Source organism: Podarcis bocagei (assembly GCF_964188305.1).
Source record: "Podarcis bocagei genome assembly, chromosome: W".
Classification (NCBI taxonomy): Eukaryota; Metazoa; Chordata; class Lepidosauria; order Squamata; family Lacertidae; genus Podarcis; species Podarcis bocagei.
In genome coordinates, this window is record NC_138131.1 from 77,152,456 (window position 1) to 77,224,544 (window position 72,089).

At 44.7% G+C, this 72,089-nt stretch overlaps 1 pseudogene across 1 annotated transcript; it reads left to right on the forward strand.

The window, feature by feature from the left end:
• The first annotated feature begins 24,198 nt into the window (after positions 1–24,198).
• LOC308578147 (protein CIMAP1C-like) lies at positions 24,199–50,043 on the forward strand (annotated as a pseudogene). The gene is made up of 5 exons: positions 24,199–24,310; positions 25,232–25,401; positions 26,740–26,850; positions 27,471–27,574; positions 49,567–50,043. The product of its transcript is annotated as a protein CIMAP1C-like (transcript).
• Positions 50,044–72,089: the final 22,046 nt, after the last annotated feature.

The following is a 72,089-nucleotide window of genomic DNA, read 5'->3' on the forward strand; positions in this document are numbered from 1 at the left end:
TACATGCCCACATGTGATTTCAGCTGAAGTCTGCTTATGTGCGAGGGAAATCAAGCAGGCAAACATTTGGCAGCAACTCGCCATGCACTCATAATGTACAGTACTTCCAGTCTGTAGGATGGTTCAGTTAAGAGAGATGTGATGTTTCGTTTCTCTGTGCCAAGTAACTGCAGCATCACAAGCAAGTTCCCCAGAGGTTGCAAAACTTGACACACAGATTCCATAAGCCCCTCTGCTTCTCAAAAGGCTAAACTGTGCTCTCGCCTCTTTTTTTTGCTCATTGTTAGTGCCCTCGCGTATGCATCTTGCTTTGTTGGGTTGCCAGGCTCCATAGAATCAGAGAGTTGGAAGAGACCACAAGGGCCATCGAGTCCAACCCCCTGCCAAGCAGGAAACACCATGAGAGCACTCCTGACATATGGTTGTCAAGCCTCTGCTTAAAGGACCTCCAAAGAAGGATGTGGATGGCATAATGACCCGCAGAGAATCTTGTGGTAGATAATGAGGTATGAAAAACAATAAATCACATTTTCTGCTACATTGTTAAGCATCAGGTCACCACTAGATCTTGACAATTTCCTGCAATGATCGGTGCTTAGAAGGCCTATGATTCAGTTCCAGGAGATATTGGTGACAGGCGCTGTAAGGCAAATACTGCTTCAGCCTACCAAGAAATTCCTCTTGAAAGAAATTTGTCTCTCACCTGAGGGATAATTACCTCCTGTACCTGGAAATGCTTCATTTCAAATTACTGTGGACTTGACTGTTCACATAATTTCACTCTCTGTGCTTATGTGCACATTCCACATGTACTAATCCAGGGATTCAAAGGTGAAAAGTAGGCGAATAGGTAAGCAGTGGCGGCGGTGGGGGGAGAATGGTGGGGCCAGAATGCACAAACTTTTCAAGGCTAACTTGACTGAAGCTGCATAGGCAGACCAAGCAGCTACTCACAGGCAGGAGAAGGGATGGCGGGCACAATTCAAGAGGCAGCTGCTATTCTGTAATCAGCTTTTTGCCAAATTGCAGTCAAATTCCTCGGATGTGACCCAGGCGTGTCCATCCACGTCCATCACATCTCCTACTTGGCTACCTACATCCCATGCCTCCTGTGGCTGCTCAAGACGGCCACTTGCAGTCCCATAACAACCCAGCGGTGGCCAGTGGCGGCCCCTTCGGTATCGGAGGGACTGATCCCCCTGCCTAGAAATATTGAGGGGGCTGAAGCCCCATATACCCGTTACCCCTGCTTTCTTGTATCTTTTGGTTTAGAAAGGGGTCCTTACTGTCACAGTTGCTTCTCTCATAGGAGATAGATGGTGAAGACTCCACCTGTTCTGATTCTCTCATGTCCCACTCGGCTACCTATGGTGTGTGCCTCCTGCAGCTGTAGGTGACTGTCATTTGCAGCCCCATAACTACAACCTGGCGATGGGGGATAGTGGGGGGGGGGGGGCGGGCTGAGCCCCCATGGCCAGGATTTAATCCAGCTGGGAATGGATTTAATAATCTTTTGTTTTCCGAGAATGCATGTAGCTGCCCCACCAGTTTGCCTGAGATGGGTGGGAGGAGTTATTAACATTCCAAATTCTCCTTCATCTTTCACTCACTGGCCCATCTGTGTGGTCAAATTACTCAATGTGACCTAGATGTGTTCATCCACACCTGTCGTACGTCCCGCTCAGGTACCTACGCCCGGCGCCAAATGAATTGTTTGGTCCCATAGGCTGCATTAAGATGGGGTGAAAAACTAAGGATTTTGCTCTAGTTTGAGTTGCCAATCATTCTGGTTCCTTCGTCTTGGTTAAAAGTTGTTTATTTGTTTGGAAACCTGTTATGATACCCTGCAGAATGCAAATGGATTAAATCAAATTTCCCCCCTCCCCTCTCCTCTCCTCCATCTTCGCCTCCCCTGCCAGGCGTGGCCATTCATATTTGTCGCATGTCCCTCGTGGCTAACAGGGCCCTTGGCCTCCCACGGCTGCTGGGGACAGTCATTTGTGGCCACAGCAACAGCCTGGTGGTGGGGGATGGCGGTCCCCTCAATACTGGGGGGACTGAGCACCCTTCCTAGAAATATTGAGGGGGCTAAAGCCCTGGGTATCTACGAGGTCTGCCCTGCCTTGTACCTGCAGTCAGTCATTCCGGCCAACTGAGGCAACAAGTCCTCAGTAGAGAATCAGCTCTGCTGGGATCATTAGAATTCTGCAAATAGCAGGGGCATCAGTGCCTTGGTACTTCATCCTCTGTTGGGTTCCTCATCGTCTTTTACAAAGGAAATGGGGCTGCTGCAGTTGGACAGTTGCTTAAGACATGCCTGCAAGGAGGTGTGGGCCAGCTCTGACACAGAGCACTCTGCACCCAAAATGGCAGGAAATGCAATCAAACTTCCGAATCTGAACTACACACAGGCTAACACCAGGCAGGCCCCAGAAGAAGGATCTTTCTTGTATCTTTTTGTTTGCAAGGGGTCCTTGCTGTCATAGGAGCTTCTCTGCTAGGAGAGGTACGGGGTAGGTTTCTTTTCCTGCTTCTGCTTTCCCAACAAATATTTTAAATTGCTAAATTATGGCTTGATTTTTGTATTTTTTGTTAACTGCCTTGATCTTTTCAGAAGAAAGGAAAGGAGAGTGTAGCAGGAGACCCCCCTTCATTACACTGTAATGCACAAGCTCCACACACACACACACACACACACACACACACACACACACCTCCCACACACACACACACCTCCCACCTCCCCGAGCCTGGAGATGCCCCTTCTAGAGGGGCATCCCCTGAAAACCTTCCGTAAATAAGGGAGCACTAACTTGACAGCTCCGCACGGAACCCCTGTTATTTTCATATCTTTTCCCTGAGTAGACCGTGAAACTCTACCTCGCCCTATTCTTATGGGTTGACCAACTCTCCGAACTCGAGGTCAATCGGCTGCCGCTTCAACCAATCAGTGCTACCGAACAGCGCCCCTTGTGGCGGCCACGCTGGTACTGCAGGCAAAGGCGCGCTTCCCTATACTTTGACAGCTCTCAAATACAAAGTTTCCGAGTTCAATTGACTGTGACTGATCTAATCAAAATGTTGCAACCAGCTTCCGGAAAAGCGAAAGCGCTTTGAACTTCTAGGACAGTTTTCTTCATAAATTCACTATAAATCAGCCGTACATCGGATCTTCACCGGACCACTTTTATTCTGCTTCATATCACAAGGACTATCAAAGGGGGGTGGCCATAATCCCTCAAGCAAGGAGGCACGTACACTACAGCCCTTCCCAGTTGGCATGGCAACCTTGATAGTCATCCTGATGGGCTCAGACAGAAGACTATCAAGAACACAACGAACTGCATACACTAGTGGATTCAACACGGACTATGACAAAGGGACAGTGATCGGATTCCCCTCAGGGGGCAGGAAACTGCGCCTATCCTTTTGTCTTCTGGAAATGACTCATGGGGAGGGGGGAAAGGGGCTCTGGCCAGGTGTCATGGTACTCAGATTACCTGAGCAACCCCTCCCCTGACTCCTCCTGTTTTTAATGTAGTCATGATGTAGTTACGATGTATTTCTAGGGGTGTAACTCAGGGGATTAGAAGCTAATAAAAGTTGGGGTCTTCTTTTGTTCTGGGCTTCCATCTTGCTTCACCTCGTGGGCGGTGGGAGTCCTGTCGTGACAGTCTTTCTTCAATAAAGACCGAGCCTACAGGCTGCTGATTTGCTCCAAATTGCTTTGGTTGGTGTCTTGATTTCTGCCCAAGGGAGCCCTCGGATTCTCCGGTAACAAGAGCAAAAGTAAAAATATTTTAAATAAATACATAAAGATATTCAAGGAGCCCATTGCTGTATACAGTGCTAATGTTACCATGGATTAAACTAGGGGTTTTTTTTTTATTTGTTTAAAAACATTGTATGATTTATTCTTTGTACCCCGCCCATCTGGCTGGGTTTCTCCAGCCACTCTGGGTGGCTTCTAAGCAGCCCATGGGGGTCGTTTAACCGGCCCCCGAGCCACCCTTGAACTGAACTGCCCGCTTCGCGAGTCCCCACAAGCTCAGGCTACCTTTTGGGGTGGCCAGGATGACATAATAGCAGCACGGGACATTTCAGCTGACAGCTAGAGTGGGCATAAGACAAACAGACTGCTGCGTTGATATTTGACAAGGTGACCACAGCTGTGCTTATCTCCATTTCCATTCTTTGGCCACATAGAATGGTGTCGGCTTCCTTTGTTTCTGAGATACATGGTACAAGTGGTGAGGCAACACATGCCATGGTCACATTACTTTGTATCAGTCTGAGCATCCGTTTCTTTGGCCTTGACTGTCATTGTCAGCTGAAACCACAGTAACAGGCTTTCCTGGGCTGTGTCCTCATGCTACACCCCAACCCCCAATGGTCTGCTGAGTCTATCTTGAGCCATCATGAAATCAGGCTCTGGTCACTTGATCAGATTATCAGGACACAAACATGGAAAATTCTCTCTTCAAATGACTAATCTCTTCACCACATATTTATGTATTTGAGGGGGAAACATTGTAGCTCGGTGGCATGCAGAAGGTCCCAGGTCCCTTCCCTGGCATCTCTGATTAAATAAGAACTAGGGAAGAATTGTCACTCCCTGAGACCCCATCAGGGCTATGCGGACAGATATTCTGTTGTTGTTGTTTTTTTAAATCATGGTTTTTATTGAGTTTTCCATATTTCATTTCATTTTATAATACATATCCCAAGCTTATATTACTGCTCCAAGCGAGCATCGACTTCCTTCCATCATTCTTTCTGACTTTCCTATTAGTTTAACATATTTGTCACATTTCTATAATCACTTCTTTACCATATATAATCATTTAACAATCACCCTTTCATTTGTAAATTAGCTCCTTCTTTCCACATTACAAAACATTTCACATTAATGTTACAAACGTTTTTAGGTGTTTACAACTTTCTTTCAAATAATTTATAAATTTGCTCCAGTCCCTTTGAAATCTTTCAGCGGGTCGGTTCCTAATTTTCTCCGTCAACTTTGCCAGTTCCACGTACTCTACCATCTTTATCTGCCAGTCGTCTAGAGTGGGGAGCTCTTGCTGTTTCCATTTTTGGGCCAGAAGGATTCTTGCCGCCGTTGTGGAGTACATGAATAGGTTAACATCTTTTTGGTGGATTTCCTCGTCAATTAATCCTAATACAAATACTTCTGGCTTTTTACTATTTATAATGAATTTTAAAAGGTATTGACCTTTTTAAATTCATTATAAATAGTATCCCAGAAGATTTTAACTTTGGTACAAGTCCACCACATATGTAGGAAATTCCCTTCTTCTTCCCTACATTTCCAACATAATTTATCTTGGCTTCTATACATTTTGGCTAATTTACTTGGTGTGATGTACCAACGGTACATCATTTTCATTCAGTTTTCTTTAAGTGCCACACATGCCGTAAATTTGATTGTTTTATTCCACATTACCTGCCACCTCTCAAAATCAATATTATGCCTCAGATCCTGTGCCCATCTTATCATCACACTCTTTACCTCCTCATCCTTTGTTTTGCACTCTAGTAGTACCTTATACATTTTTGATATCATTTTCTTATTACTACCCAGCAGTTCTGTCTTAATCTCTGATTGGATGTTACTAAAACCATTGCTTTTATTGTCTTTCTTAAAGATATCTTGTAATTGGTGGTATTGTAACCAATCGGTTAATTATCCTCTCAATTCTTTGAATGATTTTAACTTTACTTTACCATCCCCCTCCAGTAACATGTCATAGACCAAATGGAGCAAACAGCACGCAGACCTAGTGGTGGGAGGAAAAAATCCTTAAATAAGAGACACGGGGGAATGATTAATGGACTTCAATGTCTGTACACTAATGCGCAAAGCATGGGAAATAAACAAGATGAGCTTGAGCTCTTGGTACAGCAAACTAAATATGACATAATAGGCATCACTGAAACCTGGTGGGATAAGTCCCACAATTGGAATGTAATAATGGGGGGATACAATCTATTTCAGAGAAACAGACCAGACAAGAAAGGAGGAGGAGTGGCATTATATGTCAGGGATGTGTATACCTGTGAAGAGATCCAAGATTTAGAACCTCAAAGCCAAAGTGAGAGCATTTGGGTCAAAATTAAGGGAGAGAAGAATAACAGAGACCTCATTAAGATTAAAAAAGGATGTGTACAAAAAATGGAAAAGGGGGGAAACCACCAAAGAGGAATTCAAGCAAATAGCCAGCACGTGTAGACACAAAGTCAGAAAAGCTAAAGCACAGAATGAACTCAGGCTTGCTAGAGAGGTTAAAAGCAACACAAAAGGCTTTTATGGGTATGTTCGTAGCAAAAGGAAGAACAAAGAAACAGTGGGGTCACTCAGAGGAGAAGATGGTGAAATGCAAACAGGGGACACAGAAAGGGCTGAACTCCTCAATGCCTTCTTTGCCTCAGTCTTCTCCGATAAAGAAAACAATGCCCGACCTGAAGAATTTGGAGCAAATGATTCAGCAAAGGAAACACAGCCCAGAATAACTAAGGAGATAGTACAAGAATACTTGGCTAGTTTAGATGTATTCAAGTCTCCAGGGCCAGATGAACTGCATCCAAGAGTATTAAAAGAACTGGCATATGTGATCTCAGAACCACTGGCAGTCATCTTTGAGAGTTCCTGGAGAACAGCCGAAGTCCCGGCAGACTGGAGGAGGGAAAATGTTGTCCCTATTTTCAAAAAGGGGAAAAGAGAGGACCCAAATAATTACCGCCCAGTCAGTCTGACATCAATACCAGGGAAGATTCTGGAGCAGATCATTAAGCAAACAGTCTATGAGCACCTAGAAAGGAATGCTGTGATCACCAATAGTCAGCATGGATTTCTCAAAAATAAGTCATGTCAGACTAACCTGATCTCGTTTTTTGACAGAATTACAAGCCTGGTAGATGAAGGGAACGCAGTGGATGTAGCCTACCTTGATTTCAGCAAGGCATTTGACAAGGTGCCCCATGATATTCTTGTAAAGAAGCTGGTAAAATGCGGTCTTGACTATGCTACCACTCAGTGGATTTGTAACTGGCTGACTGACCGAACCCAAAGGGTGCTCATCAATGGTTCCTCTTCATCCTGGAGAAGAGTGACTAGTGGGGTGCCACAGGGTTCTGTCTTGGGCCCGGTCTTATTCAACATCTTTATCAACGACTTGGATGATGGACTCAAGGGCATCCTGATCAAATTTGCAGATGACACCAAACTGGGAGGGGTGGCTAACACCCCAGAGGACAGGATCACACTTCAAAACGACCTTGACAGATTAGAGAACTGGGCAAAAACAAACAAGATGAATTTTAACAGGGAGAAATGTAAAGTATTGTACTTGGGCAAAAAAAATGAGAGGCACAAATACAAGATGGGGGACACCTGGCTTGAGAGCAGTACATGTGAAAAGGATCTAGGAGTCTTGGTTGACCACAAACTTGACATGAGCCAACAGTGTGACGCGGCAGCTAAAAAAGCCAATGCAATTCTGGGCTGCATCAATAGGAGTATAGCATCTAGATCAAGGGAAGTAATAGTGCCACTGTATTCTGCTCTGGTCAGACCTCACGGAGTTTTACGTTCTAAGAGATTTTTATGTCTAGTCCATACCTCATACAAGGATTTTCTAATGATGTGGTGCAGAAACCCTCTGTGAACTTTTGTCTTTCCATACCACAGGTAGGCGTGCCACCCGTATCTATTATCGAATCCCTCTAAATCTAGTACCTCCTCATTGTCTAATGCTATCCAATCACGCAACCAACAAAAACAAGATGCTTCATAATAAATTTTTAGATCTGGCTGGGAGAATCCACCTCTTTCTTTTGCATCAGTCAGGATTTTATATTTGATCCTAGGTTTCTTTCCCAGCCAGATATATTTAGAAATAAGTTTTCGTCAGATGTCAAATTGTTTCGTTCCACATATAATAGGAATGGTCTGGAATAAGATTAACAGTTTCGGAAGCATGTTCATTTTAATACCAGCAATTCTGTCCATCAACGATAATTTCATTCTGGTCCAAATTTCCAGGTCTTGTTTAATCTCTGTCCACACCTTTTCGTAATTATCTTTATATAAGTTGATGTTTTTTGTCATTAGCCATACCCCCAAGTATTTTACTTTTTTTTGCAATTGTTAGTCCTGTTTTCATTTGTAACTCTTCTATTTCTTTACTATCCATGTTTTCTGTTAGTAGTTTTGTTTTGCTCTTATTAAATTTAAATCCAGCAAGATGACAATATTCTTCTATTTTTTCCATTGCCTCAATTGAACTATTTATTAGTTGTTCCAACGTCAACACTACATCATCTGCAAAAGCTTTATATTTGTATTCTTTTAAACCAATTTCTATACCTTTTACTCTTTTTGTTTCAGTTATTTTTTTCAGCAGAACATCTAGTGTTGTTATGAATAATAATGGCAATAGCAGGCAGCCCTGCCTTGTCCCCTTCGTTATCTCAATTCTTTCCGTTAAAGTATTGTTAATTATTAATCTAGCGAATTGTTCGGAATAGATAGATTTAATTCCATTCAGATATTCTGAGCGAGTATCGAGGCAGCTTCTTATGTATTTTGTAACTTGATGCAAGAACCTTCCCTCTCAGTCTCAGTCACCTCACTGCTATGTTAGGAAAGTGATAGTGGCCTACCTTGGAAGACTGTTGTAAGAAAAAAGTAGGTTTTTTAAATTGTACCCATGGTTTTTCAGAACCTATGGCTTGTCTAACTGATGCACTTACCTGAACTCACCTTTTACATGCCTTCTGAGGACATCAATTTTTCTTTTTCTTCCATGCTGCCCCCAGCAAAGGAAATTTTTGTGTTTCATTTGTGTTCCTTTGCATACTTCTGTATCTGTATTTTATTTTGTTGTACTTAGCTTTGGGGAAAAACCCTTAATAGACAAATATACAATGTTTAAATTGTTATATTGAACCAAAAACAGAGGTGCCACACTACTGGCAATTGCAAGTTTGAGAACACTGCTGGAAATTAGCATGTTGAATCCTAAGATCATCTGTCCAGTGGTTGTTGCTTCTGCTCGGATGAATTGGATAAAATGATTCTAGGGTAATTAAATGTTGACCTACATATCCATTTTTCATTTTCATATACAGTGGTACCTCGGGTTAAGAACTTAATTCATTCCGGAGGTCCATTCTTAACCGGAAACTGTTCTTAACCTGAGGCACCACTTTAGCTAAAGGGGCCTCCCACTGCCGCCGTGCAATTTCTGTTCTCATCCTGAAGCAAAGTTCTTAACCCGAGGTACTACTTCCGGGTTAACAGAGTCTGTAACCTGAAGCGTATGTAACCCGAGGTACCACTGTATAGTTATTGTGTTCTATATAATTTTAAGTATAATTCCCCATACAAGTGAATAGTAAAAGAACTCATACAAGTAATGCTGACACAACCCCTCACACACACTACCATATTTTTTGCTCTATAAGACGCACCAGACCATAAAACGCACCTAGTTTTTGGAGGAGGAAACAAGAAAAAAAATATTCTGAATCCCAGAAGCCAGGACAGCAAGCGAGATCGCAGTGATCCCGCTTGCTGTCCTGGCTTCTGGGATAGCCACACGCAGCCCCCGGCAGCAGGATGAAGGCTTCTGTTGCCCGGGAGAACTTGCGCATGGCTAAGGCTCCCCCAAGACCTGTGCTCCCTTTAAAGAGCCTGTGAAGCGCTCTTTCCCTGGGGAAAAGCCAAGAGCCGCACACAAGCTCCACACGGCTAATAAAAGGGAGCACTGAGCAGAGCCTCCCGCCTGCATTCGCTCCATAAGACGCACACACATTTCCCCTTACTTTTTAGGAAGGGAAAAGTGTGTCTTATAGAGCGAAAAATGCGGTAAGTAGAATAAGAGAAGCATAACCACCCGACCCCACCCCTCTCCCTCTTTTGTCTTTTTCTTCTTCTTCTTCTTCCTAATTGTTTAAACCAGTTCATAAACCAAGAACTTATACACTGATCACTAATAATGAAACATATGTTGCAGATATTTTTCCACAATTATTATGCTATTTTTGTGACATACTAATGACATGAGAAAACTTGTATAATGTTATTCTTGTTTATATAAGCCAATAAACACACACACACACACACAATTTTAGTTCTCATTTCCCCTAATTTCTTTCCAAGCAATTTCCCCCAAAATAACACATTTCTGTTTGTTATTGCCACAAATATATGTATTTTTGATGCACACTTTTCCCTAACGTATGTGTCACGGGAAATGGGGTTGCTTGTGTGTAAATCTCCAGCCGTTCCAAACTGCTTAGGTGTGGTTGTGTCTTTTTCTGACTGAGCAGCCCTTTGCGCTGCTGCTCAGTCGCTAGCAGAATCCGTGAGTGAGTGTCTCCTAAATTTCCTCCAGCATAAGAATTCCTTAACGGACAACCTTCGCCTCGCCTCTCTGCGCGGAAGCCTTCTGCGCAGAGTGGGCGTGCCGAGTGGTGGTCCTCCACCCTCCTCACTGACTTCACTGGAAGAGTCTCGGAGCCTCGCCTCCGAGCTGCTCTCTGCCTCTCCCTTCTTCCTGGTGTCACCTGAACTTCCTTCCCCAGATGACGTTCTCTCTCTTCCCTTACTCTTCCCCTCTCCTGCAGAGTCCGGGAGCCTCGCCTCTCCCCTCTGCTCCGATGTCAGTTCCCTGACATCCACCTCCCTCCCAGGGCCCTCCAACCCCCCCGTCCTTTCCTCGGACGGTGATGCAGGAAACCCCCGGAAGGAACTCTCCCCTCCATCTGATGATTCAAACACCCCTCTCCATTTGCTGCTGTCTCTTCTCTCTCCCCTATCTCCCCAGTCGGATTCTTCTTCGGACAATTCCCCTTCCTCCTCTTTGGAGGCGGGAAAACCCTCAAACTCTTCCTCTTCATCGGTGGTGCCAAATTGCTCCCCCCAGAACCTCTCTGGTGGTTTGGGCTTTCCCGGATACCTGCTATGAAACTCCTCCTGCAGATACTCATCCCTAATCTCTTCTGCTGGGACCCATGCGTTTTCCGCTTCTGGCTCCCCCTCCCACGCCACCAAATATTCCACTCGTCCCCCTCTCCACCTGGAATCAAGAATTTCAGCTGCATGGCCACTGAATTCCCTTTCCTCCATCTGTGGATGCAAGGGTGTTTCACTTTGCTGACCCAGAAATTCCCTCCCCTCCCTGAACGGTGAGAGTAAGGACCTGTGGAACATGGGGTGCAGTTTCATGTGAGATGGCAATTTGAGCCTAAAGGCCACTGGATTAACTTGCTGGGCTACTTCGAACGGTCCCAGTTTCTTTGGCCTTAGCTTCTTGCACCCTCCTTTGAACGGCAACCCTTTGGTAGACAACCACACCTGGTCCCCCACTCTTATGGTTTCTCCCTCTCTGCGGTGCTTGTCTGCCTGCCTCTTGTACTCTTCCTTGGCCCTTTCCAGGTTTAACTTAAGCTGTTGGTGTAAAGCCTCCATTTCTTCCACAAATTTTTCAGCTGCGGGAACACTCCAACTTCCCTCCCCTTCCCCGGGGAAAGCCCTGGGGTGACACCCGTAATTCGCCATAAACGGACTCATCCCTGTGGACACATGTTCTGCGTTATTGTATGCAAACTCAGCCAGCGCTAATTTGTCCACCCAATCCTTCTCCCTCTCGCTGACGTAGCAGCGTAGATATTGTTGAAGTATGCTGTTAGCTCTCTCTGCTTGTCCATTGGTTTCTGGATGTCTGGCCGTTGAGAACCCAACCTCGACGTCCAGCAGACTCATGAGCTTCCTCCAGAATCTGGACGTGAATTGCCGGCCTCTGTCGGATAAAATCCTCAAGGGGGCGCCATGCAACCTGAAAACATGCTCTACAAACAGCTTTGCTGTTTCTTCTGCAGTCACCGCATGCGAGCACGCAATAAAATGGCACATTTTGGTCATCAAGTCAACTACCACCATTACTGCCGTTTTCCCCCTGGCTTTGGGTAAGTCCGTCATAAAGTCAATTGATACCACCTCCCATGGCCTCTCTGGTGTGGGTAAGGGCTCCAGTAACCCTGCAGGTGCTGTCCTCTCCCCCTTCGCTCTCTGGCAGCACTGGCACCCACGTACATACTCCTTCACATCTTCCCTCACCCGTGGCCACCAAAACTGCCTGGTGACCAGTAGCATTGTCTTATGTTGTCCAAAATGTCCTGCCGTGGGGTTGTCATGCAGTTGTTTGAGTATTCTGCTCCTCAAATCCCCCTCAGGTATGTACAATGCACCCTTATAGTACAGTGCCCCGTCCTTTACTTCGAACCCCCCCCCTGAGTTTCCCCAGTGATACCAATTTCTCGGATTTTGGTTTGTGCATATTGATCATCCCTCGTCAACCCGGCCAGCTCTTGCCTCCCGACGAACACTCCCCCCCACACCCATCTGCCCTCGGGAATGACATGACGTGCTTCTGGCCCTCCCTCCCCTTCTGCGTATTCGGGCTTGCGGGAGAGGGCGTCTGCTCTGACATTTTCCTTCCCAGGCACGTACCTAATCTCAAAATTAAACTTGGAAAACTCCTGTGCCCACCGCACCTGTCGTTGGTTCAGCACTCTCGCCGTTCTCCAATATTCCAGGTTCTTGTGGTCAGTACACACCTGGACTTTGTGCTGTGCGCCTATGAGAAAATGTCTCCATCGTCGAAAGGCCTCGTGAATTGCCAGCAGTTCCCGATCGTACACTGTATAGTTTTGCTCTGACTTGTTCAGCTTCCTGGAAAAGAGGGCACACGGCTTCCACTGTTCCCCATTTTCCTGCTGGAGCAATATGCCCCCCACAGCTCTGTCTGGCGCGTCCGTCTCTAGCCTCATCGGCTTCCGCAGATCCACATGTAGGAGCTGCTCTTCCGACGCGAAAGCCCTCTTAAGCTTTTCAAAGGAACGCTGGGCCTCTTCTGTCCATTCGAACTTCTTCTTACTGCTGAGACAATCCGTTATGGGTGCCGTTAGATGGGCGAAGTTCTTGATGAACTTCCTGTAGAAATTTGCAAACCCCAAGAACCTCTGCACGTCCTTCCTGTTCTTGGGAGGCTTCCATTCTAGAACGGCCTGCACCTTCCCCGGGTCCATGGCCAAGCCCTTGTCTGACAACCGATAGCCAAGGAACTCCACCTCTCGAGCGTGGAATTGGCACTTCTCCAATTTGACCCACAGCTGGTGCTCCTGCAGTCTCTTCAGCACTTCCCTGACGTCTTTTACATGCTGCTCCTCGTTCTCTGAGTAGATTAGGACGTCGTCCAGGAAGGCTACACAATTCTTGTACAGCAGGGACCCCAGCACGTGGTGCATGAAAGCTTGAAAGGTGCTCGATCCCGATTGTAATCCGAAGGGCATAACTAAGTACTCAAAGGCTCCCAGAGGGGTGAACATGGTGGTTTTCCATTCATCCCCCTCCCTCATCCTTATCAAGTTGTACGCCCCCCGAAGGTCCAGCTTGGTAAAAATCTTCCCCTTCCTTACCCTGGCCAAAATGTCATCAATTCTGGGCATTGGGAAGGTCACTGGTTCCAACACCCTGTTCAATCCACGGTAGTCCACTACGAGCCTGGGCTCATGGGAGTCTCGCTTGTCCACAAAGAACACTGGACTACCCCCCACCGCCCTCGATTCCCTTATGAACCCTCGCTTCAGGTTCTTGTCAATAAACTTCCGCAATTCCTGCATCTCCCTATCTGACATGGCGTACAGCTTGCCCACTGGCAGCTGAGCGTCTGGGAGCAAGTTGATCTGGCAGTCAAAGGGCCTGTGGGGGGGGGGTAGCCGATCCGCCTCCTTCTCGCTGAAGACTTCTTCCAAGTCCGCATACTGAGGTGGTATCTTCCCTTTTTCCCCTACTGCCATCCCTGCCACCCTGGCTACTGCCATCCTCAGGCCTTCACTTCCGTGGCAATGCTCTACGCAGTGAGCTGACCCAAAGGTGACTGTCCGCTGGTGCCACCCTACTACTGGGTCGTGCAGTGCCAGCCAACTCATTCCCAGTATGATAGGTGGTCCTGCTAAGGTGGCTACGTGAAAGACAATTGTCTCAGTGTGTCTGGAAACTGTCATTTTCATGGGCGGGGTCTGGTGGGTCACTTCCCCTCCCAAAAGTTCTCTCCCATCTATCGTGGTTACTTGCAGGGGATGTTCTAGAGGCACCACCTGTAGCTGGTGTTCTAGCGCAAAATCCTTGCTAAAGAAGTTGCAAGAGCTGCCTGAATCCAGCAGCGCCTTCACTTTGATGGGGTGTCCGTTTGGGAGTTCTAGCACCACCTCTATTGCGATGGCTGCTCGGGGGGGGGGTCTGGTTTGGGCACTACTACTGGTTGCTCGCCTGGCTGCTGTGCCCTCCTTCCTGCAGCCAAGCACGGCCGTTTCCCGGCGCCTCTTTTTTTTCCTCCTCACTCCCCACTGCCCCCACCATTCCTTGCCACGCCTTCTTCTGAGGGCATACTCTGGCAAAATGTCCCGGCTGCTGGCATAGGAAACACCTCTTACTGGTTTTCCCCTCCTTCTTACGCACCTCGCTGGAGTTTGAAAACCCGCGCACGCTCGCTTCTCCAATCTCCATTGGCTCCTCGGGTGGCACAGTAGACACTGGCATGTCTGGAATGCGGTTGTCATGCCAACGCTCTGCTCTCCCTTCCCGCCTTTCCAGAGCGCGCGTCTCTTGTCGGACTCCTACAGCGAGCGCCAACTTGGTCAGCTGGTCCATCGATTCCGGGCGGGGTGAGCGGGAAAGTTCGTCTCTCACCCAAGAGGATAAGCCCTCCTCAAATAACATTTGTACTGGTTGAGAACTCAGATCCCACCCAAGTTTATGGATCAGCATAGCAAATCTCGACCAGTACTCTCTCACTGACTGGTTTCCTTGTTTGCACCCCATCAGTTCTTTACGAGTCACACTCTCTTCAACATCGCTCGCGAACATGTGATCCATCACGCTAAAAAACTTTCTCAGGTCCTTCAAAGCCGCGTTCTCCGCCGCCATTAAGGGTCGGACCCAATCTCTGGCCCTCCCCTGCAGGTGCCCCACCACGAAAGCGACTCTTCCCCCATCGTCGGCAAAGTCATCGTGCTGCAGATCCAGCGCATACTGCACTTCAGTCTTAAAAGCGTTATAATCTCTGGGGTTGCCCCCAAAAGTCCGCACAAGTCCCCGTACCTTTCTTGCGATGGGGGTAATCTTCCCCTGGGCGTCATGTGTCCTCCTTTCATCCAGCCGCGCCGCTAGTAGAGCCAGTTGCTGCTCCAAGTCTCGGTTTCTCTCCTCCAGACTCTGTCCGCCTTTGGCCCCCTCTCCTGCGCCGGCTCCTCCGGTTTGACTCATGACTGTACCCCGGTCCTCTTGCACACAAGCAACGTAAAGGACTCACGGATTGCTGTCACGGGAAATGGGGTTGCTTGTGTGTAAATCTCCAGCCGTTCCAAACCGCTTAGGTGTGGTTGTGTCTTTCCCTGACTGAGCAGCCCTTTGCGCTGCTGCTCAGTCGCTAGCAGAATCCGTGAGTGGGTGTCTCCTAAATTTCCTCCAGCATAAGAATTACTTTAATCTGAAGCCTTTGAAGAGGAATTTAAAAGTTTCAATTTCGTGCATGACCTGAACTGTCGCTATAGGTACTAAGGGATTTAAACTTTTTTTTCTGCTTTGCTTTGAACTTAGTTTTTCCTCTCCCTGTGGATTTACAAAATTATTTAAAGAAACCCAGGTACTTGACTGCCAAACTATTAGAGCTGTCAGTTTGCGGACTTGATTTTTGCTACTCTGAACTGTTACTTTTGAGTGTTACTGGACTAGCTACTTTGAAACACTATTATCTGGCACTTTTCCTGAAACTTTGTTTAAATAAGGACTCACTCTGCTGGCTATAAAGAAGAGCGGAAGGTCTTTCTTGAAATTTATGAGTGGTTGGATACTGTTGGATTTTGGCAAAACTTTTTTAAGCTTTTACGCTTTGGAACAACTATTGGAAAAATTTCCTTTGTTCTCCTCAAGATTTGTTTGAACTCCCCCTGGTGGATTTTGGATTTACAACTGGTTGGGACTTGTTTTTTCTCTTTTTTCTTCCTTTAACTTGTTGTTTACTCTCTGGGCTTGTGGATTCCCATGGGAGCATACTAAATTTGACCTTGGTACGCAGACAGGAGTGGAATGAGTGGCACTGGGAAAACAAGATCGGCCAAAGCTAAAGCTAAACAATTAACTCAATCAACATTAACTTCCCAGTTGCGCAGATCATCTGTTCCTACTGTTTTGGGAACACAAGAATTAGAAACTGAGCTGACTTTATCAGAAGGCATGGCAGCTGGAGGAAACGAATCAGTACTAGACAAAATCTTGGAGAAGTTGGAAACATTGGACAAAAAAGTGGATGTACAATCGGCAAAGATTGACCAAAATACTGCCAGCCTAAATAAATTAACTGAACAAGTGACCTTACATGCACAATCAATTGGGAAGCTTTTTGAAGCTACTACAGAGAATCGTAAAGCTACCACAGAGAATCGTAAATTGGCTGAGGAAGTTAACCAGAAAGTGGAAGCAGTGAAGGAGGAGGTTAAACCACTGACTAAACAGATTGGTGAACATCAGGCCTACCTGTCTATGATTGAATTACGCAGTCGGGAAAATAATCTGAGGCTGAGATCAATTTTAGAACTGGAACAAGGGAATTTAACGGAATATTTGACAAAAGAACTTTCCAAGTTTTGGAACTTGGAGGAAGACAAGGACTTTAAAATCGTTAGTGCCTTCAGACTTGGAAGAGTAGCAAGGAAGGACAGACCCAGAGACTGTTTGATTACTTTGAGATCTAAGGAAGAGAACGATAAAATACTAAGTTTACATTACGAAAAATCACTTGTAATCCAGGGAAGGAGAGCAGAAATTTACAAAGATATCCCTAAACAACTTTTGGATCTAAGAACCACCTATACAGAACTAACCAAACTGTTGAGAAGTAACTCAATCCTTTTCAGGTGGGAATTTCCTCAAGGATTATCTTTCACATTCAGAGGGAAGAAGGTGAAAATTAAAACACCCGAGGATAAAGATAAGTTCCTGCATGATTACGGAGAAGACCTTCAGAAAGTGATTACAGGGCCTGAGGCTTGGTCACCGCCACCGCCTGCACCTACACCTTTGGGATCTGAGGAACAGAAGAAAGAAACACCACCCTCTACAGAATAACAGACTCGCCCAGGATGTCTCTGCAACTTCTTAGCTGGAACATTAATGGTGGAAATTCCCCGGAAAAAAGGAGAAGGATATTCCATATATTAAAGAAAGAACAATTGGACATTATTTGCCTACAGGAAACACATGTGACTAGGCTCCACAGAAAAGTGTTAATTAACAAAAGATTAGGCCAAGAATTTATTTCATCAGACCGAGTCAAAAAGAGAGGAGTGGTGATTTATGCAAAGGAGAGCCTATCACCAAAATTCCTTTTTAAAGATGAACAAGGAAGAATTTTGGCAATCGAAATTCAAACCCAGGGTGAAAAGTTCTTGATACTGGGAATCTATGCACCGAACGAAGGGAAATCAGAATTTTATAAGAAGCTGCATGAGACAATGCTGGACTATCTGGACTATAATAACATCATTATGATGGGAGATATGAATGGGGTGGTGTCTACAAATATGGATAAGTCACATGGCCAAAGCTTGACAAAAGATGGCAGACTACCTAAAACTTTTTTTGAACTGACTGACAATATGGACTTGATTGATATCTGGAGGACAAAAAAACCCCTAGGAAGAGAACGAACATTCTTTTCTGAAGCCCAACTGACATGGACAAGAATCGACCAAATCTGGATAACTAGAGGTCTGGCACCCAAGATCAGAAAAGTGGAAATCTGCCCAAAGACTTGCTCCGACCATAACGCAGTAAAGATGGATATGAGACTAACTACAACCGGCTCCTTTAGATGGAAGATGAATGACACCCTGCTCAGAGATCAGGAGATTATCAAAAAGGCCCAAAAAGCTTTGAAGGACTATTTTGAAATAAATTTGAACACCACGGTGGAAAAAAGAGTAATCTGGGACGCAAGTAAAGCTGTAATGAGGGGGTTTCTGATACAACAGAACACCATAAAGAAAAGAGCACAGAACGAGAAAAAGGAAAAGATTTTGGAGAAAATTAGGGAATGCGAGAAAAAGTTAAGATCGAAACCGAAGTCAAAGGAGATTCTGAGAGAAACTAAACTCTACCAAGTACAATACTCTAAATTGATAAATCAGGAAGTGGAGTGGAAAATCAAGTTAATGAAACAAAGATCATTTGAATCGGCAAATAAATGTGGAAAGCTGTTAGCATGGCAGCTGAAAAAGAGACAAAAACTAAATACGGTTACCAACTTAGAGATTGAAGGGAAAAACATTCAGAATCCTGTGGAGATTAGAAAGTGCTTCCAGAGATACTTTAAACAACTTTACACTCAAGCTTTTTGTTCAGAATATATCGCACCCATACCATTCTCAAATCCTTGGCCTACCCCCATCCCATGAAGATTCTTTTTCATAAAACTCCAAGAGATATTGTCAAAGGCTTTCTCCGCGTCCACAAAAATCAGAACTGCTTTAGTGTTTATATTCACCTCTAGTAGTTCCAAAATGTCTATTATGTTCCTCACATTGTCTGATAAATGCCTTTTAGGGAGAAAGCCTGCTTGGTCCTTATGAATTTTCTCCATCAACACTCTTTTCAATCTTTTTGCCAAAATGTCTGCAAAAATTTTGTAATCCACATTAAGTAATGATATTGGGCGGTAGTTCTTAAGTTGAGTCTTTTCAGTCTCTGTCTTTGGTATGAGTGTAATATACGCTTCTTTCCACGATTCTGGCGCCCTTTTCCCCTCTAAAATCTCATTACAGACTTCCTTTAGCGGTTGCACCAACCACTCCTTCAAAGCTTTGTAGTATCTGGAAGTCAGTCCATCTGGTCCTGGAGATTTGCCCAATTGCATGTTCTGAATGGCACCCTCTATCTCTTGTTCTGTTATTCTCTGATTTAGATCCACCTTACTTTGATGAGAGATTTTTTGTAATCCATATTTTTTAAGGAATTCATCTATGTCCTCTTCATTCTGTGATCCTTGTGAATATAACTTTTTAAAATAACTCAGGAAACAATTTCTAATCTCGTTGGGTTTGGATATATTCTTTCCATCCACTTCTAGATTTGTAACTGTATTTAGTTTCTGTCTCTTCTTCAATTGCCAGGCGAGAAGTTTACCACATTTATCTGCCGATTCAAATGTCTTTTGTCTCATTTGCTTTATCTTCCACTCAATCTCTTGATTCATCAATTCCATATATTGTGTTTGATATAGCTTGATCTCTCTCAAAATCTCCTGGGACTTTGGTCTTGATCTTAATCTTTTCTCTCCTTCTTTTATCTTTTCCAAAATCTTTTCCTTCTTCTCATTTTGCTTTCTCTTTTTTATTGAATTTTGTTGAATCAAAAATCCTCGCATCACAGCTTTGCTTGCGTCCCAGATCACTCTTTTTTCTACATCGGCCTTTAAATTTATTTCAAAATAGTCCTTTAAGGTTTTTTGGGCCTTTCTGTGGATCTCCTCGTCTCGAAACAGGGTGTCATTCATCCTCCATCTGAATTGACCAGTTGTTGTAAGTTTCATCTCCATCTTCACGGCGTTATGGTCGGAGCAAGTCTTTGGGCAGATTTCTATTTTTTTAATCTTTGGAGCCATCCCACTAGTAATCCAAATTTGGTCGATTCTGGTCCAGGTCATCATTGCTTGAGAGAAAAAAGTTCCCTCTCTCTCTCGAGAGGGTTCCTTGTTCTCCAAATATCTATTAAGTCCATATTTTCAGTCATTTCAAAGAAGGTCTTCGGAAGTCTCCCTTCCTTGGAGATTGTCAGTCTTTGTGCCTTGTCCATATTTGTAGAAACCACACCATTCATATCTCCCATAATTACTACGTTATAGTCCAAATAATCCATCAGAGTTTCATGCAACTTCTTGAAGAATTCCGCCTTCCCTTCATTTGGTGCATAGATTCCAACTATTAACAATTTTTCTCCTTGTACTTGTATTTCCACTGCCAGGTATCTTCCTTGTTCATCTTTAAACATCATTTTTGGGGCCAATTTCTCTTTTGCATAAATCACCACTCCTCTTTTCTTAACTTTGTCCGATGAGATGAATTCTTGTCCTAATCTTTTATTTATAAGTAGTTTTCTGTGTACCCTGGTCACATGGGTTTCTTGTAAACAGATCAAATCCAATTGTTCTCTTTTCAAAATATGAAAAACTTGGCGTCTTTTCGTGGGCATGTTCAGCCCATTACAATTCCAACTAAGGAATTGCAGGGCCATCTTGTTATTTGTCACTTACTCCTCCTACCGCTCCAAGTTGTTGCTCTTCCTCTGATGGTGGTGGTTTAAGCCCAAATGATAGATTCAGAATGTCCACTACTCTTTTTTGCTCTGAGATTGGGTCTACCGTTCCCTTCTGCAGATCCTCGTGGTTTCTCTCCAAGAATTTCTCTTTGTCTTGAATTGTTTTTATTTTCACCTTCTTTCCCTTGTAGTTAAAGGACAGTCCTTGTGGAAACTCCCACCTGAAGAGTATGTTGTTCTTTTTCAGCAGGTAGACCAGATCTTTATAGAAGGTTCTCACCTCCAAAATATATTTAGGGATGTCCTTAAAAATCTGTATATGAGAATTTCCAATTTCCAAGGCCTTTTGGTAATGTAGTTTCAGTATTTTGTCTCTTTCTTCCTTGGATCTGAAAGTAATCAGGCAATCCCTCGGAGTCTTTCTGTTTTGTCTCCTGCCCAGTCTAAATGCTGTTATTATCTTAAATTCTTCTTCCTCCAATTCTTCCTGCCAAAAGTCAGAAAACTCTTGTGTAAGGAACTCCACAAGGCTGTCTCCTTCACTTTCAGGAATTAGTCTTAATTTCAAATTTCTCTCCTTTCTCTGTAATTCCATCAAAGACAAGGCCGCATCATGTTCATACACTTTTTTAGAAAACGGTTCTAATTTTTCCTGTGTCTCCTCAGCAATCTTTCTGGCATCCTCTGCGATTTTACGTGTTGCCGAGTTTTCTTCAATCAGTTTATTTATAGATTCTGTGTTGGATATCACACTTTTCGTATTCAAATCCAGCCTTGCTGTTAATTCTGTTAGTTTTTGTGAATTTTCTGTACTCTGCTGTGTCAAAGCTTCCAGGGATTGATTTATCTTGAGTAACGCCTGTGTCATTGACTCCATGGAGACAGCCGTCACTTTTTCCTGCCCAGCTGCACCTGTCGGTGTTAAACTTGATATTGAGCCTCTTTTCTTCTGTTGCTGTTGCTGCTGTTTTGCTTTAGCTCTCGTAGTTATCTCCTCTGCTGGGCCACTCATGTCCCAAGGACGTTCTCACAGGAACAATTTCCAAATGGAAAATCCCACTGTCTTAATCTGTTATTCTGCAACTGTTACTTCTCAGCCCTCTAGAGGGGGCAAAACATAATGTCCAAGTGAAGGAAACAAAGAATATAGAACAAAGAAACCAGGAAACTTCAATATAAATGCTGCAACACTTTTTCTATGTAGTTTCTCTGTCAACACAGTCCAGTCTGGTATATTGTAGCAGCAAAACCCCAAAACTTTGTATCAGTTAAGTCCTCAACTATGTAGCCTTGTAACAAGTTTCTAAAATCTTTTCACTGTCCTGGTATCTTATTTTGACAGTCCGTCTCAGGGGATTGAGGCAGCGGAAAGTTTTTCTCTTTCAAAAATCATGCAGGTTAATGAGGTTACTTTCCCTCCCCTCTGCCCCTGCCTGCTAGAGAGGAGATTTATATCCAAATGCCAGACTTAAATAGTCCTATTGTTATTTCCCTTCAGATGCAGCTCTTTGTTTTTCGTTGCTTCATCTGTCATGCAGTCGGGGGAAGGCAGACTTCCTTGATTTTAACCTCCCCCGTTTCCGGCCAAATTTCCAATTTAAATTTAAAAGTTCCCGATAGTCATTCAATCCGAATTCAATTTGCAGGAAGGAATCGGCGCTCTCCGTCAATGGCGACGCGGCTTCACTCTGCGGGCTGGGTAGCGACTCTCAGCACCGCGCTCTCCCGATGCCGTTCCGGAGCCTTTAAAAAGGCAGTAAAGGGGGGCGCTTCTGGTGCCCACCGAGTCTCCTTGTTCACAGGCATCCGCGCCTGTGATTTTAGGGGTCCCCCACTTGCCGTAGCGGGTCAGACCCGAACTCGTGGAGCAGTCCTCCTCCGGAGCTCGGAAAGAGGACCGCCATTAACGCTGGCGCCGACCGGAAGTAAAGGCTTTCTGGGAAATGATCTATAATGAGTTAAAAAAGGTATTTAAGTATACCTTCCTTAAGAAACCAGAGGCCTTCCTTTTGGGCATTGTCGGCCAAGGGGTGTTAAAGAAAGATAGAACCTTTTTTATGTATGCAACAACAGCAGCAAGAATACTCATTGCAAAGCACCGGAAGACCCAAGATTTACCCACACTGGAAGAATGGCAGACGCAACTGATAGACTACATGGAACTGGCTGAAATGACTGGCAGAATCCGAGACCTGGGAGAAGAGACGGTGGAAGAGGATTGGAAAAAATTTAAAGACTATTTACAAAAACACTACAAACTGTATGAATGTTAGGAGAATGCACGATTGAAAGTAACACGGCAGTAGAAACTTTGTTGTAAAATATATGAGAATAAGTGAGGTTTAAGGAAATGATGAAATTTGAAGCAATATTATGTTTAAATCAAGCAGTTTAATTTACGATAAAGTTATTTAAAAGTTGGGACATAATATCCGAGATTTACAAAATAAGAATTGAAATAAGGTAATAAATTGCTGTCTATAACTATGTGACTGAGAACGCAGGGAAGGGTGATGCGAGGAAGTCCAAAGATTATGAAAATATGACTTATGAACAACTGTGTTTTATATGTATTCTTCTTTTATTCTTTGTTTATTTCTTAACTTTGCTTTGACTTTTTCTGTCTGTATGGTGATGGTATTTTATATGTTTGGTGGTTTGTTCGTTATTTTAAAAATTGCAATAAATATTTTATTTTTTTTTTAAAAAAGAATTCCTTAACAGACAACCTTCGCCTCGCCTCTCTGCGCGGAAGCCTTCTGCGCAGAGTGGGCGTGCCGAGTGGTGGTCCTCCACCCTCCTCACTGACTTCACTGGAAGAGTCTCGGAGCCTCACGTCCGAGCTGCTCTCTGCCTCTCCCTTCTTCCTGGTGTCACCTGGACTTCCTTCCCCAGATGACGTTCTCTCTCTTCCCTTACTTGTCCCCTCTCCTGCAGAGTCCGGGAGCCTCGCCTCTCCCCTCTGCTCCGATGTCAGTTCCCTGACAGTATGTCCACATTGTTTTTTGTTGGAGAACCATGTGGCAAAATTCCAAGAAGTGCAAATTTCAAAAGAAAGCTGCGTTTCAGTGTGCCTCTTGTTTAAGGAAGGGTGAATTGGGTCAGTTTCATGTTAAGGGAACTGAATTTCCTCTCCATCCCTCTGTTCATATTGAGAAACATTCTCTTTTGCTTTGAGGTTCATTTTTTTATGCTTTCTGGACTTTTTGTTTCATTTTAACTGGGATGTGGTCATTGTTGCCCAGGCAGCCTGTGCAAACACCCCTCTCTGAGCTCCTGGGAATGGGGAAAGGTTAGAATACAAATGCTGCAAATAAAACGAAAAAATGGAACCAAAAAAATCAATGAATACTATATCATATGAAGGCAAAGGAATGGGGAACATGGTCTTAGCATGGGCATAGCGAGGACTTTTGTTAGCGGGGCAGAAATGACATGATTGGTCAGTTAAGTATTTCTATTGTTTTATTTGATAGGGAGCAGCTGCCCTCTGTCCCCCCCCTTAGCTATGCCCATGGGTCTTATGAAACAAAATGTGGTATTTTGGGCTTGTGGCTCTCCCCCCCCCCCCCGGGCTGGTAACTTGCAAGGAAGGAGGACTTGTATTAGCAGCACACAAAGAGAGAGAGAGAGAGAGAGAGAGAGAGAGAGAGAGAGAGAGAGAGGGAGGGAGGGAGGGAGGGAGAGGGAGAGTATTCTGCCAGAACCATGGTAATATGGAAATAAACAAGTCTGGTTCCACACTTGCATCAGCATCGCCTGGGCAACCTGGGAGCGAATTGCGACATGAGGCATTGTTTATGTTCCAAAAAGGAGGGGGTAGAGGAGGAATTGGAAAGCTGAGTAACATCCCCACTCCTTATTGAAATCTACATCCAGATTTCCATTCCATCCAGAGAAGCAGCATCAGCGGTATGGGTGACTGACACAACCAATTGCTACTTTGATTGGTAACTGAAATCCTAAGACCTTTGTTTACTGTGTATTAGCATGATTAGGGTTAGGGAGCATAGCAATGCAAAGGCCAGTTGCCACCTCTCTTAGAAACTCCAGAGAATTAGAAAGACACAGAAGAAATTGTTTGTATTCTCCAAATGCTGCCCCACAGACCATGCCACTACAAGGAGATGACAAAAGGCATTGTTTTTGTGCCCTGTATTTAAGTTTTATTCCCCACCCCCTCCAAAGTGCTCAGGGTGAGGGATCAGGCCTGGTCTCATGCTCTGGAGGTGGTGCTCCCTTCATTCTGCTCCCATTCCTGGTTTAAATAAACAAAGGCACACAGACCTCTGGATTCACCCTCATTCCCTTAGCCCTTACAGTGCAGGGGCTGCAAAGGGGCTCTTCTCTGTCTGTTGTTGGACTAAAACTCCCATCATCCCATGGTGACTGGGGCTGATGGGAGTTGGAGTCCAACAAGCTCTTGGGATGTTGGCTACCCTGGCCTAGGTACATGCCGTTAAATCACATAAACAAGCAGCAATCTCCATTCTTTTAGCACTTATGGTCCTTATGTGGCCAAAACAGCACCATCTGTGCAAGACGGAGGGCTCAGCAAGCCTGGAGAAAACGGCAAGGTTTGAAGATAGGATAGGATAGGATAGGATAGGATAGGATAGGATAGGATAGGATAGGATAGGATAAGATCCCTCAGAGGAGAACACTCCCCCCTCCCCAAATAGCCCAATGTGAACTTAGCATACTTAGTGGAAATTGAATACTGTTTGGGGTGGGGTAGAACGGAGTAGCTGGAACCCTGAGCTGCAACACTCCATGGTGCAACATTTTATTGCAGGTTGGACTTGCATTCATTCATTTACTTTCATTCCCCAGAGCACTGGTGACACATACGACTCCCCACTGCAGTGGGCACACTCCAATGCCGACTTCCAGAGCCAAAGGTGCAGCTCAGCCTGTTAGTTGTCTTTCTGGTATCTCTAAGCATCCAGCCAGAGTGCCGGCCATCAAGAAGCAGTATGCGTCCATCAGTGCCAAGTATAAAGGTGAGCTGTGGGAATAGATGGGGCAAGAGAGAGAAGGAGATCAGGAATACAGAGGTACCCATATCTTTGCCAGTCTGGATGTGTTCAACAGCATTGTTGAAAGACCCTCTGGCATCTGGTTAGCCCCTGTGAGAACAGGATGCTGGACTCGGTGGCTGGCTGGCTTGATCCATCAGGGTTCCTTTTTTGTTCTTGTGGAAACCAAAGAAGGAAACTGATCTACATTTCTCAGTCACCATCAGAACTTTCTTCCAAGAGTACTGCTAGCATGCGAGACAGTGCATATTTCCTTGTTAATAAATAATAATAAATAATAAATTTTATTTATATCCCGCCCTCCCCAGCCAAAGCTGGGCTCAGGGCAGCTAACAACAATAAAATAATACAACATTCTAAAATCATTTCATTATAAAATTTATTCAAATCAAATTGATGGCAACCATTGGGCTAGAGTTCTGTGAAGATTGCCAAAGGAGGGAGTCAGGCTAATAATATTTTTTTTTCTTTTGTTTTCCTTTTCCTGTGGCTGGTATGTCACCACTGCTGTTGTCCTACCAGGGTAACGCTTGTTTAAAGGGGATGAAGGAAGGGGGTTGGGAAAGTACAGGCAGAGCATAGGTGGTTGAGTAAAATGGGAAATCTTCTCTGGCTTGAATTATAGTCCGAGCCACAGAAGAATTCAGGTGCCTTGTAATGCTCACTTCCTATTGCAATGCAAATATCCTGGCCCAAGGCTAGCAAGATTTTACCAGAGGGAGAAGAAAAGTATGTTGTGGGACTTCCATCAGCCCCAGCCAGTCTGGTTCAATGGTCAGAGATGATGGGAGTTGCAGTGCAGCAACACCTGGAGATCAAACACATCCATTCTTAAGGAAATTAGCCCTGAGTGCTCACTGGAAGGACAGATTGTGAAGCTGAGGCTCCAATACTTTGGCCACCTCATGAGAAGACTCCCTGGAAAAGACCCTGATGTTGGGAAAGATGGAGGGCACAAGGAGAAGGGGACGACGGAGGATGAGATGGTTGGACAGTGTTCTCGAAGCTACAAACATGAGTCTGATCAAACTGCGGGAGGCAGTGGAAGACAGGAGTGCCCAGCATGCTCTGGTCCATGGGGTCACGAAGAGTCGGACACGACTAAACTACTAAACAACAACAACAACACCTAGAGAGCTGTAGCTCCAAAACCCAATATATTATTCAATATATTATTCAACACAATATATTATTCCATTTTGCCCTTTTACCCAGTGTGGCAGCTCATAATCTGCAAATGCTAATGGTTCCGGGTTGTCTTCCCATTATTTTATTCCTCCCCCCCTTGTGGTTCTCTTGCAGGGCCAGGACCTGGGAAGTATGGTAGGTAGCCTCTCACTGGCATTAAGGACCATGACTTCACCAAGTATGCTGAGCCAGCCTACACAATGCGTGTGAAATCCAGTGAAAGATGTAAGATGCTGACAAGTTAGGTTCTGTGTTATTTGGGTTTTCCCAACAGCATTAACTGACCCACAGGGTGAAGCTGGCTAAACAACTGTTAAATTTGCTGGCAAAACATTTGAACAGAGATTGACAACCTGTGTTTTTGGGACTCTCTAATTATCGGGGCCACAGTTGATGGGACCTGGGTGATCCATGATCAAGAGCTGGGTGGCTTTCCAAAGTTTCCATTCCAACTGGATCAATGGCACTGCATGTAGGGGGCTAATGTAGTTGTTTCTTGACTACAACTCCCATCAGCCCCAGTCAGCATGGTCAAGAATGATAGGAGTTGTAGTCCAGCAAGGGCTGGAGGGTCTTATACTGCTGATTATTATGGTTGCACAAAAATCAGGGTTCTCAGTTGTACAGCTGTGGACCTTAGTGGGAAGAGGATGATCTACACTTAAGCCATGTTGAAGGATAACAGGAATGGAGGTGCAGGGGGGCGGAGCTTAACATATTCACTGCTATCTAGCTAGTGGGTGCCTTTAATTGATATCGGATAGGAAGTCAGTCATTGCAACCAAGCTAAATAGCTCAGAATCCACACCATGCCTCATGCAGACAATTCTTCTTTCCTTTGCAAGTGATCTCGATCACGGAGAGTCCTGGGCCCTGCTACTATGTGGACCCAAGCATTTCCCGTCTAGGGATATGGAGACCAGTTTCATTCCGCATGGTGCAAGACAGAAAGCGGGCATGTAAGTTGAAAGATGAGAGATACTATGATGGTCAAGATGGGGCTGGAGTGGCATCTGTGCAATTTTGTGATGAAAATGTTTCTTTCTCACCTTGTGCAAAGAAGGCTTGTTGGTCAATCCCTGAACATGAAAGAGAGGGAATGAAAAAGAATGAGTGTGAGTGAATGAGCAGGTGTGTTATGCATGAAAATGGATGTGTGGGAGCATTATGTGTGGAGCTGTGGTCTTAAACCACTGAGTCTCTTGGGCTTGCTGAGCAGAAGGTTGGTGGTTCGAATCCCTGAGACAGGGTGAGCTCCTGTTGCTCTGTTCCAGCTTCTGCCAATCTCGCAGCTTGAAAGCATACCTGTGCAAGTGGATAAATAGGTACTGCTCCAGGGGGAAGGTAAACGGCGTTTCCATGCACTCTGGCTTCTATCACAGTGTCCCGGTGCACCAGAATGCTGGCCACATGACCCAGAAAGCTGTCTGCTCCTTCAGCCTGAAGTGAGATGAGCGCCACACCGCATAGACGCCTTTGACTATGTATGTAAGGTCCTTTACCTTACATTTACCTTTTACCTGCATGCATGTGGATTTGTGTATGAATGACAGAGAGCAGGGGTAGACTTTGGTAATACGGTTTTCTAAGTGAGGACAAAATTTGGCACTTCCCCCAATATATTTTATTTCCACAGTAATTCCTTTTGGTACAGTTGCTTTTTAATGGGGTTTCTCAGTAGGTACCCACATGAATATAAGTATTAATTATTATTATTATTATTATTATTATTATTATTATTACTACTACTATTATTATTGCTACTACCAATATTATTATTACTATTATTATTATTTTATGCCCCCTTGGCTCAGCACCCTGAGCAGGGGAACAGCCTGCACTGCCCTAGATCTGGCACTACAGAGAGAAGCATATGAAAAAGAGACAGGTGGCCTCACCCTCTTTTTTTATCAGCCACACTCACTGTTTGTCCCAGCCCCACTGGTTTGCAGGCCCTGGAAGGTTGACTGCATGGGAGTGTTGTCCATAGGCTGTAAAAGTTTATTCACTCTTTGATAAAAAAAATATTTCTGAGTAGGGGGTGTCAAGAACCAGACAGGAAAACCAGCTATGTACAGAGACCTTACCTAAGTGGGCTGTTTGATGTGGGAGATTGTCTGGGGTGATATCAAAGTGTAGTTTAAAAGTGTCTGTGACGCCCATCCATCCCTCCATTCATTCCATGTGTGTGTGTGATCCCTATTGCTTTCCAGCTATTGGCCTTGACCGAGTGGGGCTGCTCTGGATAAAGGGGCATTCAAGGAACTGGGGGAAATATAGTTTTCCTGATTGGTGTTCCACCAAGTCAACTGGGTTGAAAAACACTTTTTACCATTAGGGTGTCTAAGTGTCCTACTTTACAGAGGGCAATCCTCTAGGCAAAGGGTTCTTCCATGTGCTATATATATCAATAGTAACACCTTGAACCTGGCCTGGTAGCAAATCAGCAGCCAGTGCAGATCTTTGAGCACAGGTGTTATATGCTGACAAGGTCTCACTCCTGCCAGCAATCATGTTGCAGCATTCTGGTCAATCACGCTGGAAGTCTCATCTTCCTGATGCCAAGGGACCATAAGATGTTGAGCATGTGGCTGATGAACGGACAGAAAGGAGAGCCACCAAAAACAGCATAAGGGAAAACAAGAGGGTCATGTTGCTTTAGAGTCATAATCTAGGAAGTAGTCTGGAGGGTACCTATGGAATTAACAGTAAATGACAGTGAATTGCAAGGGAAGATGTCATGGAAGAGATTAATAGCAGTGCACTCTTAACTCCACAGGTGATGAACTTAGTTGGAAAGGCTGCTAGAAGAGGAGATTGGAGGACAATGCCATGATTTTTAAAAGTGGGGGGGATTTTCAGTCAAAGCAAGGAGGATAGTGCCTCTTCCTCCAACATCCTCAAAATCACAACAGTTTACAAATGATTCAGCTTAAGAACAAATAGAATTCTCAAATTTAGAGAGAGAAAGAGAGAGAGAATATGCAAGGCTTGTCATCTACAAGGAGGAGCAGAGTATTGTAGCAAATACATGGGGAATGCTTTTCCCTTTCGTTTGAGAAACATCAATGGAAGCTTGGGATCTACTAATAGATCAATAAGTGGGTTTTTTTTACTCCTAACATTAGCAAGTAAAACAGCAACTTAAAAAACAAACAAACCCTGCATGGCAGATTGCTCCTTCTCTTTAAGCCTCAATGTTTCTCACCTGTCAGATTTTACATCCATCATTCCTGCCTCCTCCTGTGCTCCTGTAGGATATGATGTATCTGTTACAATATAGAAGCAATGCGGCCGCGAGCTGGTAGCTTGAAAGCAAAACATAATGGGAATGTTGGGACTGTTCCTTTTTTTTTATAATAATTTTTATTACTTTTTTTACAACAGAAAAAAGAAAGAACATAGAAAATAGAAAGAAAAAAGAACAGAAAATTCAAACCATTTCAACAACTTATTTCAAATTTCCAACGGACTTCCCCGCATCTCCCGCCCGGTGCATTCTTAACAATAAAAATTATCAGCAAGTTATACCCTTGTTTCTTGTGTTTCTTTGTACTTTCAATTGCAATTTTAAGTTTAAATCCCTTATTTTCCATTTACTCTAAAAATATAGCATATTGTCGTTTTTACCCATTTAAACTTTGATTCTTTCATGAATATTATCCAATTTCTTATATAATCCACTCTCATTGCTGGGGCTGACCTTCCAAATCATACGGCACCTCACAGTTCATATAACTTATAATACTTTTGCAAATAGTCCTTAAATTTTTTCCAGTCCTCTTCCATCGCTTCTTCTCCCAAATCTCGGATCCTGGCAGTCATCTCAGCTAGTTCCATGTAGTTCATCAATTGCGTCTGCCAGTCCTCCAGTGTGGGCAAATGTTGAGTCTTCCAATATTTGGCGATAAGGATCCTTGCTGCTGTAGTGGCATACATGAAAAAAGTTCTATCCTTCTTTAACACCTTCTGGCCGACAATGCCCAGGAGGAATGCCTCTGGTTTCTTAGGAAAGGTGTATTTAAACACCTTTTTTAACTCGTTGTAAATCATTTCCCAGAAGGCCTTCACTCTTGGGCAAGTCCACCAGAGATGAAAGAACGTCCCTTCAGCCTCCTTACATTTCCAACATTTATTATCGGACAGATGGTAAATCTTAGCAAGCTTGACTGGGGTCATGTACCACCTGTATACCATTTTCATAATGTTTTCTTTCAAGGCATTACATGCCGTAAACTTCATACCGGTGGTCCATAACCTTTCCCAGTCCTCAGACATGATGTTGTAACCAATGTCCTGAGCCCATTTTATCATGGCTGATTTAACTGTCTCATCCTGAGTGTTCCATTTAAGTAGCAAGTTATACATTCTCGATAATAGCTTGGTCTTTGGTTCTAACAATTCTGTCTCAAGTTTCGATTTTTCCACCTGGAATCCTGTTTTTTTATCTAGCTTAAAAACCTCATTAATTTGGGCATAATGAAGCCAGTCTTGCACTTTACCCTTTAATTTTTCAAAGCTCTGCAACCTCCAGTTGTCTCCAATGTTTTCTATTATTTCCCAATATTTCGGCCAACCGGCCTCCATATTAGGTTTTTTCCGAGCCTTGGCCTCTATTGGTGATACCCACCTCGGAGTTTTGCTTTCTAACAAGTCTTTGTATTTTTTCCAGACCATAAATATTGCTTTTCTGACAATATGGTTTTTAAACATTCCATATGTTTTTGCCTTGTCATACCACAAATACGCATGCCAACCTAGCGAATTATTAAAGCCTTCCAGATCTAGGACATCAGTGTTTTCTAACAAAATCCAATCTTTCAACCAGCAGAAGGCCGCAGCTTCATAATATAACCTTAAGTCTGGCAGGGCAAACCCCCCTCTCTCCTTTGCATCAGTTAATATTTTAAACTTTATTCGGGGCTTTTTGCCCTGCCAAACAAATTTAGAAATATCCCTCTGCCACTTTCCAAAACATTCCACTCTGTCCACAATCTGCAAGGCTTGAAACAAAAACAACATTTTTGGCAAAACGTTCATTTTTATAGCTGCAATTCGGCCTAACAAGGATAATTTCAATCTTGACCAAATTTCTAGATCTTTTTTAACTTCTGACCAACATTTCTCATAATTATCTTTGAATAAATTCAAGTTCTTGGAAGAGAGATTGACCCCCAGGTATTTCACTTTTTTAACAATATTTAGTTCTGTTTCCTTCTGAAACCCCTCTGTTTCAATGGTTGTCAAGTTTTTCCCTAACACCTTAGTTTTTTGTTTGTTCAACTTAAAGCCCGCCACCCGACCAAATTTCTGGATCAATTCCAAAACTCTTTTTGTACTAGATTCTGGCTCCTGTAATGTTAAAACCAAGTCATCTGCAAATGCTTTCAGTTTATATTGTTTCACTCCGACCCGTATTCCTTGTACCTGCCGATCCTTCCTTATCATATTCAGCAAGACCTCCAGGACTGAAATAAACAATAAAGGGGAAAGGGGGCACCCCTGACGTGTTCCTTTTTCAATCTGAAGTTCTTCTGTCACCACATTGTTCACTATCAACTTAGCTTTTTGTTCAGAATAGATTGCTTCTATTCCGTTCTCAAACCCCCTTCCCACTCCCATCCCTTCCAAGTTTTTCTTCATAAATTTCCAAGAAATATTGTCAAAGGCCTTCTCCGCATCAATAAAAATTAACACTGCTTTAGTGTTAATATTTGTTTGTAAAAGTTCCAGAATATCGATAATATTCCTAGTGTTATCAAACAAATGTCTACCTGGGAGAAAACCTGCTTGGTCCTTATGAATTACTTCATTTAATACTTTTTAAAATCTGTTTGCCAGAATATCTGCAAATATTTTGTAATCCACGTTTAGGAGTGAGATGGGACGGTAGTTCTTAAGTTGAGTCTTTTCAGTTTCCACTTTGGGTATCAATGTGATGAATGCTTCTTTCCACGTTTCTGGTGCCCTCCCTCCCCCCATAATCTGGTTACAAACCTCCAGTAATGGTTGTATCAAGTAGTCCTTTAACATCCTGTAGTACTTGGAGGTAAGTCCATCAGGGCCTGGAGATTTGCCTAGCTGCATATTCTGGATGGCAACCTCAATTTCCTGTTGTGTTATTTTACAATTCAAGATTGATCTCTTCTCTTGAGATAGTTCTGGTAGGCCATTGTCTTTCAAGAATTGTTCTATCTCAGTCAGTTCCTCGGGCCCTTGGGTGTACAGTTTTTTAAAATATTTCTGGAAGCACTTTCTAATTTCTCCCGGTTTCTGAATACTTTTTCCTTCAACTTCTAAATTGGTGACATAATTTAGTTTTTGTCTCTTTTTCAACTGCCAAGCTAGCAGTTTCCCACATTTATTCGCAGATTCGAAAGATCTTTGTTTCATTTGTTTGATTTTCCATTCCACTTCTTGGTTAATCAATTTCGTATATTGTGACTGATGGAATTTAATTTCTCTTAGAGTCTCTTTTGATTTTGGATTCAATCTTAATTTTTTCTCTCCATCTCTTATCTTCTCTAATATCTTGTCCTTTTTCCCATTCCAGAATTTTTTCTTGATCGTGTTTTGTTGTATCAGAAACCCTCTCATAACAGCTTTACTTGCGTCCCAGATTATTCTTTTTTCCATCGAGGTGTTGAGGTTAATTTCAAAGTAGTCCTTTAAAGCTTTTTGGGCCTTCTTTACAATCTCTTGGTCTCTTAGCAGGTTGTCATTCATTTTCCATCTGAAGGAGTCGGCAGTGGTAAATCTCATTTCCATTTTCAGAGTGTTGTGGTCGGAGCAGGTCTTTGGGCAGATTTCTACTCTTGTGGTCTTAGGTGCCAGCCCTCTAGTTGTCCAAATTTGGTCAATTCTTGTCCATGACAGGTGAGCCTCAGAGAAGAAAGTTCCTTCTTTACCTAGGGGGTTTCTCGTCCTCCATAGGTCAATCAAATCCATATTGTCAGTTAGTTCGAAAAAAGTTTTTGGTAGTCTTCCATCTTTAGTCAGATTCTGGTTCTGTGACTTGTCCATCATGATGATGTTAGAATAGTCCAGATAGTCCAGTAATGTCTCATGAAGCTTCTTGTAGAATTCTGATTTCCCCTCATTTGGTGCGTAGATTCCTAAGATCAAAACTTTTTCTCCTTGGATTTGTATTTCAATTGCCAGGATTCTTCCTTGTTCATCTTTAAACAGAAATTTTGGTGATAAATTCTCTTTTGCATAGATCACCACTCCTCTCTTTTTAACTCTGTCTGATGAGATAAATTCTTGGCCTAATCTTTTGTTTATTAACACTTTCCTGTGAAGCCTAGTCACATGAGTTTCTTGCAGACAGATTATATCCAAATGTTCCTTCTTCAAAATATGAAAAATCCTTTTGCGTTTTTCCGGGGAATTTGCACCATTAATGTTCCAACTATACAGCTGCAGAGACATCCTGTAACAATCTGTTGTTGCTCTTTATGGGGCGTCTTCTTTCTTGTCCAAATCCGAGGGTGCTGGCTCTTTTCCAGAGTCAGGTGGTGGCCAAGGAGCAGCTACTCCTTTCTGCAGGTCTTCTCCGTGGTCGTGTAGAAACTTCTGGCTGTCCTCTTTCGTCCTGATTTTAATCTTCTTTCCTGTGTAGTTGAATGATAGGCCTTGTGGAAACTCCCACCTGTAAGGTATTCCGTTGCTTCTCAGAAGTCCAGCTAGATCAGTATAGTTAGATCTGAGATCTAGTAGTTGTTTAGGAATATCCTTGTAGATTTGTGCTCTTCTGTCCTGGATCTCAAGTGCTTTATTAAAATGTAGGTCAAGTAGTTTGTCTCTCTCCTGCTTGGTCCTTAAGATGATCAAGCAATCTCTAGGCCTGTCTTTCTTGACAACTCTTCCCAATCTGAATGCAGTTGTTATTTTAAAGTCTGTATCTTCCTCTATACCCCAGAATTTAGAGAATTCTGCTGTCAAAAAGCCGGTCAAATCCTCTTTCTCAATCTCTGGGATAGAGCGTAATCTTAAATTATTTTCCCTGTTTCTCAGTTCCACCATAGACAGGTAGGCCTGCTGGTCGGTGATGTGTTTATGTAGCGGCCTTACCTCTCCTTTCAATTCATCCACTTTCTGAATTGCTTGACTTGCTTTTTCGTTTGCAGCCTCGGCCAATTTCCGGTCAGATGTTGCGTCTTTTAAATTCCCAATTTCTTGTGAATGCTTAGCCACTTGTTCAGATAGTTTAGTAATTGAGGATGTGGCTAAGTCGATTTTTGCTGTTTGGTCATCAACCTTCTTATTCAAAATTGCAAATTGTTGTAGCATTTGATCTAGAAGAGTGTCAGATCCCCCTGCTGCCATATCCTTGCTTGAAAGCAAAACATAATGGGAATGTTGGGACTGTTCCGTGGGAAACAGAGGGACAGTCAATTAACAGTGCAGAGAGCACCGGAATTAGCTGAGAGCGTAATATGAGCTGTACAGGAAGTACAGGTGGAGTTTGTCTCTCGGCTGTTGGAGTTTGAAGAGAGCAGTCGTGTTTTTCTGTAACGCTGCAAAGACAGAAATAAAGGCATGTAAATACGTTTCTGTCTATCTCTTTCCCCTGCCTGGGGGGGGGCAGGAAAGAGGGGGGGTGTTCTTCTCACGCTGAGAAGGATCGCCTATCACGACCTAGCCTGTATCCTGCTGGGGAATGCAGACAGGGAGGTCATCAGGAGATCAAGCCGGGTGCCTAGAGAGTTGCCAGTTTCTCCTAATAAAGGCTTGATTCCCAACATCTGGTAGCAGAGGATGGTTTTGATCCATGAAAGCAACAAGAGAGGTTGATGGAGCGTACTTCATCCTCTGCAAGGAGATAAGGAAGATATGGTAGCGTGCGGATGGAAGCACCGGAGGAGGTGTTTTTGCTGAGCAACGGAACCCCTAAGGTATGCTAATTTTATGGCTGTGAGAGTGAACGCGAATTGAGACATTCTTCGGTTCACTGAGTGTCTGCTTTTGGATGAAACCAGCACTGAAAGAGAGCCACATATTTCGCATACCTGAGTCTTGATAAGCCTGGAATGTCCAGTTGCTAAGCAACGAAACGTCAGTAAAGTGGAAAGTTACCGGCCAACAACGGAAGAGGGGCTGGGACTGTGAGAGGCTGGTAAACAGCGTTTGTTTTGTCTAATATCTCACTGCTCTTGAAAGGACTTTCAAAACAGCCTGTGTTTAACTGCCAAGTGAGGCAGTAAACAGCCAATAGACTCTTGGAATTTTACAGGCTCGAGAGTGAGAGCTGAGGCTTGGATTCAAAATGGATGCCAAGAAGGGAGGAGGCTTACCTTACCCACCTCCACTGACTAATGACAATTATTCCTCATGGTCTGTAAAGATGAAAGCCCTGCTTCAGAATCAGAGGATTTTTGGGGTGATTGAAAACCCCATCCCTGCTGCACCAACGCCAGGTTGGAATTCACAGAATGTGAGAGCCAGGACGGCCATAATTCTGTGTATCTCAGATGATCAACTCGTGCATATTCAGAATTTGCAATGCGCGCGTGAGATTTGGCAAACGCTGCTGTCAGGGGTTCAGGAGCAGAGGCACAGGAAAGGGAGGAAACAGAGAGCGAGGGGGAGGAATCCGGAGGTAATATGAGCGATGACAGCGGCCCGAGATCTCCGAGTCTTTCCAGTGAGTCGGAAGATTCACAGAAAGGGGCGCCAGTGGTCAGAGCAAGGGGGGCGCCTAGGGGGACACCCCAGGTAGAAGGGACCAGAGGGGACTCAGGGAGCAGAAGTTGGAAATCGGGACCAGCTTCCCCACCAGAGCGCAGTAGGGGGGAGGGGTCCCAGGTATCGGGATCTGGCGGCTCGCCGCAAGCGGGAGGGCAGGAGTTAGGATTGGCCACACCTCCATCGGGGAGCGAGGAAACGGTCAAGAGGAAGGTTGAAGGCTGCGCGCGCGCGCCAAGTTCAAATGCACAGGAAGGCGGCACAGTAAGCAGCCCGGATAGGGAGCCAGGTCCTAAAGCCCGCCGCAAGGAGGGAGAAGAGTCGGGGGGGTCAGCGTCAGAAGAGTCCAGGAAGGAAGAGACCACGGGGGGTAGAGGGACCCAGAGGAGAAAGGAAAGACGGAAGAGGTGGAGTAAGGCTAGAGTATTAAGTTGGTGTACAGGAGGCGGAGACTCAGACGGAGCTTCGCCGGTCTAGCTTCTAAGACGTAGAGCTGCGCGCTGCGGCTTGAAAATGGAAACTGTAGCTCAATAAAGAAGTTTGTACAATACTGCCGGCTAGCGTGGTCCTCTGTGAGCTGGGACCTGGAAGCGGCTCTGACAGCTGCGTAGAATACATCAAAGAGATGCTGGTTCTTCAGCGTTGCTGCATTTTGAAAAGCTGACCAATCTAAGGCTAGTGCCAGATGGAGATGTACAAGCGCATCTGACAGAGATGAAATTCTTACGCCAGCAGATGGCGGAATGCAATTTCCCTCTACAGGAAGAGATATTCTGCTTCATGATTATTAACAGCCTTAATGGGACTTATGCTGCTGCATCGTGAGTGTCGGAGAAGGCCTCTCCCTCCTCAGGCTCACTCCATCCGGCCTAGGGGGCGGGGCCCAGGCTCACCTTCGCCACAGCTTTAAGAGGCCTCATTGGGGTCTGGGACATCGCTGCTGCTGCATCGGAGTGTCGGAGAAGGCCTCTCCCTCCTCAGGCTCACTCCATCCGGCCTAGGGGGCGGGGCCCAGGCTCACCTTCGCCACAGCTTTAAGAGGCCTCATTGGGGTCTGGGACATCGCTGCTGCTGCATCGGAGTGTCGGAGAAGGCCTCTCCCTCCTCAGGCTCACTCCATCCGGCCTAGGGGGCGGGGCCCAGGCTCACCTTCGCCACAGCCTTAAGAGGCCTCATTGAGGCCTGGGACATCGCTGCTGCTGCATCGTGAGTGCTGGAGAAGGCCTCTCCCTCCTCAGGCTCACTCCATCCGGCCTAGGGGGCGGGGCCCAGGCTCACCTTCGCCACAGCTTTAAGAGGCCTCATTGGGGTCTGGGACATCGCTGCTGCTGCATCGGAGTGTCGGAGAAGGCCTCTCCCTCCTCAGGCTCACTCCATCCGGCCTAGGGGGCAGGGCCCAGGCTCACCCCCGTAATAGCTTTAAGGACACTGGTGCTGCTGCAGCAAATGTTGAAGATGTTTATATATATTTTAAGGTGTTTTTATTGTTTACTTTGTTGTACCACCGTGAATGGTGGTTTTTATCTATGTATTTTTGTTTGTTCCGTCTTGTTTTGTTTTTGGGGTTGGACATCAAGTGGGGTGGGGATTGGTTTTGTTTGGGCATAATTGTTTTGGTTGTTTTGTTTTCTAATTTGTAAATGGAGGTTAGTATGAGGCTTGGGATTGCTACCGTGGAGGGGCGAGGGAGGTATGGAGGTGGGGGCAGATGTTATAGGCGAAGGGGATTGAGATACGGATATGCTCGTACCCCTTCCAATCTGCGCCCCATCCCGAGGGACGAGGGTAGGGTGAGCAAGGATTACTCACCTCCTTCACTGGTGTTGTGCAATGCCAGGTCTATAGGCAACAAAAGCGCTACCCTGCGAGATTTCTTTACCTCGCAGGGGGTTGACCTGGCTTGTGTGATGGAGACCTGGGTGCGTGAAGGGGTAACTGTTACCTTACGAGAGATGCCGCCCCCGGGTTTCTCCGTCCTCCACCAGTCACGGACTGTGGGCCGGGGGGGAGGGGTGGCAGTATTAATCCGGGAAGATTGTTCTTTCAGGGCTCTACCATCGCCATTGATCCCCGGCATTGAATGTGTTGGCCTAGTGTGGGGCTCCGAGGAGAGCTTGGCTGTCTGGCTGGTGTACCAACCACCTAGCGTACCAGCAGCCACCCTGTCAGGCCTGTTGGAGGCGGTGGCCGGCTGGGCCTTGGAGTTCCCTAACCTATTGGTATTGGGAGACTTCAACTTCCACGCTGATGCCACTCCCTCCTCACAGGCTCTGGACCTGGTGTCTTCCATGGCGACACTAGGGCTCTCCCAGTTTGTTTCGGGCCCCACACATCAAGCAGGCCACACGCTGGATTTGATCTTTGGCGCCGGTATAGATGTGATCATGTCTCCTTCGATGAAGGTGCCATGGTCTGATCACTATGCTCTGAAAGCCAGGATTGATGTTCCACCCCCACCCTGCTTAGGTGGCGAGCCGATTTGGGCTCGCCCGCAGAGGCTGATGGACCCTGATAGATTCCGTCAAGCCTTGCGGGACCTTTCTCCCCCTGGCGACTCATTGACTGAGCTTGTTGAGGGCTGGAATACCCAGCTCCTGGCAGCCATCGATGAGATTGCACCTAAGCGCCCTCTACGACCCCGCAGAAACCGGGCTCCCTGGTTTACCGAGGAGCTTCGGAAAATGAAGCGGGACCTCAGACGGCTAGAGCGAGTATGGCGGGGTGCCCGTGACGGAGCCTCAAGAACATCTTATAGGGTTTTTATGAAAACCTATGAGATGGCAGTGAAGGCCGCTAAGAAGTCTTACTTCTCGGCTTGCATTGCATCCGCTAGCTCTCGCCCGGCGCAATTATTTAGTATAATTCGGTCTTTAACATCCCTTGAAGGACAGCCAAATTTAAATAACAATCTGACACACAGCTGTGAGGCATTTGCGAGCTTTTTTGCGGAGAAGGTCCTGTTGCTCCGCCATGACCTCCCTGCCAATTTGGATACAATAAAGGAACTGGAGGCCCCTCGACTGTCCTCGGGTCCAGTATTGGACCACTTTGACCGGATATCTCCAGCCGATGTGGACAGATTCCTCCAAGCTGGAAAGCCCACCACCTGTCCTCTTGACCCGTGCCCGTCATGGCTGATTAGAGCGTGTCCAGACGAGGTGCGGGCCCCCCTGGGGGATATCATCAATTTGTCCCTTGGCACCGGGATATTCCCAGGGGAACTGAAGGAGGCGGTGGTGCGTCCGCTCTTAAAGAAAACATCATTAGATCCCTCAAATCTATCCAATTACCGCCCGGTCTCGAATCTTCCATTCCTGGGTAAGGTGATTGAGAGAGCGGTTGCTGAACAGCTTGGTAGGTTTCTGGATGAAACATCTGCTTTGGATCCATTCCAGTCCGGCTTCCGCGCTGGTCATGGGACCAAGACGGCTCTGGTCGCCCTAACAGATGATCTCCGCAGGCAGCTGGATCGAGGCGGGTCGGGGCTGCTGATTCTTCTAGATCTGTCAGCAGCCTTTGACATGGTCGATCACGAACTCCTGGACCACCGCCTTGCCGACGTGGGGATCCAGGGCACAGTCCTTCAATGGCTGCGCTCGTTTCTCTCTGATCGGGGACAGAGGGTGGCGCTTGGGGGGGAATTGTCATCGCGCCACTCCTTGGTGTGTGGAGTGCCTCAGGGTGCGATTCTCTCCCCGATGCTTTTTAACATCTTTATGCGCCCCCTCGCCCAGCTTGTCCGGAGTTTTGGGCTGGGTTGCCATCAGTATGCTGATGACACCCAACTCTATCTGTTGATGGATGGCCATCCTGACTCGGCCCCAGACACACTGACCAGATGTCTGGAAGCTGTGGCTGGATGGTTACGTGGGAGCCGGTTGAAGTTAAATCCTTCGAAGACAGAGATCCTCTGGCTGGGGCGGGACGATATGGGATTGAGGGGGCAACTCCCATCTCTTGCGGGGGTGCAATTAGTGCCAGCACCGTCCGTTAAGAGTTTGGGTGTAATCTTCGATACCTCCCTCTCCATGGAGGCGCAGATTACAGCTATAACAAAGGCGGCATTTTTTCATCTCCGCCAAGCTAAGCAGTTGGCCCCTTATCTCTCTCGCCCTGACCTAGCCACTGTGATCCATGCGACGGTCACCTCCAGACTGGATTATTGTAACTCGCTCTACGTGGGGCTGCCCTTGAGACTGACCCAGAAACTCCAGCGGGTGCAGAATGCCGTGGCGAGACTCCTTATGGGGTCTTCGCTGCGAGATCACATTCACCCGGTACTATACCAGCTGCACTGGCTCCCGGTGGAGTACAGGAGAAAGATACAGTGTTTATAGAGTGCTGGTTTTAACCTTTAAAGCCCTATACGGCCTAGGACCCTCGTACCTACGGGACCGCCTCTCCTGGTATGCCCCACAGAGAAACCTACAGTCTGCCAATAATAACATCCTCAAGGTCCCAGGCCTCAGAGAGGTTAGGCTGGCCTCAACTAGAGCCAGGGCCTTCTCGGCTGTGGCCCCAATCTGGTGGAATGCTCTGTCACAAGAGACTAGGGCCCTGCGGGACCTGACATCTTTCCGCAGGGCCTGCAAGACAGAGTTGTTCCACCAGGCCTTTGGTCAGGGCGCAGCCTGACTCCCTCCTCTGGCAACCTGCACATAATTTTGCTTAATTGGTTGCCTTCAATTTGATTTAATTAATTTTTATAATGAAATATTTTTAGATTGTGTAACTATTTTACTGTTTGATTATTTGATTGTTGTTAGCCGCCCTGAGCCCGGCTTCGGCTGGGGAGGGCGGGATATAAATAAAAATTATTATTATTATTATTATTATTATTATTATTATTATTATTATTATTATTATTATAAAACGGTTGCAAGTCAGCTTGGTTCTCTACTTGCCGCAGAACTCACGACGGAGAGAATCTGCGCCGTGATTCTCAATGAGAAAGATCGCCTTGCTGCAATAGATGTCAAAGACAGGGGGAGAGAAGCTCGGAGTTCTGACACCCCCACTGCTATTGCTAGTGAAGAACAGGCTGTTGCTTTGAATGTTGTCCATTGTTTCAATTGTGGACAGACTAGGCATCTTCAGCGGAATTGTAAGAAGCCATGTCAACACAAAGGAGCTAAGGGGAACTCTGCAAAGCCTGAAGCGTCAGGCAAAAGTCGTACCAAGTCCCAGGTGAAACCTGCAAAAGACTTCCGGTCAGCACCAGCGACAAATGGCGGATTCCCTCTGAGCTCCGGAGGGAATCGGCTCCACGGGGACAGGGTCTGACCGCTGCGGCGAAGCGGGACCCGAAGAAATCTCAGGCGGGGAAGCCTGAGAACTTGGAGACTCGGCGGGCTCCGTTTGCGCCCCCCTTTTTAAAGGCTCCGGAACGGAAAGGGGGTGTGTGGCGCGGAGAGCACTGATTTCTTTCTGGACAATTGGAAGCTAAAGCAACTACCCGTGAGTAGGAGTAAGCAAGTAATTGGAAGAAAAATTTAGTTAATTTGGCACCGAAACGGGAAAGGCACAAACAGGAAGGCTGCCTCTTCCGACTTGTAAATAGATTAAAGTAAAGAGACTGTAAAGCTGTAACCCTGAAAGACGACTTTTAAAGGTCAAATCCAGCACCAAAAAAGACGACTCCCCTCCGGTTTGCAGGAGTGGAGGGGGGAGAACCGAGCATTATTTTACCTGCAAGAAAAGAGGGTGTAAATATATTTCTGCTGTCTCGGAAATCTGGGAACGGACTGCCTATGACAGGGAAGGTCGACCAGTGGGAAGAATTGTCTGCATGTTAAGGGTAAAGAATATTGACACTTTGAGAAAGATACAGTGTTTATAGATCTGCCTTTGACTATAAAGTAACTTTTTAGAGACACTGAAACTTTTCTAAAAGCATTGAAACTCTGGCTTTTGAGGGATATTGGAACTTTTAAGAACTATACTTGTTTTTAACAGTTGCATAGTGAAGTTGGAAGGGTGTCCCCCTAGAGGAGACTACGTTGTAACAACTATTTTGTCATCAAGTTACCAAGCTCTGGAAAATTACTTTGCAAAACAAACTCACCAAGCGTGTGACTGACCTTGGGCTTGTTATGGCAGATGGGAAAGGGAAGATAGAGCTGGTGAGTGGCATACAGGATAAAACTACCAGATCCGGCAGACAATACAAGACTGATATTACTTTTCAGAGAAGGGCCTCAACATCCGGAGCGGCAGGCACAGTAGGAGCTGCTGCTTCGCAAGTAAAATCAAAAGCTATGTCATCTGAAGAGCTATTGGCTCAGGCACTTGGCAAAATTGATGCATCTTTGGAAAAATTAGCCAAACAGGTTGCAGAGACAAATAAACAAGTAGCTGGGGCCTCAGCAAAAATAGATTTGAACACTCCAAGTATTAATGAACTGGGGAACAAGGTGAACTTCAATACACAGTCCATTGAAAAACTATTAGAGGAATCGGCCTCGACTCGACAGATTGCAGAGGAAGCTAAGGATATTGCAACTGCTGTTCAAGAGAAGATACCACCGGTATATAAGAAATTAGAGGATCACGACCTGACACTCTCTATGATTGAATTACAAAGAAAGGAGAGAAACCTAAGAATTAGAGCAGTACCTGAAAGTGAGAAAGACAACTTGATAGACTTCCTTACAAAGGAATTCACAGACTTTTGGCAACAAGACCTGGGGAAAGATGAATTCAAGATAGTGAGTGCATTTAGACTCAGCAAAAGACAAGGAAAGAACAGAGCAAGAGATTGTTTGATCACCTTAAGAACAAAAGAAGAAAGAGATAAAATCTTGAATCTGCACTACCAAAGAACCTTGGAAATTGAAGACTCATTTGTTGAGTCCTTCAAGGATATACCTAAACACATTTTGGATATAAGGGCTTATTATAAAGATCTTGTCGGCCTACTTAGAAGAAATAAAATACTCTTCAGGTGGGAATTTCCCCAAGGTTTATCTTTTAAATACAAAGGAAGGAAAATAAGAATAAGGACAGTGAATGATAAAGACAAGTTTCTGAAAGATCACGAGGAGGACTTACAGAAGGAAGTGGAATCAGGAGAGGAGCTGACTGCATCAGGAAAAGGAATTCTAGACATAGCAAACTTGTCATTTGGATTCCCGGGCCCAGGGAAAGACAACAACAACTCGGTGCAGTTGGAGGGAAAGCTAAGTAACTTACCATGGCTCTGCAACTTTTAACCTGGAATTGTAATGGACTGAATTCCCCTCGGAAGAGGAAATCTGTTTTTCATGTATTAAGGAAAGAACAATTGGACTTGATTTGTTTAAAAGAAACACATGTAATGAGGCTACACAGGAAAATGCTTATTAATAAGAGATTGGGACAAGAATTTATTTCGTATGACAAAGTTAAAAAGAGAGGCTTGGTGATATATGCAAAGGAGAAATTGCTACCAAAATTTCATAGAATCATAGAATCATAGAGTTGAAAGAGACCACAAGGGCCATTGAGTCCAACCCCCTGCCAAGCAGGAAACACCATCAGAGCACTCCTGACATATGGTTGTCAAGCCTCTGCTTAAAGACCTCCAAAGAAGGAGACTCCACCACACTCCTTGGCAGCAAATTCCACTGTCGAACAGCTCTTACTGTCAGGAAGTTCTTCCTAATGTTTAGGTGGAATCTTCTTTCTTGTAGTTTGGATCCATTGCTCCGTGTCCGCTTCTCTGGAGCAGCAGAAAACAACCTTTCTCCCTCCTCTATGTGACATCCTTTTATATATTTGAACATGGCTATCATATCACCCCTTAACCTCCTCTTCTCCAGGCTAAACATGCCCAGCTCCCTTAGCCGTTCCTCATAAGGCATCGTTTCCAGGCCTTTGACCATTTTGGTTGCCCTCCTCTGGACACGTTCCAGTTTGTCAGTGTCCTTCTTGAACTGTGGTGCCCAGAACTGGACACAGTACTCCAGGTGAGGTCTGACCAGAGCAGAATACAGTGGCGCTATTACTTCCCTTGATCTAGATGCTATACTCCTATTGATGCAGCCCAGAATTGCATTGGCTTTTTTAGCTGTCGCGTCACACTGTTGGCTCATGTCAAGTTTGTGGTCAACCAAGACTCCTAGATCCTTTTCACATGTACTGCTCTCAAGCCAGGTGTCCCCCATCTTGTATTTGTGCCTCTCATTTTTTTTTGCCCAAGTGCAATACTTTACATTTCTCCCTGTTAAAGTTCATCTTGTTTGTTTTGGCCCAGTTCTCTAATCTGTCAAGGTCGTTTTGAAGTGTGATCCTGTCCTCTGGGGTGTTAGCCACCCCTCCCAGTTTGGTGTCATCTGCAAATTTGATCAGGATGCCCTTGAGTCCATCATCCAAGTCGTTGATAAAGATGTTGAATAAGACCGGGCCAAAGACAGAACCCTGTGGCACCCCACTAGTCACTCTTCTCCAGGATGAAGAGGAACCACTTATACCGAAAACAGAGACTGAAAAGACTCAACTTAAGAACTACCGTCCCATATCCTTATTAAATGTGGATTACAAAATTTTTGCTGATATTTTGGCTAAGAGGCTGAAAAAAGTACTGATTGAAGAGATTCATAAGGACCAAGCGGGTTTTCTGCCGGGAAGACATTTATCTGATAATCTGAGGAACGTAATTGACATTTTGGAAAAGTTAGAAGTGAATATAAACACTAAAGCAGTTTTGATATTCGTGGATGCAGAGAAAGCCTTTGATAATATATCTTGGAGTTTTATGAAAAAGAACTTGCAGGGTATGGGGGTAGGCCAAGGTTTTGAAAATGGTATAGGTGCAATATATTCTGAACAAAAGGCTAAATTAATTGTAAATAATGTGGTTACGGAACAATTTAAGATAGAAAAAGGAACACGACAGGGGTGCCCAATTTCCCCATTGCTTTTTATATCGGTCCTGGAGGTTCTGCTCAATATGATCAGAAGAGACCGGCAGGTTAAAGGTATACAGGTCGGAGCTAAACAATATAAATTGAGAGCATTTGCAGGTAACCTAGTTTTGACGTTACAGGAGCCAGAGTCTAGTACCAAAAGAGTATTAGAATTAATTCAAGAGTTTGGTCAGGTGGCAGGATTTAAATTGAACAAATTAAAAACTAAGGTTTTGGAGAAAAACTTAACATCATTGGAAAGAGAGAAGTTCCAGAATGAAACAGGTTTGACTGTGGTTAAGAAAGTGAAATACTTGGGGATTAATATGACAGCTAAAAATGGAAATTTGTTTAAAGATAACTATGAAAAATGCTGGACGGAAGTTAAAAAAGATTTAGAAATTTGGTCAAACTTGAAGCTTTCCTTGTTAGGTCGAATTGCTGTTATAAAGATGAATGTATTGCCAAGAATGTTATTTTTGTTTCAATCATTGCAAATTTTGGACAAAATGGACTGTTTCAAGAAGTGGCAGAGAGACATTTCTAGATTTGTCTGGCAGGGCAAGAAGCCCAGAATAAAATTTAAAATATTAACTGATGCAAAGGATAGAGGTGGATTTGCCCTGCCAGACTTTAAACTCTACTATGAATCAGCGGCATTTTGCTGGCTGAAAGAATGGCTGCTTCTTGAGAACACAGACATTTTGGATTTAGAAGGTTTTAATAACGTTTTTGGGTGGCATGCATACTTGTGGTATGACAAGGTTAAAGCACATAAAGCATTTAAAAATCATATTGTCAGAAGAGCATTGTTTAATGTCTGGATAAGATATAAAGATTTACTTGAAAATAAAACCCCAAGGTGGTTGTCACCGATGGAAGCAAAGGCCCAGAAAAAGCTCAATATGGAGGCCAAATGGCCGAAATATTGGGAAATTTCGGAACAAGAAGGAGATAAACTGAAATTACAGAGTTTCGAGAAATTAAAAAGTAAAGTGAGAGATTGGCTCCATTATTATCAGATAATGGAGGCCTACAATTTGGATAAAAAAGTTGGCTTCCAGGTGGAAAATACTAAACTGGAAACAGAACTGTTAGAACCCAAAACCAAGATTTTTGTCAAAAATGTATAACTTGCTGTTGAAATGGAATACTCAGGATGAAACGGTTAAATCTGTCATGATTAAATGGGCACAAGATGTTGGACATAATATTAATTTTGCTGACTGGGAACAGTTGTGGACCACCAGAATGAAATTTACGGCATGTAATGTCTTAAGAGAAAATATTATGAAAATGATTTACAGGTGGTACATGACCCCAGTCAAGCTCGCAAAAATCTATCTATCATTTGCCCGATAACAAATGTTGGAAATGTAAAGAAATGGAAGGTACATTCTTTCACCTTTGGTGGACGTGCCCAGAGATTAAGGCTTTCTGGGAGATGATATATAATGAACTGAAAAAGGTATTTAAGTATACCTTCCTGAAAAAACCAGAGGCCTTTCTCCTGGCCAATTGGTGCCAAAGAAGGACAGAACTTTTTTTATGTATGCAACGACAGCAGCAAGAATACTTATTGCAAAGTATTAGAAGACGCAAGATTTGCCCACTTTGGGAGAATGGCAGATGAAGCTGATTGACTGTATGGGACTGGCAGAAATGGCTGGCAGAATCCGTGACCAGGGAGAAGAGTCGGCAGAGGAAGATTGGGAAAAATTTAAGGACTATTTACAAAACTATTGCAAAATTAAGGAATGTTGAATGATGTTGGATTGAAATTAAGCGGTTTTCAGCTGTAATGGTAAAAGGAATTTGATAAAATGGTTTTCTTTTATTCAAAGTTATAATAATCTAAGAAAATAAAGTGTTTTTTTCTTCTTTTTCTTTTTAAGCTGTAATGCTTTGAGATAAGGATTTGCTGTATGAATAATCTGAATTGGATATACAAGAAGGGGAGGTATGAGGAGGTCGGGGAAAGATGTTATGAGAAAATAAGCTGTGAAATTTATGTGTTTTTGGGTTTTTTTGTTCTTTTTTCTTTTTGTTTGTAAAAATTGGAAACTCTAATAATTTTTTTTTAAAAAAGGAAAGAAACCTGCAAAAGCATTGCTGTCAACAAAAGCCGCATTTTCAACGGAGAACGCTTTTGTTCTTGACACGGGATGCACACAGCACATGACATCGCACAGAGATCTGTTTTCAACATTTAAGAAGCAAAGCTTCACTGTGAAACAGGCCAATGGCCAGGAGCTGAAAGCGACCGGGTTTGGAACTGTGCATCTTGAAAGTCTGAACTTGACTATAAACAATGTGTATTTGGTTCCTGATGTAAAGTTCAATCTGCTGAGTGTTTCGCAGATCACAAAGAAAGGACTGACTTTGTCCTATGATAGAGAAAGCTGCAAAATCTTCAAAGATGGAGAGCTGTATCTTTCTGCCAGAGAGAAAGATGGGCTGTATTTGTTGACTTTTATTCAAAATGATTGCATAAATTGTAATGCATCTGAATCTAACATGATTTCTTTCGCAGGTGTGTAGAAAAACGTCCAGAAGACGACGCAAGTAATCAAAGCTTTTCAGCGAGTGTATGCTGATGTGATTGGTCCTCTAGCACCATCTAGAGGCAATGCAAGATATTATCTTGTGTGTGTGGATTATTTCTCTCATTATGTGTGGGTATATATATTGCAGAAACCACAAGAAGCCTTAGAAAGGTTTAAAGAATTTTGTGACAAGGTTAAGAATGTTCATAATGCTAACATTGATTGTCTTTTCACAGATGAAAAGCCAGTTTTTCTTTTACAGGATTTTCAGGATTTCCTGGATAAGAAAGGGATAAGGCACAAGACTGCTGTTTCTGCAGAAGCATGGAACAGAAGTGTCTGTGTGCAAGTGAACAAAGAATTGTAAAATGGCATGAAGGCACAATTGCTGAGTTCACATTTGCCACATGAGTATTGGGCGGAGTCGATATTGTGTTATTGTTAGTCTTGATTGAGAAAGGTTTCAAAAGATTTGGGAAGTTCTCCTTTTGAGAAGCTGTTCCGTAGAAAACCTTTTGTTGCCCATTTTAAGGTTTTTGGGTCTCATGTGAAGACAGAAGCTCCAGGTGGAGTAAAGAATGCTAGAGGCATTTTTGTGGGTTATGAAAAGGGTCTCTACAGAGTAATTTTGTCTGAATCTGGTCAGGTGATTCTCAGAAAATTTCTAGAGAGTGCTCCTGAACAGGAGAGAGTAATTGTTCACACATTTCCCACTGAGGACAATTCAGATGTTGATGATGATTTTACTGATTACAGTGGTACTCAGAGTGACAGTGATAGCTCAAAGAGCTCAGTTGACACAGTCATTGAGAGGAAATCTCACACAATGGCTAGGCCTTCACAAATGAAGGATGAACCACTGTTTACTATTGGAACTGGTTCTCCAAAGAGTCCTGAGACTGAACCAGTGAGCAAAGAGGATCAGCACCTCATATGTAGGTCTGAGAGAGTTACAAAGGGTGTACCACCCAAGAGGTATTCAAAAGAGTTTGCTAACTTAGCTGTTGCATGTGTTACTATTGTTGACAAGTCAAGACAGGTTGAAGCTGTGTCTAAGTCAGAGACAAAGACACAACAGGGAGTTGCTAAGTGTAACACTACATTCCCTAGCCAAGGTAATGCAGATGCACTCATTCCTTGGAAGTCAGACTACCAGAGAGGTACACTGGGGAAACCAGTGGCGGGTAGTTCCAAGGGTGGAACTGAAACAACAGGGGAGTGTTATATGTATAACAACTGTTTGTTTTCTTCTCTGGATCACGCTTTGCTCGCAGCGCACATTGATTCATATGGGGGAGTATGTTACGATATAGAAGCAATGCGGCCGCGAGCTGGTAGCTTGAAAGCAAAACATAATGGGAATGTTGGGACTGTTCCATGGGAAACAGAGGGACAGTCAATTCACAGTGCAGAGGGCGCCGGAATTAGCTGAGAGTGTAATATGAGCTGTACAGGAAGTACAGGTGGAGTTTGTCTCTCGGCTGTTGGAGTTTGAAGAGAGCAGTCGTGTTTTTCTGTAACGCTGCAAAGACAGAAATAAAGGCATGTAAATAAGTTTCTGTCTATCTCTTTCCCCTGCCGGGGGGGGGGGCAGGAAAGAGGGGTGTGTTCTTCTCACGCTGAGAAGGATCGCCTATCGCGACCTAGCAATGCAGACAGGGAGGTCATCAGGAGATCAAGCCAGGTGCCTGGAGAGTTGCCAGTTTCTCCTGATAAAGGCTTGATTCCCAACAGTATCCACAGGTTTATCCACATGCTCGACAGTGGGGAGCACCAAGTGAGGGGTGTCACCTCCTATCTGCTCTTGGCTTGCCGTTATATCTTGTACGCCTGCCCCAAATGAGTACTACGTGGAGAAGATACACCCACTTGAAGAGTCGAATGCACCAGCGTACACTATGGGCCTTCGAACGCACTACTGGGTGAGCAGCCCAAACCCAGCACCCAACCAATACACCCTTCCACAGACACTGGGTCCAAAGCTGCCTGTCAAACCTGCAGCTCCCTGCCTCTCAATGGCATCCAGTGCCTCTGTGTGGGGCTATGCTAAAGACCTGGTGAGAGGGCCTGGCCCGGCAATGAATACCATACCTGAACCAGATGTTTACCTGTGCCACCAGCCATCCTACAGCATCTCCCAAAGGTTTGCTTCCTCCAGCAAGAACTATACACCAGGACCCCCTGACTACAATGCGGAGCTGGTCACCACCGACAAACCCAGAGCCCCACAGTTCAGTCTTGGGATTCGTCACTCTGAGTATTCTCATGGCACACCTCCAGTTTGTTTACTCAAAGAGTGAGGGTGGACTCACAGGCCACAGAGGTGACTTGCCCCTTTGGGTAGACCCACCTCCAAATAATTCCATTGTGACACAGTGTCAGGAAGCAGGTGTAAATAGCTTGTTTCAGAGGGAGAGATTCTGATGAACTTTGAACACGTTTGGGCTATGCCAGGGTCAGGTAATTGGGGAGGGGGACTAGATAGCCCTCCTTGGTGAGACAGGGGGTCTGCCTTGGTTCTTGGCAAAATCCTTTCTCTATCCTTCCTCCTTCCAGTGTGCATTACTAGTGAAGTGTTTCTCACCCCACCACTTAATTCGCTTTCTGTTACAGAAGATTATTGGGAAGAAGGCTAAAATGCTCTTTTTGCTCATATAAGAAATAGTTTTATAATTTTATAAGTATTACCTTTTTTTTTTACAAAGCTCCATAAATATTTATTTTCCTTGCTACTATTCTATTTACACTGAGAATGAAATGCAAAATGAGAGAGCTGTTTTTAATATTGTGTTTTACCAGTGTGTATTGAAGAGCCTTCCAAAGAGTGAATTTATAGGGCAGTCTATGTAACTTGTTTACATGTTACTTGCTTTGCGTAAGTAAGTAAATAAATAAATCCAATTTAGATCGCAGTTTTGGATTTTGTCAGCTTGGGATGACTAATGTACCTTCTAACATGCCTATCATCAAACCACATTCATTATGCTCTCAATTGATAAATGTAGGCTACATTGATTATGTTTATGAGCTCTGTGCATCCCTTCCCCCTCCATACCCAGGTGATTCAATGTATGAAAGGGAGAGTGAGACTGGGCTGCTTAGGTATCGTTTTCTATCCTAACCTCTTATTTGTTGCATGCAGCACCATTTCTGTTCTGCTACAGTTTGTCTCCTGCCAGCAAATATGTTATTTGTCTTGTCTGCTGGTGGTGAAATTATGGCACTTCACATCAGTCTCAAGGTTGAGGGTGCCTCTTGCCCACAACACATACACAGAATTTCCTCTAAGAGAAATGCTGGTTCTTAGCTCTCTCCTCCTAATCTAGATGAGCACCACAAGCCAAAAACCACTTTCTTGGGAAGAAGACTCACTGAACTCACTCACTTCACAATAAGAATGCGTAAGAACCAGGCTCTAAACTGCCTTTTTTCAATGTATTATTTATCCTGTAACAGGAATGTTTTCCCACTATTCTATTCTTCTATAAACCAGATGGGAACTAAGCTGACCCCCTTTCTCTCATTTGTTTGCTGCTCTTGCTCCGTGTATCATTTTTACAGCACTTCCAGCCAACTTTATCCAACCTCTTTGCAAGTGCATGAGTGAAATATTATTATTAATATTAATAATTCAATTTTTTTAATAATCTTTTAGCAAAAGATTTCAGGGTGGTGTACAACATTAGGAACACATTACAAAACATCAATGAGCAGGGCAGCAGTTGAAAAAGGAGCAAAAAGGGTTTTCTTGTGTGTGTGTGTGTGTGTGTGTGTGTGTTTCTTTGTGGCTGATTAGCTGTTCTCCCTTTGCAAAGGTCAGAGGGGGCAGGGTTTCTGTTGAGGCAGGGGATTAGCTGTGGGAGGAGCTTATCAGACCTAGCAGGGCAGCAGTTGAAGAAGGAGAAAAAAAGGTTTTCTTGTGTGTTTCTTTGTGGTTGATTAGCTGTTCTCCCTGTGCAAAGGTCAGAGGGGGCAGGGTTTCTGTTGAGGAAGGTGATTAGCTGTGGGAGGAGCTTATCAGACCTAGCAGGGCAGCAGTTGAAGAAGGAGCAAAAAGGGTTTTCTTGTGTGTGTGTGTTTCTTTGTGGCTGATTAGCTGTTCTCCCTATGCAAAGGTCAGAGGGGGCAGGGTTTCTGTTGAGGCAGGTGATTAGCTGTGGGAAGAGCTTATCAGAGCTTGCAGGGCAGCAGCGTGCGCAGTTTGATCCATCGTGTAGATTTAGGGAAACTAGTCTCAAACGTTTGTTGGGGGAGACCTAGGGTTTTTTTATGGGAGGAGTTATTTGTCCTGTCTTCACGCTTTTTATGATGGAGGACCGCTGTAGCCACCCCCAATGACACATTCTCAAGATGGAGGGTGAGGGAACAGCTGCAGTCGCCTGCGGTTCCTGCGCAATGTTTGCCATCTTGCCAAAGGTTGCAGGCAGCTTTACCTGTAGCAATTGCATGTTGATTGCCCTCTTAAAAGACAAAGTCCAGCAACTGGAGGAACGTGTAGCTACGCTCCAAAGAATTAGAGAGCTGGAGCTCTTCTTGGAAGCAACAGAGCACACCGTCTCCACCAAGGAGGAGACAGGGGACTCCCCTGAGAAGGAGGCTAGTTCACCAACACAGGAGCCAGATATATGGAGAAACGTGACTCAAAGAAGTAGGAGGCCCAGGGTTCGCTCTGATTGTTTAGAAATACACAATCGCTTTGAGGTCCTCTCCCCTAGCATGGAAGACGAAGAGCAGACTCCATTTGAGGATCTCTCCCTCATTACAGTCGATCAGGTATATGAAGACGAGCAGCAAAGTCAGTCCTCAGGGAATGTGCAGGCGACCTTGGAACGGACAGCTCACGGAAGAACCCCGACCAAACCTAAGAGGAGGCGTGTAGTGGTGATAGGGGATTCCCTACTGAGGGGAACAGAAGCAGTGAACTGTGGGCCTGACAAGATGTCTCGGGAAGTGTGCTGACTCCCCGGGGCTAAGATCCAAGATGTAACTGAACGACTGCAAGGAATCATAAAACCCACTGACAAATACCCCTTCCTCTTGGTTCATGTGGGAACCAATGACACTGCAAGCAATAGCCTCCAGAAGATCAAAAGAGACTACGAGGCCCTCGGCAGGAAATTGAAGCAACTAAATGCACAAATTGTCATCTCATCTGTCCTCCCAGTTGAACGACGTGGCCCAGGGAGAGAGGGAAAAATAGTGGAAGTGAACAGCTGGCTTCGCAAATGGTGTAAACAGGAACGGTTTGGATTCTTAGATCACGGACTGCAGTTTCTTGAAGATGGACTTCTGGCAAGTGATGGGCTGCACCTCACAACGGTTGGGAGAAATGTTTTTGCCAAGAATCTCAGAAACCTCATCAGGAGGGCTTTAAACTGACTAATGTGGGGGAGGGAGACAGTGCTCCTGAAGGTAGGAGTCCATCAATTGATGAAGATGATCATCCAAATGTCATAGACCAAATGGAGCAAACAGCACGCAGACCTAGTGGTGGGAGGAAAAAATCCTTAAATAAGAGACACGGGGGAATGATTAATGGACTTCAATGTCTGTACACTAATGTGCAAAGCATGGGAAATAAACAAGATGAGCTTGAGCTCTTGGTACAACAAACTACATATGACATAATAGGCATCACTGAAACCTGGTGGGATAAGTCCCACGATTGGAATGTAATAATGGGGGGATACAATCTATTTCAGAGAAACAGACCAGACAAGAAAGGAGGAGGAGTGGCGTTATATGTCAGGGATGTGTATACCTGTGAAGAGATCCAAGATTTAGAACCTCAATGCCAAAGTGAGAGCATTTGGGTCAAAATTAAGGGAGAGAAGAATAACAGTGACCTCATTGTGGGAGTTTACTATAGATCCCCAAGCCAAACGGAGGACATAGATGATGCCTTCCTGGAACAGATGGCCAAGCATGCAAAAGGAAGGGAGATAGTAGTAATGGGGGACTTCAATTACCCACATATTTGTTGGATGTCAAACTCAGCCAAGAGCATACGGTCAAACAGATTCCTCACTGGCCTTGCAGACAACTTCATTGTCCAGAAAGTGGGAGAAGCAACAAGAGGAACAGCCATTTTAGATCTGGTCAATACCAGGGAAGATTCTGGAGTAGATCAACAGCCATTTTAGATCTGGTCAATACCAGGGAAGATTCTGGAGCAGATCATTAAGCAAACAGTCTGTGAGCACCTAGAAAGGAATGCTGTGATCACCAATAGTCAGCATGGATTTCTGAAAAATAAGTCTGAAAAATAAGTTTGAAAAATAAGTCTGAAAAATAAGTTCCCTTCATCTACCAGGCTTGTAATTCTGTCAAAAAACGAGATCAGGTTAGTCTGACACGACTTATTTTTCAGAAATCCATGCTGATCTGCTCCAGAATCTTCCCTGGTATTGATGTCAGACTGACTGGGCGGTAATTATTTGGGTCCTCTCTTTCCCCCTTTTTGAAAATAGGGACAACATTTGCCCTCCTCCAGTCTGCCGGGACTTCGCCTGTTCTCCAGGAATTCTCAAAGATGACTGCCAGTGGTTCTGAGATCACATCTGCCAGTTCTTTTAATACTCTTGAATGCAGTTCATCTGGCCCTGGAGACTTGAATACATCTAAACTAGCCAAGTATTCTTGTACTATCTCCTTAGTTATTCTGGGCTGTGTTTCCTTTGCTGAATCATTTGCTCCAAATTCTTCAGGTCGGGCATTGTTTTCTTTATCAGAGAAGACTGAGGCAAAGAAGGCATTGAGGAGTTCAGCCCTTTCTGTGTCCCCTGTTTGCATTTCACCAACTTCTCCTCTGAGTGACCCCACTGTTTCTTTGTTCTTCCTTTTGCTACGAACATACCCATAAAAGCCTTTTTTGTTGCTTTTAACCTCTCTAGCAAGCCTGAGTTCATTCTGTGCTTTAGCTTTTCTGACTTTGTGTCTACACGTGCTGGCTATTTGTTTGAATTCCTCTTTGGTGGTTTCCCCCCTTTTCCATTTTTTGTACACATCCTTTTTTAATCTTAACTCAGTTAAAAGTTCTTTAGATAGCCACCCTGGCTTCTTTAGGCACCTTCCATGTTTCCGTCTCATTGGTATTGCCTGACGTTGTGCTTTTAGTATCTCCCTCTTACCAAACTCCCAGCCATCATGAACTCCCTTTCCTTTTAGTATTACTGTCCATGGGATCTCACCCAGCACTTCCCTAAGTTTTATGAAGTCGGCTTTCTTAAAGTCAAGAAATTGAGTCCTAGTATGCTTGGCTGCTCCTTTCCGCTGTATAGTAAACTTCAGAAGAGCATGAACACTCGCGCCGAATGATCCTTCCACTTCTACCCCACTAACCAGGTCATCAATATTGGTTAGGACCAGATCTAAAATGGCTGTTCCTCTTGTTGCTTCTCCCACTTTCTGGACAATGAAGTTGTCTGCAAGGCCAGTGAGGAATCTGTTTGACCGTATACTCTTGGCTGAGTTTGACATCCAACAAATATGTGGGTAATTGAAGTCCCCCATTACTACTATCTCCCTTCCTTTTGCATGCTTGGCCATCTGTTCCAGGAAGGCATCATCTATGTCCTCCGTTTGGCTTGGGGATCTATAGTAAACTCCCACAATGAGGTCACTGTTATTCTTCTCTCCCTTAATTTTGACCCAAATGCTCTCACTTTGGCTTTGAGGTTCTAAATCTTGGATCTCTTCACAGGTATACACATCCCTGACATATAACGCCACTCCTCCTCCTTTCTTGTCTGGTCTGTTTCTCTGAAATAGATTGTATCCCCCCATTATTACATTCCAATCGTGGGACTTATCCCACCAGGTTTCAGTGATGCCTATTATGTCATATTTAGTTTGCTGTACCAAGAGCTCAAGCTCATCTTGTTTATTTCCCATGCTTTGCGCATTAGTGTACAGACATTGAAGTCCATTAATCATTCCCCCGTGTCTCTTATTTAAGGATTTTTTCCTCCCACCACTAGGTCCGCGTGCTTTTTGCTCCATTTGGTCTATGACATTTGGATGATCATCTTCATCAATTGATAGGCTCCTGCCTTCAGGAGCACTGTCTCCCTCCCCCACATTAGTCAGTTTAAAGCCCTCCTGATGAGGTTTCTGAGATTTTTGGCAAAAACATTTCTCCCAACCGTTGTGAGGTGCAGCCCATCGCTTGCCAGAAGTCCATCTTCAAGAAACTGCAGTCCGTGATCTAAGAATCCAAACCGTTACTGTTTACACCATCTGCGAAGCCAGCTGTTCACATTCAACATGAAGGACTGTCAGACTTTGATCTTTGGGGTTGGCTACTCAAATTAGCCAACCCCAAAGATTGTCGAAGGCTGGCTTCGACAACTACTCAAAGGGATCGTTTTGACCCTAGGCACCTAGGGTTTTAGACCCCCCCAACTGTCAATCACTGTGCTCTGCAGGAAAAGGCCTCCTGCAGATACCCTCTTATTAAGAGGTGTGTTCTGCAAAATACAGGAGTCGCACCTTTAGTTTTGTGGCACCTGGCCTTTGGAATGCCCTTCCCTTGAATATTACATTTAGCAGGAGCTTGGACTAGACGACTCTACAATTTTGTGATTCTATGACTGGAGAGGTGCCACCTCTTTTTGGTACCAGTTGAAGACCTTCCTCTTCCAACAAGCCTTTTAAGATTAAATATTTCCCAGTCTGCATCTCTACTGGAATGGTATGTTTTTAAGAGGTTTTTATCATTTTATCACGTTTGCTGCCTTGGGCAACTTTGGGATAGAAGTTTAATAAACAAAAAAAAAAAAAAAACCAAACAAACAAACAAATACATTAATAAAAAAAGTCCCTGACAAGAATACCACTGAATGCAGGAAGAGCAGAGGACTGGAGTTACAGGAACTAATTCATCTTTTTCTCTCTTAGTCCACTTCTATTTTACTTTGATCCATTTTTAAATCTGTGAGTCCTTTGATTCCCTTTGTCAACAGAATCGATTTTTGGAGCAAAGGGTGAGCTGCTGAAAGGAGAGCTATTTATTTTTCCACTATTTATTTTTCAGGTTTCTGAGATTCTTGGCAAAAACATTTCTCCCAACCGTTGTGAGGTGCAGCCCATCACTTGCCAGAAGTCCATCTTCAAGAAACTGCAGTCCGTGATCTAAGAATCCAAACCGTTCCTGTTTACACCATTTGCGAAGCCAGCTGTTCACTTCCACTATTTTTCCCTCTCTCCCTGGGCCACGTCGTTCAACTGGGAGGACAGATGAGATGACAATTTGTGCATTTAGTTGCTTCAATTTCCTGCCGAGGGCCTCGTAGTCTCTTTTGATCTTCTGGAGGCTATTGCTTGCAGTGTCATTGGTTCCCACATGAACCAAGAGGAAGGGGTATTTGTCAGTGGGTTTTATGATTCCTTGCAGTCGTTCAGTTACATCTTGGATCTTAGCCCCGGGGAGTCAGCACACTTCCCGAGACATCTTGTCAGGCCCACAGTTCACTGCTTCTGTTCCCCTCAGTAGGGAATCCCCTATCACCACTACACGCCTCCTCTTAGGTTTGGTCGGGGTTCTTCCGTGAGCTGTCCGTTCCAAGGTCGCCTGCACATTCCCTGAGGACTGACTTTGCTGCTCGTCTTCATATACCTGATCGACTGTAATGAGGGAGAGATCCTCAAATGGAGTCTGCTCTTCGTCTTCCATGCTAGGGGAGAGGACCTCAAAGCGATTGTGTATTTCTAAACAATCAGAGCGAACCCTGGGCCTCCTACTTCTTTGAGTCACGTTTCTCCATATATCTGGCTCCTGTGTTGGTGAACTAGCCTCCTTCTCAGGGGAGTCCCCTGTCTCCTCCTTGGTGGAGACGGTGTGCTCTGTTGCTTCCAAGAAGAGCTCCAGCTCTCTAATTCTTTGGAGCGTAGCTACACGTTCCTCCAGTTGCTGGACTTTGTCTTTTAAGAGGGCAATCAACATGCAATTGCTACAGGTAAAGCTGCCTGCAACCTTTGGCAAGATGGCAAACATTGCGCAGGAACCGCAGGCGACTGCAGCTGTTCCCTCCCCCTCCATCTTGAGAATGTGTCATTGGGGGTGGCTACAGCGGTCCTCCATCATAAAAAGCGTGAAGACAGGACAAATAACTCCTCCCATAAAAAAACCCTAGGTCTCCCCCAACGAACGTTTGAGACTAGCTCCCCTAAATCTACACGATGGATCAAACTGCGCGCGCTGCTGCCCTGCAAGCTCTGATAAGCTCTTCCCACAGCTAATCACCTGCCTCAACAGAAACCCTGCCCCCTCTGACCTTTGCACAGGGAGAACAGCTAATCAGCCACAAAGAAACACACACACACAAGAAAACCCTTTTTGCTCTTCCTTCAACTGCTGCCCTGCGAACGGCGATCTGGCACTTCTCCCTCTTTACCTTGAGCGCGGCCTCCTGGAACCTGGTCAGTACGGTGTGGAGGCGCTCGAACAGCTGCTGGTGTGAGTCTGCGGACACCAAGACATCATCAAAATATGGTACCATGCCCGGAAGCCCTTGCAGGAGACGCTCCATAAGGCTTTGGAAGATCCCAGGAGCCACATTTACTCCGAACTACAAACGGCGGCAACAGAATGCCCCTCGGTGGGTGACGATTGTCGGGGCTTCAGCGGTGGCATCATCGACGGGCAGTTGTTGATGGGCTTGGGCAAGGTTCAGCTTAGCAAAGACCTTACCCTCATCCAAGGAACGCAGCAGGTGTTGAACAATAGGAACCGGGTAAGCGTGCTGCTGAAGTGCCTTGTTGATTGTGCACTTGTAGTCGGCGCAGATTCTCACCAACCCATCCGGCTTGACAGGCGTGATGATGGGGGTTTCCCACTTGGCGTGGTCAACTGGCTCCAAAACTCCTTGGGCGATCAGCTTGTCCAATTGTTCATCCACCTTAGCCTTGAGAGCAAAGGGAACCCGGCGTGGCTTTAGCTTGATGGGGGCGACTTGTGGATCAAGGCTAAAGGAGATGGGCGTACCTGTATATTGCCCCAAGTGCCGTCAAAAACCTCAGCAAAGTCTTTGACCAGATCCTCAGTCTCTGCGTTAGAGATGCAGTTGATGCTGGTGACTTCCATCAAACCAGTCTAGCCCTAGGAGGCTTGGCCGCTGACCTTCGACCACCACCAGTCAGAGCAGGCCTGAAAAATCCTTGAAGGTGATCTGGAACCGGCCAACGCCTACCACGGGAATGTTGTTTCCCTGGTAGTCTCTCAGGTGTACACGGTGAGAGTCGAGTTGCCTTTTAGACACTCTGGGTACCAGTCTTTTGATGGTGCTCCAAGACACGATGGACAGGGCAGACCCAGTGTCAATCTCCATGTCACATGGAGCTCCTTCAATGAGCACCGTGACGTTTAGCTTGCGTCGCGTAGGCGAGTCGGTTTGGCCAATAGTGGTTCCAGACGGGCAGTGGCAGTTGGTGAGAGCGAAACAGCTTTCCTTGGCGGACTGGAGTGAAGACTTGGACTTGTGAGGCAGTGAAGGGGGGGTGCCGGACGGAGCCAATCGGCAGACCTTAGCAATGTGGCCCCTTCTGGAACACTTCTGACAGATGGCATCTCTGAATCGACACTTGGCACGGGAATGGTTGCCTCCGCAGCCGGCATATTCCGATTGACCTTTGGACTTCTGTTGGAACTTCCTGCGCTCCCGCTTTATCTGGTGCACGTCATCGTCTTCACTGGAGGATGCCTCATCACTGCTGGCCTCTTCATGATGCACTGGAACTGGCTTCCTAGCAAGACGTGGGCTGCTGGCTTGAGGATCAGCAGCTTCCGAGGCCACGGCCTCCTCAATGGCTTTCTGCAGCGTGAGGTCTGGTTTGGCGAGGAGACACCGTTGCAGACAGATGTCCCGGACCCCGCAGGCGAATCGATCCATCAGGGCATCGTCTAAGTCTCAGAACTTGCAGTGCATTGCAGCCTGTCGCAGGGTGGTGGTGTAGTTGTTGATTGACTCCCCTGCTGCCTGGTTCCGGTGATAAAACGCATGGCGGGCAGCAATCTTGGATGGCTTTGGCGCGTAGTGGTTGCGGAGCTTCTCTTGAATCGTGTCCCACGGAGCTGCCTGGACTGCTTCAGGTGCAAGCTGCTTCAGGTGCAAGCAATGCTCAGGCCATCTCAAACACCTCAGGCCCACAGAGGATTCTTCTTTCTATGTAGATGGAACCCAAAACAACCTGTTTTGCTTTGTTTAGCCTTATTACACTTCGCTTTGCTATTTGTGGGTGAATGAACAATTTGTTCAGGACCTGAGACAGTGGTGGGCAACCCAAATTCCCTTCTAAATTCCCTTCCTGGCAGGAACTACATGGTACAGCGCTGCAGATCTATGCTCTGCATTCTTCAGTCTCCCTCTAGCCCCTGAGAGTCAATTCCTCTTCGCCTTCACCTGGGGACCTAGTTAACTAACCTGGACCAGACTACCCCAGGGTTATGCGGAATCACCCGCTATATTTTCTGCAATATTACACCAGGATTTACAGGATGTACATCTGTCTGGTCTACCTATCTGCTCTATGTAGACAACATTTTAATATGTTCTACCAGCGAGGAGGCGTGTAAATTATTATATTTTTTTAATAATATTTTTTATTGCATTTTTTCCCAGATAAAGACACAGTCAGATATACAAAGAAACAAGAACAAAGAGAAAAGAAAAAAGAAAAATTCGTCATTTCAGAACTTTTTTCAATCTTCTACTGGACTTCCCCACATCTCCCTCACCATGCATTCTTAACAATAAAAATATCAGCAAATTATAACCTTGTTTCATGCGTTCCTTTTGTACTTTCAGATAGTTGCTTTTTGTGTTTAAATTCCTTATTATCAATTTACTCTAAAAACAAATGTTATTTTAAACATTAGTCCTTTCATTAATATAATTTAGTTTCATAAACCGTCCAATCTCGTTGCTGGAGCTAGCCTTTCAAAATCATGCGAAATCTTATAATTCATATAACTTATAAAGTTTTTGCAGATAGTCCTTAAATTTTTGCCAATCCTCCTCCATTGCTTCTTCTCCCAAATCTCGGATCCTGGCAGTCATCTCAGCCAGCTCCATATAGTCCATCAATTGCGTTTGCCACTCTTCCAGTGTGGGCAAATCTTGAGTCTTCCAATATTTGGCGATAAGAATTCTTGCTGCTGTGGTTGCATACATAAAAAACGTTCTATCCTTCTTTAACACCTTTTGGCCGACAATGCCCAGGAGGAAGGCCTCTGGTTTCTTAGGGAAGGTGTACTTAAACACCTTTTTTAACTCATTGTAGATCATTTCCCAGAAGGCCTTCACTTTTGGACAAGTCCATCAAAGGTGAAAAAATGTCCCTTCAGCCTCCTTGCATTTCCAGCATTTATTATCAGACAAATGGTATATCTTAGCAAGCTTGACTGGGGTCATGTACCACCTGTATATCATTTTCATAATGTTTTCTTTCAAGGCATTACATGCCGTAAACTTCATACCGGTGGTCCATAACCTTTCCCAGTCTTCAACATAATGTTGTACCCAATGTCTTGAGCCCATTTTATCATGGCTGATTTAACTGTCTCATCCTGAGTGTTCCATTTAAGCAGCAAGTTATACATTCTCGATAATACCTTGGTCCTTGGTTCTAACAGTTCTGTCTCTAGTTTCGATTTTTCCACCTGGAATCCTATTTTTTTATCCAACTTAAAAACCTCTTGAATTTGAGCATAATGGAACCAATCTTGCACCTTATTCTTTAGTTTTTCATAGCTCTGCAACCTCCAATTATCTCCAATTTTTTCTACTATTTCCCAATATTTCAGCCAACCGGCCTCCATATTGGGTTTTTTTCGGGCCTTAGCCTCCACTGGTGATAGCCACCTCGGGGTCTTACTTTCTAGTAAGTCTTTATATTTTGTCCAGACCATAAATATTGCTTTTCTGACAATATGGTTTTTGAACATTTTATGGGTTTTTACCTTGTCATACCACAAATACGCATGCCATCCTAACGAGTTATTAAAACCTTCCAGATCTAGGACATCAGTGTTCTCTAAAAGCAACCAATCTTTCATCCAGCAGAAGGCTGCAGCTTCATAATATAACCTTAAGTCTGGCAGGGCAAACCCCCCTCTTTCTTTTGCATCAGTTAGTATTTTAAATTTTATTCGGAGCTTTTTGCCCTGCCAAACAAACTTTGAGATATCCTTCTGCCACTTTCCAAAACATTCCACTCTGTCCAAGATCTGTAGAGTTTGAAACAAAAACAACATCTTTGGCAATACGTTCATCTTTATAGCTGCGATTCGGCCCAACAAGGAAAGTTTCAGTCTTGACCAAGTTTCTAGGTCTTTTTTAACTTCTGACCAACATTTTTCATAGTTATCTTTAAATAAATTCAAATTTTTGGAAGTCAAGTTAACCCCCAGGTATTTCACTTTTTTAACCACATTTAACTCTGTTTCCCTCTGAAACCCATCTGTTTCTGAAGATGTCAAGTTTTCCCCCAAAACTTTGGTTTTTTGTTTATTCAACTTAAATCCCGCCACCCGACCAAACTCCTGAATCAGTTCTAAAACTCTTTTTGTACTAGATTCTGGCTCCTGTAATGTTAAAACCAAATCATCTGCAAAAGCTTTCAGTTTATATTGTTTCGCTCCGACCCGTACTCCTTGTACCAGCCGGTCCTCCCTAATCATATTCAAGAGCACCTCCAGGACTGAGATAAATAATAGGGGGGAGAGAGGGCACCCCTGCCGTGTTCCTTTTTCAATTTGGAACTCTTCTGTCACCACATTGTTCACTATTAACTTAGCTTTTTGTTCTGAATAAATTGCTTCTAAACCATTTTCAAACCCCCGTCCCACTCCCATCCCTTCCAAGTTTTTCTTCATAAACTTCCAGGAAATGTTGTCAAAGGCCTTCTCCGCATCAATAAAAATTAACACTGCTTTAGTGTTGATGTTAGTTTGTAAAAGTTCCAAAATGTCAATAATATTCCTAGTGTTGTCAAACAAATGTCTGCCTGGGAGAAAGCCTGCCTGGTCCTTGTGAATTACTTCATTTAATACCTTTTTAAATCTACTCGCCAAAATGTCTGCAAATATTTTGTAATCCACATTTAGGAGTGAGATGGGACAGTAGTTCTTAAGCTGATTCTTTTCAGTTTCCACTTTAGGTATCAATGTAATGACAGCTTCTTTCCACGTTTCCGGTGCCCTCCCTCCCTCCATGATCTGATTACAAACCTCCATTAGTGGTTGTGTCAAATAATTTTTTAATATCTTATAATACTTGGAGGTAAGTCCATCTGGGCCTGGAGATTTGCCCAGCTGCATATTCTGAATGGCATCCTCAATTTCCTGTTGTGTTATTCTATAGTTCAAGATTGATCTCTTCTCCTGAGATAGTTTTGGTAGGCCATTTGCTTTTAAAAATTGATCCATCTCAAACACTTCCTCGGGTCCTTGCGTGTACAGTTTTTTAAAATATTTCTGGAAACACTTTCTAATTTCATCTGGTTTCTGAATGTTTTCCCCTTCAACCTCTAGATTGGTAACATAGTTCGATTTTTGTCTCTTTTTCAACTGCCATGCTAGCAGTTTCCCACATTTATTTGCCGATTCAAAAGATCTTTGTTTCATTTGTTTAATTTTCCATTCCAATTCTTGATTTGTCAATTTCTGGTGGTGGTGGAATTTAATTTCTCTTAGAATCTCTTTTGATTTTGGTTTTAATCTCAATTTTTTCTCTCCGTCTCTTATCTTCTCTAATATCTTATCCTTTTTTCCATTCCAGAGTTTTTTCTTGATCGTATTCTGTTGTATCAGAAACCCTCTCATTACAGCTTTACTTGCGTCCCCGATTGTTCTCTTTTCCACCGAGGTGTTCAAATTGATTTCAAAATAGTCCTTTAAAGTTTTTTGGGCCTTCTTTACAATCTCTTGATCTCTTAGTAGGTTGTCATTCATTTTCCATCTGAAGGAACCGGCTGGAGTAAGTCTCAATTCCATTTTCAAAGCGTTATGGTTGGAGCAAGTCTTTGGGCAGATTTCCACTCTTCTAGTCTTAGGAGCCAGCCCTCTAGTTGTCCAAATTTGGTCGATTCTTGTCCATGACAGGTGGGCCTCAGAAAAGAAGGTTCCTTCTTTACCTAAGGGGTTTCTTGTCCTCCAGATATCAATCAAATCCATATTGTCGGTTAGTTCAAAAAAAGTTTTTGGTAGTCTGCCTTCCTTGGTTAAGTTTTGGTTTTGTGACTTATCCATATAGGTAGAAACCACCCCGTTCATATCTCCCATCACAATGATGTTGGAATAATCCAGATAGTCCAGCAATGTCTCATGTAGCTTCTTGTAAAATTCCGATTTCCCCTCATTTGGTGCATAAATTCCTAATATCAAAACTTTTTCTCCTTGAGTTTGTATCTCAATTGCCAAAATTCTTCCTTGTTCATCTTTAAACAAAAATTTCGGTGACAAGTTCTCCTTAGCATAGATCACCACGCCTCTCTTTTTAACTCTATCTGATGAAATAAATTCTTGGCCTAGTCTTTTGTTGATTAACACTTTCCTGTGGAGTCTAGTCACATGTGTTTCCTGCAGACAAATAATATCCAAGTGTTCTTTTTTCAAGATATGAAAGATCCTTCTTCTTTTTTCCGGGGAATTTGCTCCATGAATATTCCAACTATACAGCTGCAGAGACATCCTGAATCAATCTGTTGTTTCTCTTTATGGGGTGTCCTTCTTTTCGTCCGAACCCGGGGGTGTGGGAGTTGGTACTATACCAGGCTGTGACGGTGGCCAAGGAATTGCTGCTCCCTTCTGCAAGTCCTCTCCGTAGTCGTGCAGGAACTTCTTGTTGTCTTCTATTGTTTTAATTTTAACTTTCTTTCCTTTATAGTTAAAGGATAGGCCTTGGGGAAACTCCCACCTGTAAGGGATCGCGTTGCCTCTCAGGAGTCTTTACCGGTGGTAAAACGCATGGCGGGCAGCAATCTTGGATGGCTTTGGCGCGTAGTGGTTGCGGAGCTTCTCTTGAATCGTGTCCCACGGAGCTGCCTGGACTGCTTCAGGTGCAAGCTGCTTCAGGTGCAAGCAATGCTCAGGCCATCTCAAACACCTCAGGCCCACAGAGGATTCTTCTTTCTATGTAGATGGAACCCAAAACAACCTGTTTTGCTTTGTTTAGCCTTATTACACTTCGCTTTGCTATTTGTGGGTGAATGAACAATTTGTTCAGGACCTGAGACAGTGGTGGGCAACCCAAATTCCCTTCTAAATTCCCTTCCTGGCAGGAACTACATGGTACAGCGCTGCAGATCTATGCTCTGCATTCTTCAGTCTCCCTCTAGCCCCTGAGAGTCAATTCCTCTTCGCCTTCACCTGGGGACCTAGTTAACTAACCTGGACCAGACTACCCCAGGGTTATGCGGAATCACCCGCTATATTTTCTGCAATATTACACCAGGATTTACAGGATGTACATCTGTCTGGTCTACCTATCTGCTCTATGTAGACAACATTTTAATATGTTCTACCAGCGAGGAGGCGTGTAAATTAGACACAAAACACCTCCTTCTCGAGCTAGCATATAAAGGACACAAGGTGTCCCCTAAGAAGCTGCAATACTGCAAGCAGGAAGTAAAATACCTCGGACATATCCTGGGGATAGGCACCCAAAGCCTAGCAACTGACAGAATAGAGGCAGTCACCAAAATCCCCCTCCCCAAAACAAAGAGACAATTGCCAGGCTTCCTTGGTATGGCAGGCTTCTGCCAAGCTTGGATTGCCTGCTACAGCGAAATAACTAAACCCCAGTCCACTATGACCCGCCAAGATCATCCTGATGAACTGGTTTGGGGAGAGGAAGCCTATAACACCTTTGAAAGCCTTAAGAGGGAATTACGATCTGCCCCCGCCTTGGGCCTCCTGGACTATCGCATCCCTTTCAACCTATTCATTCATGAACAAATGGGGGTAGCCTCAGGAGTTCTTACCCAGCCCTTCCGAGATCAAGAAAGGCCAGTGGCATATTACAGTCTATAACTCAATACTGCAAAGGGAGCAGTGAGTTGCTTGAGAGCCATTGCTGCCACTGCACTCCTCCTTCAAAAGGCTCAAGAGACAGTGTTGGGACATAAGATCACAATACACGTTCCCCACGCAGTCTCAACCCTTCTAGCTCTAAGGGGCTGCCACCACTTCTCAAACCCACGTCTAAACCGTTATGAAGCCCTCCTGTTAACTCCATACAATGTCACTATTAAACGGGTCAACTCCCTAAACCCAGCAACCCTACTACCCCTCCTGTTGCGTTCGCAAAGTAAAGGAAGGATTGAACTCTGATTAATAAGAATACACACAGAGGCTTGAACCAGCAAGACTCTGGGAAGGGTGCATATAAATTGTCTCTCTCTCTCTCTGTGCCTGTCCATGTGCAGCCCCTGGCCCAGGCCGTTTTATTCACAAAAGAACTTTTTACAGAGTGTTCGTAAGAACCAATCAGATTTCTTCTGAGCATTTCCACAAACCCACGTGGGGACATGTTAAACTACTAAAACTAATTAAGCACAAATATTTCTGGGGTAAACAAAGAACAGAACTACAAAGAGCATATGGCAACCCCGGAGGTAATAAACAATCAGTACATATGATAAGAAGGATGACCAGGAGGACAGCGGATCATTATCACCTTCATGTGAGATCTGTTTCCTGGCCCTAAGATTAACATCCTAAGATTAATATATAAGAAACTGCTTCAAAGAAACTTGCCCACTATCTTTATGGCCCATGATGCCTGCCTGGTGAAGCAACTGCTGTGTACGTGACATGTGAGGAAGAGAGGAATGGAACAGGGATGCAGGGGTGTAGATTGATCAAGAATCATATCAAAATATGATATGTCAGGAAAAAAGCAGCAATGTGAGAGCGAGCTGCAGGTGGCTGCAAAGCAAAACAGGATGTTGATGTTTGGGACTGTACCATGGGAACGAAGGGGCAGTCTATTCACTGTTCTGAGCACCGGATGTTAGCTCAGAGTGTCATCTGACCTGTACTGGAAGTACAGGGGTGGAGTTTTTTCTCTCTACTGTTGGAGTCTGATGAGTGCAGACGCGTTTCTCTGTACTGCTGCAAAGACAGAAATAAAGCGATGTAAATAGAATTCTGTCTGTCTCTTTCCCCCTCCCTGAGGGAGGCAGGGAGGAGGGAGGAGTGGTGTGTCCCTCTCACGCTGAGTGGGATCGCCGATAGTGACCTAGCCTGTATCCTGCCGGGAGACGCAGACGGGGAGGTCAACAAGGATCTTAAGCCGAGTGCCTGGAGAGTGGCCAGTTTTCCCTCTGATAAGGCTTAAGAATCCAACATAAACCCAGTCAACGCAATGCTTTCATTGCTGACACAGATGGCTTACCCTATATCTGTTATAATTCCTCATAGCAATCCCACCTGATCACTACATCTCTGGATATTTGCACTCCTACACCCTCCCAGATGATGGCACCCTGCACCATGATTGTACAAAGATAGTCCAACAAGCTGAGAAACCCCAAGAAGATTTAGACCACCTCCCTCTAGAAAACCCGGATCTAATACTCTACACAGACGGCAGTTCCAAAGTCATAAACGGGGAAAGGAAGACTGGATATGCCGTAGTCTCTGACTTCAAAGTCTTAGAAGCCAACCCTATAAACCCTCAATATAGTGCCCAGGCGGCAGAGTTAATTGCCCTCATAAGGGCTTGTGAGATTAGCGAAGGAAGAAGGACAACACTGACAGCAAATATTGCTTCGGACTAGTACACACAACTGGCCAGATATGGCTCCAAAGAGGCTTCCTGACCGCAGCTGGTTCTCAGCTCTCCCACGACGCCCTAGTGGAAAGGTTACTAACAGCCATCCACATGCCCAAAGCAATAGCCATCGTCCATTGCAAAGCACATACAAAGGGGAGGGACTCAGTCTCCAAAGGTAACAGGCAAGCCGACAGGGCAGCCCAAATGGCCTCACTACATCCCCCAGAGGACGAGACTGAGTTCCAAGGTATACAACTCCCTGCCAACATTGACTTCAAACAAATGTACCAATCGGCCACTGAAGAGGAAAAAACAATGTGGGAATCCATGGGCGCCAACAAAACGGGTGGCGTCTGGCTCCTCCCAGACGGCAGAACCGTCATGCCAAAAGCCTGGACTCCAAAATTTGTGAGGGTCCTCCACCAACAGACACATTGGGGAAAGGGAAGACTAATAGACCATGTCCAAAGGTGCTGGTATGCTCCAGGGATAGCGGCTGCAGCCACAGCAGCCTCAAAGAATTGCATAACATGCATAACATGAGAGTTTACAGCTGGATTTCATCGACTTACCCCAGTGTCAGGGGTTCAAACATGCCCTAATCATAGTGGACAAATTCTCCTCCTGTGTGGAGGAATTCCCTTGCAAGAAGGCAACTGCTTCAGTACTCGCCAGGGCCCTTTTACAAGATATCATTCCCCGGTATGGAGTACCCCGTCGACTGGACAGTGACTGCAGAGGCAGTCCAACAGGAGGCCCAAGCTCTTCGAATAAAGTGGGAATTCCATACACCCTACCACCCAGCCTCATCAGGACAAGTAGAGAGCATGAATCAAGAGGTAAAGGTACAGCTAGGGAAACTTTGTAGTACCACCGGACTAAAATGGGTAAATGCACTCCCACTAGTTCTCCATAATATTCGGAGTGCCCCCACTGGACCGTTAAAACTGTCCCCCTTTGAACTTCTGTTTGGGAGACCCCCTCCCTCTGTTTATAACACTTTATTTCCCCTCTTGGAACTTGAGGTGGGGGAAGCAGAACTTACTAATTATGTCATTCAGCTCCAAAAACAGCTACAACATCTCCACAAGTATGCTGCCATAGAGGGACAGAATCTACCAATCAACGTCCCAGCACACTCCTTCCACCTGGGGGACTGGATCCTGGTTAAAGTGTACCAGAAGCTGCCCCTTCAACCTGCCTGGGAGGGCCCGTACCAAGTACTTCTAACCTCGCCTACTGCTGTGAAGGTGGGAGAAAAGAACGCCTGACTACATCACACTAGGTGCAAGGCAGCACCACTGCCCCAGGAGGCGCAGGAGAGCCAGGGAGAGGACTACACCTTTGATGCCCCGCCTCCTGCCGCAACCTCCTACATCAACGAGGACGAGGCCCAACAGACCGGACCAGATCGGGGTCAGGATCGGGCCCAACAGACCGGACCAGATCAGAGTCAGGATTGGGCCCAACAGACTGGACCAGATACCACCTCTGAGCCCATCTGGACCTCCGAAGTTGTCCTGGACACAACCGCCATCAAACTACACCTCAAACATGTTTGACAGCTCAACTGACAGCTCCACTGACAGCTCATTGCTTCGTCGCTTTCCTTCAGCGCTCCGTTTGACAGCTCAACCGACAGCTCCACTGACAGCTCACCACTTCATAGCCCAACTCCTCTTTTCCGAGCGCCAACCCAGCCCTCCGTTCATCCTGTTTACCACCCCGCTGCTGAACATGGAATATTGCCCACCCTTTTTATCCTCTCCTCCCTGACCAGGATCTCCGCTTTCGCGTCGAGCCACTGCACTGGATTACAAACAAACTACCATTTCTTGGACTTTCACAGTATCGAATCTGGGGGGAAATCCAACCCTGACTGAATGGGGGACTTGGACTTCTGTCTCTCTGTGTCACTGACTCTGTTGCACCATTCATTAGTACCCAGACTTACCAATAACCAGTACTGGGAACTCTTTATACGAGACCAAAATCTCCAACGTATAGGGTCAGCCGTCCTCACTCTCAACCATCAGTATTGGTACTGATATGTACCATGGGGACATATTCACCCAGTGCTTTTCAAGCTGCACTGGCTCCCGGTGGAATACAGGGTCAGATTTAAGGTGCTGCTTTTGACCTTTAAAGCCCTTCACGGCCTAGGACCCTCGTACCTATGGGACCGCCTCTCCCGGTATGCCCCACGGTCCATAAATAGTAACACTCTAGTGGTCCTGGGCCCTAAGGAAGTTAGATTGGCTTCAACCAGTGCCAGGGCCTTTTCAACTCTGGCTGGTGGAACGCTCTGCCTCATGAGACCAGGGCCCTGCAGGATCTGATTTCTTTCCGCAGGGCCTGTAAGACAGAGTTGTTCCACCTGGCCATTGGCTTGGAGCCAATTTGATTCCCTCCCTCTCTTTCTTTTTTCTTTTCCTTCTCCTCCTGCGAGGAGACTACATTTTAATATTTTAATGTTTCAATATTTTATTGTTGTATTTTTAATTTTGTTTTTAAGTTGTAATAATTCAACTTGTTTTTATTATTGCTTGTAAGCCGCCCTGAGCCTGGCCTTGGCTGGGGAGGGTGGGGTATAAATAAAAAATATTATTATTATTATTATTATTATTATTATTATTATTATTATTATTATTATTACTGCCTGAGATGCAACAATGGGACTTACCTACTTTATGGCCAGGGAGAGATCTCTAGAAATCTGAACTGGACCGAAATCGAAGCCGGAGGGGCTACACACGTGTACACAGACTCACACCACCCTTCCGAAAATTTGATCTTTGGTTTCCAATGCCTTTTTATGACCCCTGAGCCATGAAAACCCTAACTGCAAGGACTCCGCCTAAGACAATTCTGTTGCCTATGGAGCCTTGGACTCACTCATGACTGGAGAGGGGCAGAGTACCTGGAGGGTTGGCACCATCCTATACACCCCTCCCACACCCCTGTGTGGGACAACGCCGGTCCTTTGAGATGTGGCGGGATTGCTAAGGACAGGCGGCTCCTGAATACCACTGACCCACTATACCCAGTTGGCATCGCGCCCCGGCAGCTTGGCACAGACCTCTCCTTCCCGGGAGAAGATCTCCTTTTGTCCTGGGAGCAGAACTCTTACATCAAACTTCTTAGCCAGGTGGCTAAAGAAAGTCCCTACTTCAACTGTTGGATCTGTGCCCACGCACCCAGCCACCTCCAGCAAAGTCTTCCACTAGTTCCAGTAGTCATAACACTGGAACAATACCGTTCCGGAGATGTTGCCTCCTTATAGGAAAGCATTATATAATGTCTGGACTAGATATAAAGATTTGTTGGAAAATAAAACTCCAAGATGGCTGTCGCCAATGGAGGCTAAAGCTGTGAAAAAACTCAAGATGGAGGCTAAATGGCCAAAATATTGGGAAATTTTGGAACAACAGGGTGACAAACTGAAACTTCAGAGCCATGAGAAATTGAAGACCAAAGTACGAGATTGGCTCCATTATTACCAAATAATGGAAGTGTATAAACAGGACAGGAAAATTGGCTTCCAGGTGGAGAAATCAAAATTAGAAACAGAATTGCTAGAACCCAATGCTAAGAATTTGTCAAGAATGTATAACTTGTTGCTGAAATGGAATACACAAGATGAAACAGTTAAATCAGCTATGATTAAGTGGGCACAGGACATTGGTCATAACATCATGTTTGCTGACTGGGAACAGTTGTGGACCACCGGTTTGAAATTTACGGCATGTAATGCCTTAAAGGAAAATATTATGAAAATGATCTATAGGTGGTACATGACCCCAGTCAAGCTAGCAAAAATCTACCATTTGCCTGATAATAAGTGTTGGAAATGTAAAGAAACTGAAGGTACTTTTTATCACCTTTGGTGGATGTGCCCGAAGATTAAGGCTTTCTGGGAAATGATATATAATCAATTGAAAAAGGTACTTAAATGTACTTTCCCTAAGAAACCAGAGGCCTTTCTCTTGGGCATTGTCGGCCAATTGGTGCCAAAGAAAGACAGAACTTTCTTTATGTATGCGACCACAGCAGCAAGAGTACTACTCATCGCAAAGCATTGGAAGACTCAAGATCTACCCACTCTGGAAGAATGGCAGATGAAGGTGATAGACTATATGGGACTGGCTGAAATGACCGGCAGAATCCGTGATCAGGGGAAAGAGACGGCGGATGAAGATTGGAAGAAATTTAAAATTTATCTTAAGAAATATTATAAAATTAATGAATGCTAAAATGTCGAGGTTCTAGAAAAAAAGGCGATTACAGCTGTAAAAGATTAAGTAAAAGAAAAGAATAAGGGAAAAATTTGACAAAACTAAAAGTTAGGATTTGCTGAAATAAGTTTGGGAATTGGGATGCAGAAAGGGGAGGTATGAGGAAGTCGGCGAAGTAAGGTTTAAGAAAAAGGGATATGAAATTATGCATGTTTGTTTGTGTACTTGTTTGTTTGTAGTGTGTATTGTTTGTGTTTATAAAAACTGTGAAAAACCAATAAAAATGTTATAAAAAAAAGAGATGTTGCCTCCTTACCCACAAATATCTGTACCTCA